The sequence below is a fragment of the Apium graveolens genome, chromosome 6 (genome assembly GCF_009905375.1).
Source record: "Apium graveolens cultivar Ventura chromosome 6, ASM990537v1, whole genome shotgun sequence".
Lineage (NCBI taxonomy): Eukaryota > Viridiplantae > Streptophyta > Magnoliopsida > Apiales > Apiaceae > Apium > Apium graveolens.
Genome location: NC_133652.1, coordinates 24,893,655 through 24,965,743, shown reverse-complemented (window position 1 = coordinate 24,965,743; position 72,089 = coordinate 24,893,655). Strand labels below are relative to the sequence as shown.

The 72,089-nt window shown below is 33.6% G+C and overlaps 4 protein-coding genes across 11 annotated transcripts; 2 read left to right on the top strand and 2 right to left on the bottom strand.

Moving 5' to 3' along the window:
• Positions 1-24,805: 24,805 nt before the first annotated feature.
• Positions 24,806-28,006, top strand: LOC141663539 (uncharacterized). Of its 6 annotated transcripts, none has more exons than XM_074469306.1 (9): positions 24,806-24,961; positions 25,065-25,143; positions 25,771-25,894; positions 25,999-26,205; positions 26,790-26,931; positions 27,035-27,162; positions 27,260-27,325; positions 27,433-27,501; positions 27,617-28,006. In XM_074469306.1, exons 4-9 carry the CDS (start codon positions 26,014-26,016, stop codon positions 27,698-27,700), a joined length of 681 nt encoding a protein of 226 aa, XP_074325407.1. In that variant the 5' UTR covers positions 24,806-24,961; positions 25,065-25,143; positions 25,771-25,894; positions 25,999-26,013; the 3' UTR covers positions 27,701-28,006. The 6 variants fall into 6 exon arrangements, with proteins under 6 accessions (XP_074325407.1, XP_074325408.1, XP_074325404.1 ...); XM_074469307.1 differs by having other exon boundaries at positions 25,991-26,205; XM_074469303.1 differs by having other exon boundaries at positions 25,771-26,205.
• A 10,483-nt stretch (positions 28,007-38,489) lies between these two features.
• LOC141664795 (protein FAR1-RELATED SEQUENCE 5-like) lies at positions 38,490-40,673 on the bottom strand. The gene has a single exon (XM_074470748.1). It carries the CDS (start codon positions 40,671-40,673, stop codon positions 38,490-38,492), a length of 2,184 nt encoding a protein of 727 aa, XP_074326849.1.
• Positions 40,674-42,386: 1,713 nt separating this feature from the next.
• On the top strand, positions 42,387-46,128 carry LOC141667298 (putative E3 ubiquitin-protein ligase RHB1A). 2 transcript variants are annotated; one of them, XM_074473724.1, is made up of 5 exons: positions 42,387-42,539; positions 43,988-44,107; positions 44,463-44,856; positions 45,366-45,475; positions 45,582-46,128. In XM_074473724.1, the coding sequence occupies exons 2-5, from the start codon at positions 44,042-44,044 to the stop codon at positions 45,612-45,614; spliced, it is 603 nt and encodes a 200-aa protein (XP_074329825.1). In that variant the 5' UTR covers positions 42,387-42,539; positions 43,988-44,041; the 3' UTR covers positions 45,615-46,128. The 2 variants fall into 2 exon arrangements, with proteins under 2 accessions (XP_074329825.1, XP_074329826.1); XM_074473725.1 differs by lacking the exon at positions 42,387-42,539 and adding an exon at positions 42,553-42,693.
• An 844-nt stretch (positions 46,129-46,972) lies between these two features.
• LOC141667141 (uncharacterized) lies at positions 46,973-51,377 on the bottom strand. 2 transcript variants are annotated; one of them, XM_074473523.1, is made up of 4 exons: positions 51,030-51,377; positions 50,640-50,747; positions 49,938-50,164; positions 46,973-49,846 (listed from the first exon to the last, which is right to left on the bottom strand). In XM_074473523.1, exons 3-4 carry the CDS (start codon positions 50,101-50,103, stop codon positions 47,103-47,105), a joined length of 2,910 nt encoding a protein of 969 aa, XP_074329624.1. In that variant the 5' UTR covers positions 50,104-50,164; positions 50,640-50,747; positions 51,030-51,377; the 3' UTR covers positions 46,973-47,102. The 2 variants fall into 2 exon arrangements, with proteins under 2 accessions (XP_074329624.1, XP_074329623.1); XM_074473522.1 differs by lacking the exon at positions 50,640-50,747.
• Between the last annotated feature and the right edge of the window lie 20,712 nt (positions 51,378-72,089).

Below are 72,089 nucleotides of genomic sequence, written 5' to 3'. Positions count from 1 at the left end.
TGAAGTGTAATAAAGTAGTTATTACTCATACTGGTACATTCTTTGGCAAGGGTTACTTGTCTGATGGTTTGTTTTTAATAAATGTTGAACCCGTTTTGGGTGGTTTTATTAATGATAGTGTTGCACCTTCTGTTAATTGTGCAGAATCATCTGATTTGTGGCATGTACGACTTGGTCATTTAAATCTTGGTGCTCTAAAGAATATGTTGAATTTAGAGTTGATTCCAAAGTACGCCATTGATAAGAAATCTAAGTGTCAAGTGTGTGTAACTGCTAAAAAAACAAGGAAACCTTTTCATAATATTGTTAGGGATTCAGACTTGTTAGATTTAGTACACTCAGACATATGTGAATTTGGTGGTGTATTGACTAAGGATCACTGTAGATATTTCATTAACTTTATAGATGATTGTAGTAGATAGTGTTATGTTTATTTTCTTAAACATAAGGATGAAGCACTAGATAAATTCATTATGTATAAAAATGAAGCTGAAACACAAATTGGAAAAGTACTTAAACGTTTGAGGTCTGATAGAGGTGATGAGTATACGAGTACCTTGTTTAATGAATTTTGTGCAAGCAATGGTATAGTTCATGAGGTTACTCCACCATACACACCTGAGTCTAATGGGGTGGCAGTACGAAAGAACAGAACTTTTAAAGACATGATTAACAGTATGCTAATTATTTCTGGGTTGCCTAAGTACATGTGGGGAGAGGCTCTGAATACGGCTTGCCATATTCTGAATAGAGTCCCTCTAAAACATATGGACAAGACACCATATGAATTATGAAGAAAGCGTAGGAGAAGTTTGAGTTATCTTCGTGTGTGGGGGTGCCTTGCTAAGGTGCTTGTCCCTGAACACAAGAGAAAGAAACTGGGTCCGAAAACTGTTGATTGTATCTTTCTGGGCTATCTTGAAACCACAACTGCTATGAGATTTTTAGTATTAAAATCTAACATAGATGGTATTGTGGCGAATACGATAGTTGAGTTTCGTGATGCAACTTTCTTTGAGGAAGTATTCCTTATGAAGACTGGTATACCTTTGGGTAGTTCTGAGGATGATCCCACTCACACATCGAGTTCTATTCCTGATCATGTGGAAAAGATGACAAATGTGGGGGTGGATCCTGGTAGTAGCTCTACTCCTAACAAAGTAGAGGAACCTAGAAGGAGTAAGCGTGCAATGGTAGTCAAGGACTTTGGAAGTGACTTTATCACTTACAATGTCGAGGATGAGCCTTTAACTTTCCGTCCAGCCAAGGATTCTTCGGGGTCAAGGCATTGGAAAGGCGTTGTAAAGAGTGAAATTGACTCAATTGTTTTAAACGGAACATGGGAGTTAGTTGATCTCCCTCCAGGGTGTTCTACTATTGGATGTAAATGGATCTTCAAGAGGAAGCTAAACCCTGACGGCTCAATAAATAAGTACAAGGCTAGGCTAGTTGCTAAGGGCTTTAGGAAAAGGGAAGGCATTGATTATTTTGATACATATTCTCCAGTTGCCCGAATGACAACAATCAGAATGCTTATTGCATTGGCTTCTGTACATGGTCTTATCATCCATCAAATGGATGTAAAGACAGTTTTTCTTCATGGTGACCTTGAAGAAGAGATTTATATGGATTAGCCTGAGGGATTTGTTGCTTCTGGTAATGAGAGGAAAGTATGTAGACTAGTCAAGTCCATCTATGGCCTTAAACAAGCACCTATAGACTGGCATAAAAAGTTTGATGAAACTTTTTAAACTTCAAATTTTTTAGTTAATGAAAGTGACAAGTGTGTCTACTATAAGGTTAGAGGTAATGATTGTGTGATCGTGTGCTTGTATGTAGATGATATCTTGTTGTTTGGAACCAATATTGAGATTATTAACGAGACAAAGAGTTTCTTGAAGATGCACTTTGAGATGAAGGATATGGGTGAAGCTAGTGTGATTCTTGGGATCAAGTTGACTCAGTCAACTGATGGAATAACTTTGTTACAGTCTCATTATATACAGAAATCTATACTTGAGAAGTATGGTTATTCAAATTGTAGAATCGTTAGTACACCATATGATTCAAAAGTTGCCTTAGTCAAGAATAGTTCAGGAGTTCCTGTGTCTCAGTTAAGGTATTCTTAGATTATTGGGAGTTTGCAATATCTTGCTAATGTGACTAGGCCAGATATTTCTTATTATGTGTCTAAGTTGGCTAGATATACAAGCTGTCCAAACAAGACTCATTGGGAGGCACTGGATAGAGTTCTTAGATATCTGAAGGGAACTATTTCCCTTGGCTTGCATTACCGGAGATTTCCGGGGGTACTCAAGGGGTACAGTGATGCAAGTTGGATAGCTAAGAAATCTGGCTCCAATGGAGTGACTGGATATGTGTTTACCCTTGCGGGTGGAGCAGTGTCATGAAAGTCTTTTAGACAGACTTTGATTACTCGGTCTACTTTTGAGGCCGAGTTGTGTGCACTTGATGCCACGGGGACGGAGGCTGAATGGTTACATGGACTCATGAGTATGTTACATGTAGTAAGCAAGCCGCTTCCTGTCATTTATGTTCATTGTGATAGCCGTACAACTATCGACAAAGTCAGAAGTGTAAAGTATAATGCTAAAACAAAGAGACACATCCAAGTTAGACTAAAGTCTATAAGGGGTCTTGTGTCTGATAGGATTATTGCTATAGAGTTCATAGGAACTCAGGATAATATAGCTGATCCGTTGACTAAAGGGATTGAGCATGCTATAGTCCTTAAGTCGAGATTGGGGATGGGACTGGTAACCCATCATAATTCATCAACAGCGGGAACCCAATACACCTGAGAGGAGATCCCTCGAAGTGTATTCAATGTGGTAATAACAAGTTGTAAGGATGAATTGGTAGTACCTCTACCATATACATTTAGATACTTATGTATCTGAGTCTATCCCCTATAAACCTTAAGAGGTACTTGAACTGCTAGTTAGCAAGAGTTATTTGAACTCTGAATGGGGTCAAGTCGTTTGACGAGATGATAGCAGTGCATCTCTGGAGATGCCCAGCTAAGCGAATATAATTGTGTGGTCGCAATTAGAGGAAAGGGTTATTCCTCGAAACATTCGACGAACAAGATCGAGACATGACCATTAACGTCTCAAAGCCGTAGATTGGCACCATAGCCTTTGACTTGTCGTCGTCTATGGAGTGTGGTCACACCCAACGGATAAAGATTCAAGGTGAAATATTTCATCTGTATCCGGTAGCCATCGAAGTAGAGGACTTAAGAGGGTTCAAACCCGGGTGGGTACCGACTCTGAAAAGCAAGTCATGATAAAATCTGGTATGCAATTTAATTATGGATTTATGGGGGATTGTTAGAAAATGGAAAGTTTGAGGCATATTTTATATATGTTCTTGATATGATTTCCGGAAACTAACATTTGGAGGTTGTTCCTTGATATGAGGACTTAAACTTTCATATTTGGATCTAAGATATTTTCTTAGTGGAATCCATGAATATATTGAGATAAAGTTGCTTGTTTGAAATGGGTTATGGGGATTTTGTCCCATATTGGTATTGTAAAAGAAAGATATTGAGTTTATATAGCATCTTGTGTTAGTGTTGTTTACAACTACTAGTATAAGTGGAATGCTTGTGTGGCCTAGTGCTAGTGGGAACTCTTATATTTTTCTTTTCTATTACAACTTTAATTATTTATATTGATTGTTTAATTATTAATATAAAATATATTGAGTAAGGATTATTTTAATCATACTCTGAATATATTTTGTATTATTAATATTAATTAATCAGGATATAATATAAATAATAAGGAAAACCCACTTTATTTACTTTTTTCTGTTATGTTACTTGGTGTACCACATCGAGTAAAATAGAAGAAGAGCAACTTGAGATGCATATATATTGAGAGGTATACTTGAGATTAAAATGACACAAGTCTCGGTGCCTACCTCGCAAACATATATGAGTTGCATAGGTTTTTTGGGCAAACTGAGGTGTGAGTCGCCGTTGATCATTGTTGGTTCTGTGGCCAGATTTATTTGTTGCTGTTTTATCCTGGAAGCGATATTGCTGCATTCCATCACAGCTTAAGTGGGGGGCAATAATCTCTTCAAGAACAGTCAAGTCCTCTTGAAGGGTTTGGCGACTCAGCTGTTGTGTTCTTCTTCTTATCAGAATTTTGAAAGCGATAAGAGATAAGTTTTCTTTACTTTCTTTGTCAATTACAGTCTTTATAGTTTGTTATTGCCTTCGTGTTTTATTTCGTTAGTTGGTTGAATTTGCTTATTCTTGTTAATTTGTTATATATAACTGCCCCATTGTTGCGCTTAGTGTTAGTTCTATTTAGAATTATACCCAACACTTGGCATGAGCCCGTACTAGCCTTTTTTTTTGGAAACTGTTTGTTGCTGAGATTCTGATTTTAATAAGGTTATTTTTTGTTGTCTCCTTTTTCTTCTTCCGGTTTACATGTTTACGTGTAACCCGGGCTTGGTTATATTATAATTATTTAAAAAAAATGAAATAACTTAATTTGAATTATATATATTAATATAATAATTTTAATACATAATAATGAGAGTAGACTAAAATTATAAACACAAAATCTAAAAAATTAATATTACCCAAACTATAATATTGATTATTAACTTTTTATTAAATATTAAATATAATAATGAATATTGGTGTAAATAAAATTAGTGAAGAAAATGAAACTATTAAAATTATTAATTTAAGAATATAAAAATGAGGAAGAAAAAGAATGAGGAATGGGTAATAGAGAAATGAGAAATGGGTAACAGAATTAATTAGTGGAGATAATAAATGAAAGAGGGAGGTTGAATGTAAATTAAATGAGGAGTGAATTGATGGTGAAAGCTGACATCAGTAAAATTGACTAGAGTTTGACACATATATATGATGATGTAAAATTTTAAAAGAGAATTTGATACAAGATATGATGATATAAGTTGTACTTTATTTTTAATATAACGTACACTAGGTAAATAATTAGTTGGACAATTAAAGAGTACAAGAATTTTCAACTTTTAAATTCATAAGGTATAGTCGTCAAAATCGAGGAGGGTTGTAAGTTATTTGCGGGTATATATTAGAAAAGAAGAGTTCTACAAGTTGTAATTTTATTTTAGCAAACCTGGTTACTAAACATCCATTTTCTCTCGAGACTCTGAGTTGCAGCAGCTGCTTTACATTTTTCAGGTTAATCTAACATTTGCTTTTTTTTACTTTAAAAAAAGACAATTTTTTCAGTTGTTAAGTTGTATTTGTGTTGCAACTATAAACATTTTTCTGGGAGCAATCATGTACAGGCTGTTATGTCCAAAATTTGGTATAAACCTTGTTCGGGTCAATGGGTCAGAATTGGGATATTGATGCCTAAAATTAAGGAAAAGATAAGGTATCTATTTTATAACGAAAGAATAAGGTGCGCCCAACAGATATGGGGAGGCGCGCCCTTATGCATACAAGAAGAGTAATGTTGACGCCTTACATAATCAAGGCGCGCCCTCGTTGATGAAGGAGGCGTGCTCTATAAATGTATGAAGGAATTTCGAATGATTTCTTGAGCTGACCCCTAACCTATATATGTGTTAGAGCGCGCCCTCAATAAAGGAAGTGAATTTTAACATGGTTGCTTGGACGGGCTCTTTGGAGGATTCGAGGAAGATGGAGATTATTGTTACTAACCTATTTGATTCAGGTACTCTATTGAAGAACTCCTTCATGTAGTGCATCTACAGGAAGGCGGTGTCCGTGGTCAGAGAACTCCAGGGGTATGCCTGGACGGAAGGCCTCCTCCTGTAGTCAATGAGTGTCCTCATTGGGGATGTGGGGTAAATTATGGTGTGTGCTTTGGGAGTTCTGTCTCTATAGTCAACGGGTGTCCTCGTTGGGAGATTTCAGAGTATCCTGCAATTTGCACCCAAAAGCTTGGGATCACTCGTCCTGCAATCTGGTAGGGGCTCTTTATCCGGGGGACAAGAATGCGCCCAACATTTGGGGTGAACCACGTCTATACCTACGTCCACGAATTAGAGAAACAGCTGGTAGCGGAGGGTTATCCTTGGCCAATGAGATGCCTTATCTGTGAAGTCTCGAAGCCGTGGATGAGCCTTGGGCCTTTGTGGTTGGGCCTCATCGGTGGACATTCCTAAAACTAGTAGAAGACGGTTTCCAGTAGGTTTCCTACTGGGCCTCGGGACAAGAAATCTTAGCCCGTTAGGTTTCTTGTACCCCGAGAATTACGTGGGCTTGATTCTCTATAAATATGGATACGTAGGCAAATTGCAAGGGGTCGGAAGCGAGAGCCATAAGGAGCCACCACCAACCCTAAGCAATCTCAGCCCCCAATTCATCACAACCACCACACTTCGCTTACTTTTCAGGTGAAGAACCAATATCGTAGATCTTGATTCCGGCTACGAACCTCAAATTTTGTTGTTACCAATTTTCTCCGTCAACACAGACTAAAACTCCCCGTGAAGAAATGTGGTCCGGAGTCAACAAGCTCATGAACTGGCATGATTATCCCACACGGACAGTGATCAAATGTCATCAGCTGTCCTCAATGTGGCGCTCCAAAACCCGGGGTCAGGAGTCTCGGAGGCCACACCATCTAAACTCTTACAACCACACATCTCACACTACAATATATAAATACTCACGCTTCACGACCCCACACTTATCACACACACACACACACTTACAGGTTATTGTCTTGGAAACGAACCATCATATCTAGAGTACTTTCAACCATCAAGTGATAATTATTACAACCCAAAAGTAATTTAAACTTACCGGGGAGTAACCTTTAAGTAAAGCTAGTCCTCCAGCCAAATATAAGTTTCTTGTTTATTATCTTAGATAGGTCATACTTATAAAAAAGCCGAACTAAAAACAACTGAAAACTAATCCAGCTTATTCATACTACCTGTAGTACAGCACCAAACAATCTACGGAACAGCTGGCCATTTCCTACCCGTATTCTGGTTGTGGTTCTCATGGCAGGTATCTTGATTCACTGTTGTGTTATGTTAATTTAAGAAAACAAGTGTGAGCTATAATGCCCAGCATAATAATGTACAATATGAAAATGACTGTATGATAACATCATATATGATAATTATGTTTTATTCGAAAATAGTTTTCCTTGGTGATACACACCTTCTCATGAAAACAATTCTTTAAGGGATTTTAATATCCTGCGAATACCTTAATAGTAATCCCAGCACCTAGGCTTGGGTTACGGTATTGCATCTCAATTCCATTTGGAAGAATTAGGACACTCGTTGGAGCCACCGTATACGATGATCAGTCGTAATAGATAATAGTAACCTTTTCTACTAGTAGAAGGACGACACCTTCATATCCCGGTTATCACATTTGCCGCATTCGGGCTACGTGTCCCATTTTTGGGTATACACATAATTCACAAGTTCCTGAGTACACTGAGTACCTTCGCCTGCGATACCTTTGGTAGTCCATCTAGCACACATAGTACCAGAGTCTACCCCTCCCTTGTCCTTTTTTAAAAAAAAAAATTCTATCATATCTCGAGAACTCGAACCACATCGAAGTTCCCCAAGCGTTTTACTTGTTGATAGAACAGCTTATCTCACTAAGATATAAGTGTATATATGTATATATGTACTTCCGAGATTTCGGAGGAAGTACTAAGGATGCGAGTTGACCGTTGTCAATGGATAATTAAATAAGGGGGAAAAGTTTCTCCTTGAAACTATATTCAAAATATTAAATAAATTGGGATAATATTCACCGACGATCTGAAATTATTCGAATGATATTCTGAAATCAGGAAGTATATTTTAAATCAGGATCTATGATTTTTAAATCAATAATAAACCCTTTAAGAATATTAAATAATTAAATAATAGTCGATAAATAATTAAACCTCGAATGCGTTTACTCTCTAAAAGAATATTTAAAATAATATTCCTCAACTACTTTGTGTCTACATAATTAATAATATATAATGATTAATCGGGTTTGAAATAAATATTCGTTGGAGTATACTACTCCCATAATAAAGGAATAAGTATATAGTATTTATTATTCGAACAATAAAATATAGTTAAGGTAATATGATCGTTGGGAAATCGTTTTAATAAAAGTTCGAGGTATTTTAATATTTTGTAAGTGGACGATGAGTCCCTTTAAAACGTACTATTATGGACTTATAATCTCCCTATAATATCACCGGAATGATTCCCGGGTTTTATCTTAAATCCCGACCGACTCTCGGTCTTATATAATATATCACGCTTAAAGCAGAATAAACATTTCACGATATATACTTATCGTACAACATCGCTACATTATGCGAAAATTCAACAACTACGTATCATGGCAAACATGGTATTTATGCAATGATAATAAAACAATCCTTTCACAACACAACAGTAAATGGAGTTGGTTCGTAAACTTGCCTGGGTATCTCGAGGTGGAGGATACTCTAGGTTCCGCTCGGAAATCTATAACCATAAACACAATTCACTTCGTTAAGTCCCGTTCTAATTTACGGTGACTCGCACTCATGTGCTGCTTATTATGCACCCTCTCAACTTATACTACCCTTATTATTCCTTTAAGTCATTATTCACATTATGGTCACTTCATTTTTCTATGTATCTTAGGTTTATTCTCATTATCGTCGTCAGCCCCGCTTATGGATTCTTACGATTTCTACTCGCGCAGTCTCGGCTCCGGTATTTTTATAAAATTGAGAAATCATTAGTTGCACTTGAAATTTTTATGGAAGTTAGGAAACTCAATATTTTACTCTCTGTAAAAATTTCATGATTTATGAACATTTTTAAGTCGATCCTTTATATTTTCAAAGTTCGTAATTCGTAGCAATTTTTGTCGTGTAAATCACTTTTAGTAAAACGGCCATAACTTTTGATCCGTAAATCGGAATCAAGCGATTAAAGCGCCTAAACGATCCTTATAACATTTTCTATCCTAAAAAAGGATTTTTTTTCAAGAAACTACAGTTTACAACTTCGGGACTTTCTGCAGAAACTTAAAGTTATGATTTGTTGGTTTTAACGGAGTTACGTTTACGATCGGGGTTTCGTTTACGCCCTAACTCTTAAAACAACCACCAACAATCATCATTATATCATCAACACACAAACTCCTCTCAAGAACATCATGTTCTTGATGCAACAACAATCAAACTTAAATCTACTTAATTTAAACACCAAGATTTCATCAATACCACTCATTGAACTAGGTTTACTACCACATACTAAATGGATCTTAACATGAATCTTAAATAAAGCTGGGCCAAATATTTTTACCTTTCTTGAAAGCTTGAGATGTGTTCTTGAGGATGGTGGAGGCTTGGAAGTGCTTGGTATGATTTTTGGAACCTAAAACCTCCATTGCAATCAAGAAACCAAAGAGAGTTTACTATTCATACTATTCACTAGTGACTTTCTTGATTTTATTTCACCCATCAAACCTTGACAAAAAAAGATGAAAGAATTTTCTTACCTTAGTTTAATTGCTAGGAGGCTTGAGAATTAATGGGATGATTTTATCATGGCTAGATTTTGAGATTTGAATTTGGATTTCCTCTTTTTTTTCTTCAAGGGACGAATGGAACAATGTGGGGGGGGTATTTATACTTGCTCCTCTTGGTTGCTTCTCTTGGTTGCTTCTCTAGGTTGCTTCTAGGAAATGGGGGTGATATCTTTCCTTGATTTTTATTCTCCTAGGTTGAATCCTAGGTTTATTCTTGTTGCAAATCTTGGGGATAAAATCTAAGTAGCTTGCTAGGTGACAAGCTAACTACATGGGTTAGCTTCCTTAGCACACTATTTTGCTTAGCTAGTGTTAGGGCGAAAACACGCGCTAATATTCACGCAAGTATACGCGTTCGCAAGTAATATAGAATACTTTCTAGTTCGTTCCCACAGAGACTCAGACTAAATATTGTCTAATTAAACTCACTCACCAATGTATGATTACTTCTCAATGTTAAGACACTAACACTTAAGATTGTTGATTAAATATTAACTACAATTAACTGCTTAATTAATCACTTACTTAACACTTCAAATTATCAATAATAAAACACTCATGAGATCACAACTTCGTTACTACTTCCTCCAATAGTCATTGTTATTACCTTTAGCATGTGACAGTGATGATATTAATCGAATAACACGAAACTGATAAAAGCCAACTTTCATTGTACTAATACCATTCTACCAAACATCCACAATTAAGATAGAAGTTGAATAGTCATCAATTATGTTGAGTTCCTATATGTCTACAGAAATTGACAACACAACGATTTAAGCACAAGTTATTCCTTTTGATTACATAGGGCAAATAAAATTATTAGAGTTACCCACTAATCATGCACAACGTACATGAACCTATGCTAGCATGGCAAGTTCTAAATCTCAAGATCCACCGTCGCTTCACAAAAGATTAACACCCTATCTTATATGTTCGCGACGCACATAAGACGAATACGCACAACCAATACTAGATATCATACAATCATCACACACTAAAGTATTAAACAATTACTAAAGAATTCCATAATAAATCCGTTGCAACCCCATGATCACGATTAGCCCATAATAGCACTTATCGTCATCATGGGTTCATATGAAATCATGATAAACAAACACAAGAAAATAATAATTAAACTAATTATATTAAAACAGAGTACATCACAAGAGTAAATAAGTTCAAAGTAAGAAAACTAGCATCCAACGTTACAACGAAACAAGAATCACAAGAAAATATGCTTCCTCCTCGTTACGGTGTGCTAAATCGGTCTTCTTCCTTATCTCCTTCGCTCCTTGCGTAAAAACACGATCTTCTTCAATCCACACTTGTGAAAACGTCTCAAATCTACTTATATAATAGTCCCATAAAACTCAGATTACATAGAAGTGAAAACCAAACAGAAGTAGAAGTCCTGAAATAATATATCTTTTTCCCCGACCCTGCGCGGCCGCTCAGCATAGCTGAGCGGGCGCTCAGCTTCCTGCGCGGCCGCTCAGCATTGCTGAGCGGGCGCTCAGGCCTCTACTGGAAAAAATCCTGATTTGCTCCATTTCTTCGCCGTAATCTGCCCATTTCTTTCCTCACGCAATGGTGAACACATGCCAAGGCTTATTCTTGATGATTCCTCCCCCGAAATGCAACTAATACCCTGAAATGCATAAACACTAGAAAAACGCATCAAATACACAAAATACTTGATTTCAAGACACCAATTTAAGCCATTTTAAGACGCTCTAAGTGGTATAAAATGCCACTTATCAGCTAGCCTGATCATCATATGGTTAGTGTGACGGCCCCAAATCTGGGGTCAGGATTGGGTGTCACTACACAACTTTAACTAATAATAAAAAACTGTATATTAAAATAAATATATAGATAACCCCTCATATTCAGGATCACTTACAGTTACAGGTTATAGTATGAAAGAAGAATCTAACCTTCTAAAATTACATTGTCTAGATACAATTTCATACCTCATTACTAATTTCCTTGTATTGATCACTCTGACATCTCCAAATTTCTTCAGCTGGAATCTCACCACTTTTGTTGTCTATTAAAAGCTATTCACTTTGCCCTCATTTGATACTGAAAGAAATAAGAGTTCACAAAGCAAGAGTGAGCCAAAACTGCCCAGCAAGTATCATAAATGGTTTCCAGGTATCAGATCAGAAAATTCCTGGAAACGATTGTTGAATGATTTTAAAAAAGTCTTTACATGTTTAAATAGTTGAGCGAACAAAACATCGTCAATCATTGGCCTTTAATCATAAATCACATTTTTCCGTAAAGGACAATAATTATTTCAGTATTTCATCCTTTTGAATTAAATCTTTGTGTGAGTTTGTAATTATGAACTACTCGGAAAGGAATGTCGTTAATGGCGATCAACAATATATTAGACTGGATACTAGAAACCAATATATGCACTATAACCTGCTGATCAGTCAGGATACAATGCGGATCTATACCCAACTACATAGACCCAACCAACATATGCATACCCAGGTAACTATGGCCTAAAGGTCTGGTCCATCTTCGGCCCATAGGATCCAGCTCATCACTGGTCCTCATAATAATCGTCCAGCCCGTAGAGTATTTTGATGTCAAATTATTTTGATTTCAAAACATCCTAAATCAGGGTTCGCAAATAACCCGAACGAATGAGTATTTGCCAAGAGAGCATTCGATAATATAGGAAAAATAATGAAAAGAACTGGCATAATGAGAGTAATTACAGCGAAATTTAAAACAGTTAACTATTCTGAACTTAGAATAGGAGCGAATAAATATTTGCAGTATTTTAGGAGAAAGGTTAGGAATACTTGCCTCAATTGATAATCCTTCAATCTTTAACTAGCTCCCATATCACTCAGTCATGTCGCATCTCTATTACCCTTGACGGGCTACTTGACCTTTCTTATCATTTACCCTCTTAGGTTTATCTTTATTCTGAATCCACTTGTTTCAGTACTACACGCAATCAGGCTTTACTTCTACAATCTATATCTGGCTTTGAACGTCTCGCACTATGTGTATCTATCATAAAAGATACTATTCAATGAACTGACAATATATAATTGTCTAGTCTATACATTTATTCGTATCGTCTACCCGCCCGATAATAATAGATAAGGATCACATCTCATTCAGATAACGTTTAAAAGACACACTGATTCATTATTCACATAACACGTACATATAGGACATGTAATCATATTATCCACATAACACATAATCGCGTAATTCATGTAGCACATAAGTTGAATCGTCAAAAGATAGGTCTCGATATGTTTAGAATTGAAATTGGGTCAAAAAGAATATTTTATCGATCAGTTATTGGCTCAGAATGATCCATAAAACAAACGACCTTTAGATACAAAGGAATTTAGGTCTCGGAAATATTTTTAATAAAAGCAAAATATTTTTCCGAGTCTAGAGGCATTCGTTTCGTATTAAACGGACGAACGGTTGATTTATTATGAATTTTTGAATATTTTTTGGAATTAAAAAGGTCTCCGAATCATTTAATAATTAAATAATAGGGTTAGAATACCTAAATATGACTTTAAAATTATTTTATAATAATTATTTAGCCTTAAAAATAATTTAAAGTTCAAAACAACTTTTCGGAATTTTTAAATCAATTTTAAATAATTAAATTCAATTAAATAATCAATTAAAACTAATTAATAACTAATTAAATTAATTAATCAATTAATATTTAAATTAATTGAATAATTAAATAATTAATTATCAACTAAAATTAATTAATTAAATAATTAAGATTTATTTTAGAATTAAAAATAATTTTCAGAAATAAATAATGAATTTTTGAAATTAAAAACAGAATTTTTCTGAATTATTTTAAAAAGAAATTACAGAAACATGTTTTCTTTTCAGGTTCTCTTCCACCTTGGATCAAACTGATGCACAAGGAAGGAGACGACCGAAAAGTTGATGAACACATCACCGGAAAATCTGGAAGCCCAGATTCCGGCGACCGTCCGGTCAAATTCCGGCGCTCCTCGGGGATCAAAACATGCCGATTCAACAGGGTTTTTAAGCTAAACATAACCAGTGTAATCCCCACAAGCATAATCAATCATCAACAGCGCTATTCGATGAAGAACTTATCGATTCCGACCCAAAAATCCGAGAAGAACTCGACAATTTCCAGCAAAAATGAAATCCTTCATTTCTTGATCAAAATTAACAAGTTATATCTTAAAATAAAGTTGGGATCACATAGAATCTATTAGGATGATCAAAACAAACCACAACAACACGTATAACCCAGAAAATTGAAAAACAAAAACTGAAATTCCAAGAACTCGACTGAATACTTCTAGGGGTTATAATCATCGACTAAATATACCATTCAATTGCAAATTCGATACTAAAGCTTATTTAAGCATCAAAATCAGCAGACGATTCGTAAATCAAAAAGGCCCAAATTTCAACATAAACCCTAATTTACGAAATTAACAATTTATCTATCGTTTAAATTATTTGATGGCATAAACAGAAAGAGCATGAAAATATGAGAATTTTGGTTACTCATACTTCAAAAACTGAGATTTGCATCATCCTCATATTTGATTTTTATTCTCAGAACCCTTCAAGAACACCAAGAACAGCTTCTTAAAGAATTTTCAGAAAATCAAACCTTAATTTCTATATGTTATTGAACTCGGTTTTTGACATATAATATATCAAATTGACCAGAAAAATATTATCTACACGATGGAATCATCAAATCATATCAACAAGATCAAGAAAAAAATTTCATAATTTAATCATCAAATAATTCGAATATAAATAAATAAATAAGAAAATTACCTTAATTGCTGCACTAAAATTGTTGATTGATTTAGAAAGTACTTTTCGAGAGCTTCGTTTTGATATATTACACGCTTAAATCGGAGTTCGGTAACGCCTTCGTTTGTGCGTTTGATTCTCAGGAACGTATCGTTTTTAGGGTTTTTCTCTGTATTTACTGTATTTTTACTGGTTGTAAATGAATAAACGAATAAAATGAAATAAGAAATATGCTATTTATATTTACGGAATATTGGTTCGTTCTGGATCATTTTGGATCGTTAAATTAGTTACTTAGCCGCTAAGTAACTGCAATAACGATCCGATTTGATATCAGTTTTGGATAATTATCCCAACCGGGCTTTTTATAAAACACTCTATACGGAAATAATATAATAATATCCCGTCTTTCGAGAATACGGGTTTTGTTGATTCACCGAAATGATTATCTTATCGAAAATTTTGCGCCGGGCCGCGCACGGGTCAAACCGTAATCCGGATCGAAAAAGTCAAAAGACGGAAAATGTCCGAAATTACCAGATTAGGTTAGATAATAGTTTTTGGAAGAGTTTCGGGTTGTAAAAACGTAAAAACGGTTGAAGTCTGACGATTAATAATTTTGTAATTATTCATAAAATAATTAATAAATTCATAAATCAATATAAAATCATATAACACTCCAAAAATTACCAGAAAGATACCTTAATTATCTATATTTTATTCCGAACATATTAAAATTAACATACTCATATTTTATTACATACAAACATCCAAATATTATTATCAAACATCAGATAATTCACCAAAAATTCATATAATATTCACATAATAATCATATATTGATACAAATAATTACACGATATTTTCCGGATGTTACAGTTAGCTCACTATTTGATGAAGTGACAATGGTTACTTTCTTGCCATGGTTTAGTTAGTGTGTTACGTTTTATTTAATCGTTTATGTGTTCGTTCGTTTGCTTAAACGTTTTCGTAATACTTACTCGTAAATGGTTCACGACGTAAATCCTTTCGTATTTATTCCTTATATTTTAAATTATCATACTTGAATATAAATCCGTAGGGTTTTAATCTCGTAATTATATTGTGATTTCCGTAATTCTCGATGAGTCGTAAATACGATCATTTTTCAAAGTTTGTTTTCTTCGAAAACTAATAGCGTTTACATACACTCATTTAATACGTATAATCGTAATATCAACTCCGACATTCATTTTCTCATGCACTACATAGTGTGGGCTCAAAAGTTTTTCCCGTCTGTCAGGGTTACTATTCATTAAACGTTTTACAATGTCTCAAAAATTCGAGTTATTACACTCAATCACGAAAAGGATGGTCTAGATCTGTTAGCTCCCCGAAGAATTCGCATTTTGAATCTTAAATATTTTTTTACTAAATTATACATATCTTAATATTTTTTTAAAAATCAGGGGGATTTGTAACAAAAGTTGAGGTACAAACCCTCACAAAGAATCTCAGCAAAGAAAACAATGGAGCGAGCACTCTTACTTCGATGACGTAGACAAGGATCTTCTTTAAGTTCAACTGATTTGACGCGGATTAGTTGCCTTGTACACCATTACAAAAGTCAAGTGCAATCAGCTTCCCTCAAGAATTCTTAAATATGACTAAAACAATTGTCATAATTTCTTGTACCCTGATCTAGGCCTTTTTGTAGTGTGGATACGCTATGGAATTTGTAGTTAATTCTCGTGTTTGTGACCTTTGATCTCATAATATAGGCACCCCGATTTGCGGAGTCTAAAACTCGCAATTTCGTACACGACACGAAAATAACGGGTTTGGTTTGACATTTTTGGTACACGAACACAAAAGTATGCTGATGAATTTAGTGCTGGTTTAAAATTTTCAATTAGGTACACGACTCCAAACGAAAATACATGAATAAATAAATATTTAAATAAATTTATCAAAATTATATGAATATATATATTTTACAATAAAATTTTACATATAATATTTACAGAAAATAGATACAGAATAGATTCAAATGTAAATTTCATAAGACTTGGCGGCACTTGAATCTTAATGACTTGTTGAGTTAAACTTAAGACTCGACTAGTAAAAAATTAATATTAAAATATATATTTCATTTATCTTTATTTTTGTTATTAATAAATCACACGAAACACGACACGAAACGTACCTGAAATTAAAGTACACGAACACGAAATGAAACGAATTATTAGCGGTTCGGGTTTGGATTTGGGTTAGGATGCATGACATGAAACACGAAGCTACGAATATAGTTGTATCTAATGTAAAACAAGGTCTTTACAATATTAAACCATTCGTTTAGACTCGTCTTTGTTGGCCTTGATCTCGATTAGCATTTCAGAATTATTAAAATATACACAATCACTGTGTTTAAGCTATTTATGACATTAGAGAATGTTTTTCTTTTCCATTTAAATTTTTCAAAAGATCCATATAGTTGTAATTGCAAATATTCTGTGTGTGCCATAACCTTGAAGAGACCATTATTTTGAGTTGAACATGTTTTTGATACAGTGTGATCAATTGGCAAAAAGAACAAAACAAACCTGGAAAAAGCTATGTATTGAAGCTTTAGTTTTTAGTTTAATATGCTATATGATATGACGATTTCCGATAAATTCCTGATTCACCGATTAATCCTTACAAGATCACGTAACCGATTTTTCCCAATTTCCGATTTCTGCAACATCGGCTATATCTCAAAAATACATGTTGAAGTGTGTGATGCCTCTCATCTAGGCTTGTAGCTGTCCAGCAAAATTCCGAATCATGTTCATCAGGATTGTTTCAAAGCTAAGCCATAAAATGCATGACTTAACAATCAGAGGTTGATCTCTTTTAAATTATCAACATCCACTCAATCAAAGAAAAGTATAATACAAACATTTATCAATAAAAGATGGAACACGTATAAGATAGCTACAAATAAGCTTGAATAAGTCTTAACCTAATAGCCTCGTTCTACTCGTATACACAAACAAATTTATTAACATTATCTATTTACCGAAAAATAATATAAATATATTATCAATAATTATAATTAAAAATATCAATTCATGCAACTTAGAGTATATATGTGCATTACACAGATTATAGAGATAATTTTAATACTATATAGTCTAGGGCTGTCAGACGGATCCGTATACGTATTCGCAGCTGTCGGATTCGGATACGGATAATATTTGTTTTATTTCGAATACGGATAATATCTACTTTTTCTCGGATACGAATGCAAATATTTTGGACGGATGTCGGATTTTTTGACGACCCTACCGTATTGACAATGATTTTAGAACATTTTTTATACGAATAAAGCACAAATGATATTTCTATATATGTAAAGTACAATTATATAAAATTTGTATAAATGTATTATTTAATTCATATAAATACACTACAAGTTAATAGATAAAATTTCTAATTATATATTATATAATTTAAATATCATATATGTATTTAATTTCGAATTGGAATATCACGGATTCGGATATGGATAATATTCGTTTTATTTCGGATGCGGATAATATCCGCTTTTTTCGGATATGAATATTAATTTTTTCAAACAAATATCATATTTTTCAAATCCAATACATATCTAATACAGCAACAGGGGGGTTCGCTGAGCATACATACATGATTTGTTTTAACCATTAATGCTCATTCATTATTTAATCATAAATACAGTAATTAATGAGCAAATTTAATCATAAATATAATAGTTAATATCCATACAATATTTGTTTTTAACCATTAATGCTCATTCATTATTTAATTATAAATATAGTAATTAACATCCATACATTATTTGTTTTAATCATTAATGCTCTTCATTATTATATAATTAATACAGATACATTCATGTAATTTTTATTACCTTAATTAAAACATCATTAATATGCAAGTCATTAAAAATAATTTTTCATAAAATTTACATATTCTATTAAAAAAGATTAGTATAAAAAATTTAAATGATAACCATCGCATAAGATTTTCATATAATACATAAGTTATCACATCATTAACTTATTAATATCGATTAGTTGTTGCATATTTAATATATATATATATAACTAATTATTATAGAGATACATACATGCATCATATAATACATAAACTATTCCATAATTGACTTACTAATATAGATTAATAATTGCATACTTAATATATATATATATATATATATATATATTCATTTATAACTAATTATTATAAAAATACATGCACACATGTATACATACATACATATATCCAAACATATATACGTATGTACGTATATATGTATATATATAATAATTTAGTTAGAGATGTTATATTTTCAGAGCAGGTTCTTAATTATCAGATCAAGACAATAAAAATATTATATTACCCTCAGTTTATTTTTCTATTTGGCATGGCGTAGCATTGTCTTATCCTTTTTATTTGCTCTGAAAATTAAAAACCTGATCTTTAAATGAAATTTTCCTTAAATTTCCCTTTTAGTTAATGATTCAAATTTTTTTGTCTACAAAAATTGTCCTTATTTTTAACGTAAGTTAAATTCTAAAAACGAGAATACATACATTATTAATTATCAAATTAATAATATAAATAAGTGAATTTTAAATATAAAGTAAAAATAAATATTAATATTGATAGTAATAATTTTAAATTTCATTAAAAAGAAAAAATATTTCATTTTAATAGCTATAAAACATATATATTAAAAATTCTAATAATAATAATTATTATTATTATTTATATTATAGTAATAATAATAATATTATTATTATTATTATTATTATTATAAAAAAATAAACAATATTAATAAATGAGAAACTTGAGTACAAATTTTTGTTATTTATAAAAAGTGGAAGTACATTTAAATTATAATAAATTTTATTTTTACAAAATATTATTGTTCGCAATTAATTTTAATGATATTATCACAGTCTACCACTGATCTTTAATAACACAGTTGACTGGCATATACCATATTTATCACATTAACACTAATATTTAGATCTACTATAAACATTTGCTAATTAAATATTACAGACAAATGAACTAGATAAACTTATATATTAAATATGATTATGTGCATCACAATCATTTATATCTCTAACTTAATATATATTTATATCTAACCATGTCATACTTTAAGTATTATATTTTTGTATTTACACAAAAATAAATAAATTAAGGGCTTTCATATATATATATATATATATATATATATATATATATATATATATACATACATACATACATATATATATAAATACACACATATATATATGTATATATAATATATATACACATATATATGTATATGTATGCGTGAATTTATGTAAAAAAAACCTTTAACTTATGGTCTTCATAATTCATAAAATATATGATAATGTGGGTTTATATTGGTATTTTACTGTGTCATTATGACATGAACGGATAATATTAACTAAAATAAATAATCTTGGTAAAGTTTACATATGAAATACAACCAGAAAGCGCCTAGTATGCCGAGAAATGTGGATTTATTAATATTTTTTGAGAGAGGGGAAAGAGTTACTGAGCTCGGAAATTAAAATTGAAGAATACTAAAATTCAAATAACAATTATAAAACAAAATCTTACGTAAACAAACAACTATATTATGTAAAATTACTAAAATTTCTAAAAAACTTCCATGGATCGTCCTTAACGATAAAAAACAAGAAATGTCACTACAAGTCTCTACGTCAATTGTAGATAAACACTATTGCACCAATGTCATCACAATAAAAATCTACTCATATACACAAATAAATCCATCATTATTAGGAGGGGGGACAACATGAAATATTACCAATAAGAATAACTAAAATAATATCGATAAATAAACAAGGAAATAAACGAACCGGGAACATGTGGGCCATGGACTCAAGTGGGCCTATAACATCAATTCTCGAAAGGAAAAGAAAATTGATAATAGAAAAAAGAGTGGGCTATGTAGGCTTTTCTTACGTGCTGCCTCGAACAACGAGCCAATTACCAGTCCGAAGAAGAATAGAGGAGCGGACTCCAAACCAAATTCAAAATTTCGAAATTTCTGTAACAAAAAATATTAATCATGATAAAATATAGATACAGTTAGATATATACATATCTAGAAGGGTACAACACAGTAACATATTCCCAGGATAAGAAGGTCCTGCGGACAGCTGTTTGCTTCCTTACACCTGTCCATCTATATCTATAGTTTTATATGTACATACATTTATTCCTTGTATTCTTCTGTTCTGTATGGCTTCATCATCTCATCTTGGCTCAGCTCGGCTAGGGTGGAGGATAAGTATTGCAACTGAGCATTTACGGTAATAATACGCTTGATTGTATAATCTGGTATTTTAATATTCCCTCTATTTCAATATATATATATATTTCGACGAAAAAAATTTGTTTAAAAATAATTGTTTACTTAAGTTTATGATTTCAAAATTGACACTATTCCATGCATCTCAATATTATATATTTTTAAGATTAATTATATACTTCGTACAACATATTACATTTATTTAATATAATTAATACGACTTTTTATTACCAACTTTTATTTTTATTAATATGTATGCTTTTTTTAAAAGGCAAATGTAAATTAAAATAGAGGGAGTATTTATTTAACGAGTCTCGCCGATGTTTTGTTAATTAATTTTGTAAGTTATATAATTTATTAATTTTCAAACATTTCCGATCCATGCCTCTTTTATGGGTTTTTTAAAAAAAACAAGTTCAAAATTATTTTTTTTTAAATATTGTTATTATTCTAGAAAATTTGTAAAAAAAAATTATTTTTAAAAAATGCATTTTCAATTTTTTTTTGTAAAATATTAATTTGTGCAACTCGATGCAACCATATATAATTTCGACGAGTTTCTGCAATTTTTATACAATGTAATATGCAACCAAAAAAAATCGATGTGATGCGGAAGCGGAACAAGAAATTAAAATGTTAATTCATATTTATTTTATGTTATTAATAAAGATATATATATTTGATTATAATTTATTAGATTTAGATGAATATATTATTTAGAATATTTTATATTATAGTAGTTGAATAAGAAAAAAACTTGTTTCCATTATAAAATTTTTACTTATCTATGAGTTTTGGGATTTACTCATGCGTAACTATATAAATTGATGTATTATTTTATTATAACATGGTTGATTATTATAAATTAAATATGGGAATATGTTGTGTTTGTTGCTAATTCTGTCAGAAAATAGACATTTATCCCTTATTTTAACCCCTTTACTCATTATGTCCTACGTCAAGTGTTATTAAAAGTCATCATTCCTTCACTCAAATACCATAAACCGTCATCAGTCATATGCTACCACCAGCAGTTATATCTAGCCATCGGCAGCTGTCAGCAGCCGCGTCAGCCTCTGAACCTAATTTCTAAAATAATTTTAGGACTTCCAGAATTCTAAAATTATTCGAAACAACCCTAAAAAATTGTCAAAATTTGAAAACCATGTCCAATATAGATCCTCAAGTATTATATGATCGAATTTCCCAACTTGATGGATCATTTCGTGAAATTGAAGGCATCCTTTAACATTATATCCATGTGATTCTGAATATTGGGCAAATATTGGGTAACTGTTGATAGGTATGAAAAATCAAGGATCGAACGTGAATAATTATATGATGGGTACAAGTAATCTGTGAGTGATCAAACGAAACTCCTTGAAAAGTTATGTATCAAGTTGACAAAACTTATAAAATCTCGTATTGTGGAGCTACTTAATATGACAATTTCAAGTATAATCACATAAGTGAACACTTTTGGCGATGATTTAGATGTGTAAGGTTAACGATGAAGAACTTGTTCGTCATCAAATTTTTGTTCCAATTCATGAGATTGAGGTTGATGATGTGAAGTTCATAAACAATGATATCAACCATAAATCACTCATTGAATATGTTAAAGAAATTTTCCAGAAAAATCATACTAACTTCATTATTCCTGGTTGGTTTTACGAAGTCAAGAATGTAAATTATATTTCCGGATGGCCAAAGGTTTATGATCTTCAGTGGAGTCATTTTCGAGGATTGTGAATTTTTATTCACTATAAACTTGTGGTCAAGTTTTTTTTAAGGGAGAGGAAAATGATGTGAAATCAGGAATTAAAATGTTAATTGTATTTTTTCAATGTTATTTAGTTGAAAATATATTTGATTATATATTAGATATTAGATGAATAGATTATTAAAAACATTTTAGATTACAGTAGTTGAAAAAAATGATTTGTTTTTTTAATTAGAAAATTTTTATTTGATTCCCAAGTTCGGGGATCTATCGTACGTGGCTATATAAGTTGATGTAATCTTTTCGTTATTCCATAGCTGGGTCCAGGAAGCGAAGGGAATGAGCTCGGCTGCGCCGTTTTTCTTCTCTACCATGACGATTATTATGAATTAAATCTTCGAATTTCTCGTATTTCTTGCCAATTTTATGAGTAAATATGCCTTTGTACCATGTCTTAACCTCTTTACCCATGGTCTTAATACAATTAGTTGAATTCCTGATTAATTTTGGTTGTACCATATTTTTTACAAAAAAAATCCAGAAAATATTAAAATTACATAAAATTTAGAAATTTATTACTTTTGATAATTTATTTATTTTTTTGACAAATATGACTTATAACATTATAAATGAATATATATTTTAATGGGTCGTGGACCGAATTTAGGAACTGGGAGACACGATAAGATAATTTTTTAACTACACGAGCTATCCTGCTATGCTCTTTTATTTTCTCTTTTATTATTTATCTTCTATTATTTATTATAAATTTACTCTATAAACATCTTTTAAAAAGTTAGTTGGCAAAAAAAACCGCGAGGAGATTTCATTTTCATCAAAACCCTGTGCCGGAGATTTTGAACACTGAAGAATCCGATGTATCAATATGGACCCCCCAGGGATGCGTTTATTCTGGCACTTCAGCATAAAAGTAAAATAAAAATAAAATTCCTTTGGATATATAGCTATATACTTAAGCATTTAATATATAATTTAGACAAATAGACTTGTCAAAAAATTTAAAAAAAAAATAGATGAGAAATTTACTTCATGAACCCATCTCCTCCCAGCAAATCTGAAGTTAAATCTTAAAAATAATAATTAAATATTCAATTTTTTAACTTCTTCAATGTAACTTTGCACTATCATATATATTGTGCAGATAATAAAATAAATTATAAATTATTAACAGGAAAGGGCGGGACAATTGAAACGTTTGTTTGTGAATACATTAGCTGGAAGGATGATGACATATAGCAAATTGTTTACGAAACGAGAAAATAGTACTGCAACCCAACTGTGATAATTATTTACTATTTCTATGAAAAGAGAAACCTAAAAAATTATACGTTAAATATGTGTAACAAATGAGGAAGTTTTCAAAGTAACGTCTACCTAACTGGGGACAGCACACTCACATTGCCTCATAGTTTTCCTGTTTTTAACTTCAAAACAACAAAGTACCCTCTTCGCTTGGCAAAAGCTAGCTTTGATTTTTCACTCGCATTTCAAAGCCTAGAAATTGGTAGAATCATAATTCCTTGTTTAATTGTCTTTTTTAATTTCTGAATAATAATATAAAAATTTTAATTTTCTATTTTGAAGAAAATAAATTACAAATAAGTTACACAAGTAATTTTAATATACCTTAAAATTACAATCAAAATAACACATATTTTGATACCAACAATTATATATCAAATTTAAAACCAATCTACATTTATTAGTATTATTATCGACACAATAAGAATTAGCCATCGTACTCGAATTATGATGGTTTAGGGTTTGTTTTTTTTCAATTCAAGTCTCTATGTTATTGATTCTTCTTTGGTAAATTGGTGGAACGAAAAGTGCTTAGCCTTAACTCGTCTAATAAACTACGATTTTCAAGATAAGCCCCATATAAAAAAAAAATATGGTTCAAAATATTATCTCGCTTATTTTACAGATTATATGATCAAATTTTTATTTCTATATATCATTACATATTAATATTTATGTAAAACACACATTTATGCATACACAAGTCAAGATTTTTTTGTAAAAACACTTTTTCATTTTTTAAAATTGAGAATAAAATTGCGTACATTATACACCTTCATATATTGATATATGCAATACATACCGAGTACAGTTGATTAATCGAATATTTTGTCAAGAAAAAACCAAAATTGAAGAGGTTAGAAACGAGATAAAAGATGTTACAAAGCATGCAGAGAACGTGTAAGATAGTAGGGACAAATAGCCGAGCGAAAAGAGGGGTAGTAGATAGAAGCAGGCTCATGAAATAAAAGTGGAGAGGGCTCCAATTATAAGTAACCGGTAATAAAAGGTAAACAAGCATAGGGGTGAATAATAATACTACTAGGAGAGTGAATGAGTGAAGAGTGTACGGGTGGTGACTGGTGAGTGTGTGTGTGTTTACTTTTTGAAACAGTACCCTTCCTTTCTTCCCCATTGGCAGCACCACCTGCAGTTGGTAGTAAGCATTTATTTTATTATCCTCTCTCTCTCTCCCCCCCTTCATTTTCTTGATTTATTAGTACATTTCTTTTATTCATCTCACTCCTCTCTCTTTCTTCCAGCTTTTTAGTGTTCATTTTCTTCAACCCCTCATTACATGCATTATCTTCTTTCAACTCTTGGTGATTGCAACTATTTCTGGTAAGTTTTTTAATTTATACACACACATATCCTTACATACTATGCTTTTGCATCATGCTATCTAGCTCTTTTTTAGTACCCTTACTGTTTGATTAACTGGTTTCCACTAATTTTCACTTTTTTCTACTCAAGTCTTGATTATTTGCTGTTAAATATATTGCCATCTTGTATGTATTGACATGAATATTCTTGTGTGTGTATGTATGTCTTTTTTTCTTTTAAAATTTAAGAATTGTTTAGTTTATAGCTTAAATTACTGGATTAAAATAAATTAAAATGTAAAATCTATCTGAAGCTGATTAGTGACAAAAATTGATTAGACCCATGTAATTTATGTAGCTTAATATAAGTGAAAAAAATTGAAAATAAGTTCATTTATTGTGATCAAGATTAGCCCGTGCTGGATTTTCTTGAATTAATGGAAGGTTCAATTGCATTCAACATTCCCTTATAAATTTCGTGTCAGACCTCTTTTAAATAGATGTCCATGTTCTATATTAATGTTGCACAATTTTCTCTCTCTTTATTACACAACTTCACTACATTGATGACTTGCGCTATATTAGTACTACTACATCATTTGAATCTTTTTTATACCCACCCCTCAATTTTATCCGGTATTTTCAGGAATCTTGAATTCGGGTTTCAGCTGAAATTGTAATGTCAGGTGATCAAATAGTGTCGAGCAGCGATAAAGATTGATGGGTTTTGTGCTTCTTGCTTGTTAGTAGTATCCAGTTTTTTCTTCTAGGTTAGTGTTTGTAAATAAAGGCAATTGAAAGGAATTTTAGATGTATGGATTGAGAGAATTAGATTCAATAGTTGAAGAAGATTAAAGCTTGTTTAGTTTTATAGTTTGAGAGCTGAAAAATGTTGGAGCCTGTGCTTTGTTCTTCTCGGGTGTTCTCGCCTTTACGGGAGGAAAGTGGTGATGAAGAGCTTTCTGTTCTTCCTAGGCATACCAAAGTTGTTGTGACAGGAAACAACAGAACAAAGTCTGTTTTGGTGGGTCTGCAAGGAGTTGTCAAGAAGGCTGTTGGACTTGGTGGTTGGCATTGGCTGGTAATAATCCCCTCTTTCTGTTTTTTTGCCTTTACTTATTCACTTTGTTGTTTTTTCTCTGTTTAATTCTTAATTACTTTAATTCCTACTTTTAAATGCTTGAAGATTATATCTTGCTTCTTTGTGCATAGTCTTGATAATCATCTATACTAGTACCTAACTATTTTGAGGTGCGGTTTTCATTAGGCAAGATTGAAAAGAGATGGATTGTAGTAAAATTTAATTTACGTTCGTAATAAGCCCTTTTCTGCATTTCTAATTATAGGATAATTAGAAAACATCATTTGTAAATAGAGGTTGATTTGTGAACTAGTAACTATCTCAGGCATTAACTCAGTACGGTAAAACTCTAGCTTGAACAAATACCTGGGATACCCTGTTGTAATCTTAATGATCTTGTAGTTAATAACCTCTTGCAAAAGATTATGCTTGGAGAAATATGATTATGTGATGTGTACAATAGTTCAGTTTGATGCTTCTGTTTTATTAGTTTCTCCTTACAATTTTTAGCTATAGTTGTATCCTCCACCTCTCAAATCTGCACCAATCATTATATTAACGTTATATTATTTCCTGCACAAAAGGTTCTGAAGAATGGGGTTGAGGTGAAACTGCAGAGGAATGCATTGAGTGTTCTTGAGCACCCCACTGGGAATGAAGTGGATGAAGAATTCGACTTTGATAGCAGCAGCAGCACTGACATTGGGGAAAGGGAAAATGATTTCCGTAAGTAACTAATGACACTTACTACTTGATATATGGTTTTTGCAGTCGTCCGGGATTGAAGATACAACGATAGTAACGGTCGTTACTCTTTCTTTTTGTTCAGCCACTGGTATGGAATTCAGCAAGATAAGCAAGCCAAGGGTTCGTTACTCAAGACCTTGGGCTCCAATGAAGTCGATTAACCGGAGTTGTTATAAAGAAGTGCGATCCAATGTTCTAATACATCACCCGGTAAGAAAAGAATGAATGGAAAATTTCTAGCATGCTCGAGATCTGCTTCTTTTGTGCTACATTTTCTCCACTATTCTAACTTATGTTATTTGATTAGCAGAAAGTGAACTTGTCAAAACTTGGGACCAGCACATTGTGGAAATATTGGAGCACCTACAACCTTGTGCGTACTTTTTTTTTTTTCTCTTTTGTCTTGATTATTATCTGCTCTGCTATTATTTTTTTCACTAGTAATTTTTAATCTATGCCACTTCGTTTCTTGGTTAATAGGGAAGCATGAATTGTAATCCTTCAAAGGAGCAGTTAATTGATGCCGTTCAGCAGCATTTTGCTTCACAGGTTTCTCCTTTCTCACTTCCCGTTTGTCTTCTCTCCTTCCCTCTCCTTCCCTTCTACAGTTATATAAGCAAATCTTAAATTTCTCTTTACTAAATATATTATTTAAACAATGCAGCATGTTGATGAGGTTCAAGGGATTGTGGAATTCATTCATGCAGCTAGGAGACTAAAATCAGCAGGTGGTAGCCGGAGAAAGTGAGCCAAGTGACTACAGATCCAGATGTGCAATGGTTATATAATTTAAAATACAGCACATAATATTACCCCCTAACCTCTTTAGATCAGTGAATAGTAGTAGTAATAGTACTTGCTAAGTTTTGAGGGCTACTGGATCTTGAGCAATTTGCTCTTCCCCCTCTATGATTCTGAATCTCCTAACCCCGCTAATACTTTAATTATGTTATCCTTGCTAGTCTAAATACTAATATTCGTAGCAAGCGAGCATAATATTATCTACTTGTAAAGGTAATGGTAATTATCTCAAGGATTCGAACATTTCATGCTTCATGTGTCTCAGTCGAAGATTAGTACATTGATACTTGCATAGTTGAGTTTGCCTATTAATTAGATCATTTGGTTAGTGTTTGTAAATGGTGTAGGATTGTTCATTTGCTGAAGCATGTGTGTGGGATATATATTGCTAGAAGGATAGAACTCAGCATTTTTTGATAGTTACAGATTATTAGTGCAAGGTCATGATGTGGACTTGGTAAGAAATAGGCCAGGCTGTTTGGATTTAAAAAGAGGATTGAGTACTAATTGTCCAACTACTCAACTGCAGTCTACTTTGTGTCCTAAAATGGACTGCGTCCCCGGCCCACCTCTTCATTACTCAATTTACCAGCCTCAAGTACCATTTCTTCATTTCAAATTTTATGTCAATTTTTCCAACAAACAAATAAATTAATAATGAAATATGTTTTGGCGATCATATATCTAATATGATTAAACAATATTTTTTTTATAAATTAACCTCTGGAATTTCACAGATTTTGTTAATAATATTCAAAAGAAAATTTAGATGTGTATAGTACATTGTTAAATATTAAAAAAAAACACGTTAAAAGGCTAAAGGAGGAGGAACTGTGCATTATTGGATACCATCACCGGATTATGTTGGGTCCCACAAAAGATTTTATGCAAATTATGGGGGGCTACTTGTTTTCAAATAAGTTGGGGCCCAATTTGCCACTCTTTAACAAGTAAATAGCGAGGGGATTTATGCACTTCACCGTATTTGAATTGGCTTTTACTGCCCTCTTTATCTAGAATTTGAAATCCCTCAGAAAAAAAAACCCTTCAATGTTTTTGTTTTGAGTATTATTTGTTAAACCATCTCCGACTTAACTCTAAATATTTACGTTTACATTATTTTGGTTTAAAATTTCTCTCCAATCTACCTCTAAAGTTATACCATTTTAGTATCACGCCAAAAATTACATCAAATTTGGCCCCGAACTAAATTTTTAGAGTTTTTTTTGTGTGTTTCTAGTTATTCTTGTACTCCTTTGATAAAACAAATTTGTTCCATTTGTATTTTATTATTTTATTAATTTTAACTTTATTTTTGTAATTTAGTTATAATAAAATAATCTATATAATATAAAAATGGTGTAAAATTTAGTGTTTATGAGTTATAGTTAAATTTGAAAATAGTGTTATTTTTACACCATTTCCAAAATAGTGTTTGAGCATCTTCAACCCAACAAAATTTTCATTTAAGCTCTTGAAAAATGAAGAGGGATGCTTAAATTTTACTGAAAAGCATGATCACTTGTTCACTCCTCTGTTAATGTTGGAAATCGAGATTTTATGCAAATTCTATAAGTTACTGCTAAATTCATCTTTGGGAGTGTTTAATGTTTATGTTTTGATATTATTTTCGGTGTTGTTAGTGAATGTTCAACAAACTTTTGATATAAATTCTTAAGTTGAAAAATAAATAATGGTGTTTAAATTTCAAAATTTAAAAATAAAGAGTTTTGATTAATAGTTTGCTGCTGGAGGTTGGATTATGTTGGTCGTGTTATTAGTCTATTTTTAGGGTGTAAAATGATCAGTGCGATACGGGTATCCATTTACTCAATTCTCGGATCATTTTATTTTTATAGTGTCCAGATTTGGGTTCGGTATCATTTTATTCGGATACAAGACGATCTCGGGTATTAGATGTTGGGTATTAGATGTTCAGATACAAACCGGATATGAGCCGGTAAAGTATTTTCTTTTTTTAACCGGGTAGTTTGTGATCCATCAGATCCAAGTCAAATATGATCCATTAATAATACAAAATATTTTTAATTTCTATTATATAATAATTATTTATTCTAAAATAGATATAATGTTATAAATATACTAAATAATAACAAATTAAAAACTTAAATATATAATGTATTATCTATATACGATTATAATTTTTTCATTTAAGGGTAGATAAATCATATTTTATAATAAATTACATTTATATAAGGTATTAATAAATTATAAAATTGATATTTACTTAGAAATGTAATGAGTTAAAATTATAATTCATATTCGGGTTTAAACCAAATACCGACCAAGGATCATATTCGGGTATGATCATTTTAGAAAAAATATATGAAACATAATTTGAATGGGTATATAAATACTAATATTCGGGATCATATTTTATCCTAATATCATTTTTCGCCAGATTTGGATCATATAAAAAATAGATATGAGTCATATATCACATTTTCAAATCGGATATAAACCGAGCTACCAGATCGTGCAGATCAATTTACAGCCCCGACTATTTCTACTACATTTGCAACACGGCATATTTTTACTCTCACAAGATAAATACTTTAATTTCTCTCTACATTTATACTACAATTATATTGTTCAAAATTCAATTACTATTTTCTATCAGTCTTGACAGTCACCGTCAGCATGCGAGCACTATTTTGTAAGTTACCTGCCGCATGCATGTCATAACAAGTGCAATACACCCTTGTTATTCATTTCTATATATTTTTCTTTTTAAAATCACATTTAATTTTATATAAAATTAACTCCATCCATTTACATCCGGTCATTTCTTCCACTAGACTCACTATATATATTAAATATTGGTTGAAACCACCACTTTACTTATTATTCATATTTTTCTCGTTAAACTATATTTTTTTTAACCTCCGTGCCCAAATAATTTATATATAAATCAATGAGATAGAGTCGGTAGTTTACGGTAGTCATAAGCATAGGACTATATCTATACCGAGAAAAACGATAATAAATATATACAGATAATTGTCTTGAATCAATAAGAGTATCACCAAATTAAATGAAAAGAATAAACCAACAGGCCCGATTCAAATTGTTCAAATCAGCCCAAAAAAAATTGCAAATTATGTGGTTTAGTAAAAGCCCAATTCAAACACAGAGTATCAGTAAAAGATACAGGCCCTGGGTGTGAAGTAATTCACAGGGAAAAGAATAACTAATGTCTTCTCTATCTATATCGCAGTTGGTATACAATACATCTACATTTTTTAATTTAAAATTGCCGGTAGTTAAAGTGGATGAACTTATTTATTTAAAAAGACAAGTTTTACAAGATAGGTATTTCTAGGGTCCATCCAATAAATTATTGGAATTTGATGCAAAATCATATCGCGTGTCATGAAATATTAAACAAAAACATCATTTTCTGGCCGTAAAATGAACAATTTAACAGGATTTAAAAAAAATTATTCTCTCTGCTAAAAGTAAGGCTATCGCTTATAATTTCCGCGAAAAGGTCAGAGGGTCCGTGCATAATTTACACGGAAGTACTGTTATTTCAGTTTATAAATTCTAAACGATCACAATTTACCTTTTATGTCTTTTGAACGAAACGGAAGAGAAAAATTAGGAATTTTCTTGCATTTGTTCATCCTTGTTCATTTTTTGCAATCGGTAAACTTTATTTCTTACTTATTTGTTATTTTGCAATTTACCTTTTATGAGCCCATGAGGCTTAATCAATGCACACCCGAAAGTTAGCGTCTGCGGATTTTCAATAATAAAAAAATATATATATAACTACAATCTTTAATTCAATCAAAATGGGTTGAAAACCTAACCTTAATCCTAAAAACCCCACAAAACCCGATTAATGGTAGATGGGAGGAAGAATAATTTTTATTGCAGAAACATAATTGGAATCGGTGAAGAAAGAATAGAATCACCTACAAATTTTAGTTGAGTTTGTGTTTGAATAATCAACTGTAACTACAAAACATGTTCAAAATCTGGTTTCATTCATTCTTTGGAGATTTCGCGAAAAATAAATCTTGGTCGTTGAATTGTTCATTCAATAGTTCGTGATGTATTGATTAAGTATTTACTTGACACTGATTCTCAGAAAAAAAATATCCTATTTTATATTATAATTGTATGCTTCTCTCACCGAAGACGAAACCATAATTATTTCTATGTTTAAAAAAGAACACATTCCCGCTTGATGGTGGTACATGAGACTGAATGGAATTGCTACATTATTACAAAAAAAAATAAAAAAAAATCGAACTTCATCATCTGTTACTAAAGAGTAAAAATGTACTAGAAAAAAATAATAAAATTAAAAACCTCAATTAAATTACTAAATTTGAAACAAAGACATAATAACAATTTAACATGTGAATGCGCGCCGGGTGCACCGAAAGTAATATCCAAACTTTAAGAGAACGGGAGCTATTTGAATCATAAAATTTGAAAAATTTATAAAAAAATTATTAAAAAACTAACTTTTGTAATGTTACATTTTGCGAATTTTATCATTTTCTTAAAAAAATTGCGGGATAACTAAAATGAACAAGATATGTAATTAGTTGTATATAGTTTTTATGTTGTATTTAAGATTGTATGAAGTTGGAGATTATTTGGTTGCATCGAGTTGTCTATTTTTTTACTAAAAATATTAAAAAATAATATTTTTGGACTTCTAAAATTTTAGAAAGAAACCCAAAAAAATATGTTTTGAATTATTTATTGAATTTATATTTAATATTATTATTCAAGTAATCGAACAAATCTTATGCTTTAGTTTACGAAATTTCAAAAAAAAATCTATTAAAGAGTAATATTAGATAATTCAAAAAAGGGGGCCGGTCTACAACAAACGTTTGTTGTAGACCGGTATATAACAAACACATTGGCAGCCGTTGGATCGGAGATTGAATGGTTGAGATTAAAGGCGAACCGCGGAAATTTTCAGCGGTCCGGGGTAATTACGAAAATACCCCTAACCACGGACCGCGGAAAATTTCAGCAGTTTGTGACGTTTTTTGTTTGCCTTATCCCTAGCAAACACAAACTCTCTCAAACAGATATACAAACACAGCAGCAGCCGCGCAGAAGCAGAGAAGCAGGAGCAGCACAGCCAAAAACCTAACACAACCTAACACAGCGAGCCAAAATCATTCCTCTTTCTCGCAATTAAGGTATATAATCGATTCTTTTATGTTATTTACAGTTTTATTGATATAAATTTATGTTTGTTTTTTTATTGTAGATATGATTTTGTGTATGTAATTCGAATTTTTAGTGTTAATTAATGTATGAATCTTTGTGATGAATTAACATATGAAGTGTAGTATGATTAAATTTGATTTTTGAGAAATTCTAGGGTTCATAATTTGGAATTGAAAAATATTAGTTTTTTAGGATTTACTTAATTAAAATTTAATTTTGATTAGTTAAATTCATTTTTTAGGATATATTTAATGAAGAATTAATTTCGAATTAGTGGTTTAATTAATGGTTAAAATCGAATTTAATTAGTGAATTACGTTTATAAATTTGGTAAAATCGAATTTGCATAATTTGGTAAAATCGAAATTTTTTGAATTAATTTAGTTAATTTCGAATTTAATGAAAAAATAGTGTGAAATTAGGGTTTAGTTTAATTTTTTTGAATTAATTTATTTAATTTCGAATTTAATGAAAAAATAGTGTGAAATTAGGGTTTAGTTAATTTATTTTTTTATTTCGAATTTAATAAAAATTAGTGTGAAATTAGGGTTTAGTTAATTTTTTTTGAATTAATTTAGTTAATTTCAAATTTTATTTAGTTAATTTCGAATTTGGTAAAATTAGTGTTAAATTCTAAATAAATTAAGAATTTATAATTTATGAAATTAAGGTTAATTTAGGTGATTATATGTGGTAATTGTTTTAATTGTGTACGTGGTGTTTTAATTGTGATGATTGATGAATTATGTTGACAGTATTTTCTGGTATGGATAATTTTGGTGATTTCGGGAATATGTTGCCGGGTCCTAACGCGCATAATATTATTTGGGACAATCGGTATCACGTCAGTGAGGATGTTTGGGATGGTGCAGGGAGAGATGAGTTACAGAGCTATTCGGGGAACAAGTCATTGCACTTGTGGAAGTTAAGGAGACCACAGCGGGAATTGCTACACATGCTTGGGTTTGGGATTTTTGCAGACCCTGCTGTTGTCTTGACTACTGACACTCGGTTGATATCTGCTTTGGTGGAGCGTTGGAGACCTGAGACCAACACTTTTTTCACGAGGCAGGGCGAGATGACTGTTACATTGGAGGATGTGGGGTTTATTTTAGGGGTGCCAGTTCAGGGGGATGCGGTGACTTGTGGAGTGATAGAGAACAAGGCGGCGTATTTTGCTAATAATTGGTTTGAGCCTTTGACCGAGCAGGAGGTGAAGGAGGCTTTGTATCGGAATAACATCAAGCTGGGGTGGTTGTTTGAGAGATATGGTGCACAGAAGCCTGAGAAGAACAATATGAGGGTCACGGTTGTACATACCAAGGCATATCTGCTATTCATTATGGGTTGTATCCTCTTCCCCAGCATCAACCGCTCTTTTATTCATGTTCGGTATATGCACCCGTTGATTAATATGCAGGAGATTCCTTATTATGCTTGGGGTGCAGCTGTGTTAGCTCATATATACCGGGGTTTGGAGATTGCTGCAAGGAAGGGCAGCAAGAGCATTGCTTGTTGTGTCTGGGTGTTACAGGTTTGGTCTTACGAGAGATTTCCTCGTATTGGCGTGCCTTTACGATCTCCCGGTCAGGAGGATTATCCGGTTGCTGAGGGATGGACCTATGCTAGTGATACTCATGTCGGGGTTTCGAAGAAGCGCAGGATGTCAGGCCCTCACCACAGCTTACCGTTCTATAGGGGTGAGTTTGATGGTGTTGCTGGTGATGAGGTGGTCTGGAGGCCGTATGCTAGGTTCGAGGATGTTATGGACAGCGAGATGATACAGGCACAGTTAGCTGGGTGCGGTCGAGTTCCCCTTGTATGTTATGACGTGGTCGAGTAGCAGCATCCGGACAGGGTGTCGAGTCAGTTTGGTTCTAGTCCCCAGATTCCACGGGTACCGGTGAACATGGTTGGTTACAGGGGGGCTAAAGATGCCACGTTTGCAGGGGAGGATTGGCTGGTGCGGTGGTTTATTGATATTGGCAAATGGGTCAGGTTCTGTTCAGATTTGGATGGCCTTGTTGATGACTCGGTAGACATAGCTTCGGAGGCTGATTACATGGCGTGGTATGCTGATATATCTCGTATGCGCATAGGGAAGCCCGATCCACAGCCTCAGCAGCAGTACAAGACGAGGGAGTTGTATGATAGTCTCGAGGGCTATGAAGTTGTAAGTGTTTTACAAATATGCATATTTCATATTACACCCCCACACACTACAAAATTTGCATTCACACGTATTTCATCTTGATGATATGATATCCTTGTGGAATTAATGAAAAAATGTTTGCTTATTTTTGTTTGTAGATGGTTGTCGGGCTTAATATGTTGAAGCAGCTGGATGCTAGGGTTCCTCCTGAGTTTGTGGAGGAGTTTGGGAGGATTTCTGCTACCTTCCTCACACCATTCTCTCGGTTGATGAAGAAGATCAAAGGACCCGCCTATAGACCTCCCACATTTCAGAACATAAAATCAGATTTCATTGCACCTTTGGCTGACGACTTTGACATTCCAGCCATTCCTGCCCAGGATGTCGTTGACATGACACAACCATCCCAGCATGTGTCTCAGCCACCCCAGGCTATTGCCTCATCTAGTAGGCCCGCGAAGCTTGCATCCCGCAGGATGAAAGAGGAGAAGTGGAGTATCACTAAGAGTCTCAGCATGACAAAGAAGAATGCTATATATTCAGATGGGGATGGGGCTTCGGGATGGCGCCGAGGAATCCCGGTGGTCTTAGTGTTCAGGACTATCACGTCCATGCATCAGCTATGCAGAGTCTGGCTCCAGGAACATGGGTTGATGACAGGATCATATACACTTATATGGTATTGTTCGTTGTCTAATATATTTTAGTTTTTGCATTTATTTTACTTGTTGCATTAATTTTACTTTTTGCATTTATTTTACTTGTTGCATTCATATATACTTGCAGGGATTGCTAAGGACTCGGGAGGAGGAGATTCACACTGGAGGTATATGGGAGAGGAAACCCGTCTATTATTTCATGGATCCCTACTTCATGGTTCTTGGGAAAGGACATGTGAAGAAAATCAGAAAAGCATCGAGGGTCGGTGGAGATACATTGCAGAGGGCATGGAATAAAGCATTACGTAGCTTTACCGGGTTTTCCAGTGCTACTGTTGGTCCTTCCGTTCTCGAGGCGGACTACATATTCATCCCATGTTGTGTCGGAGATGTGCATTGGGTTTTGTTCATGTTCGGTACTAGACGATTTGAAGGTCTTATCATAGATTCAATGAATGACGAGCCGGATTATCGTGAGGATATACGAGTGGTGGTATGTTCCTCTACTATTACTGTCTTCTATATAGTCCTTACCAATTGTATATTATATTCATTCTCGGATCATAATTTCATTGCAGTCATGGTTGTTGCCGAGGCTATTGCATATGGTACACCCAGTCGAGGGGCTTGACCCTACTTCAGCCGAGGTCCTAGCTCTACCGTCCAGGCCAAAGCAACGAAACTCTAATGATTGTGGTGTTTATGTGATGAAGTACATGGACTACTTCACACAAAGATATGACTTAGCCGAGGTACCGAATTGGTCGCAGGAGGAGGTGGATACCTTTAGGTATAGGATAGCTAGGGAGCTTCAGCTAGGGAAGGCAAGGGGGATTCCCGGGATTCGTATGCGTAGGCGTCACGAAGCTTCGTAGTTGAATTTCATTTGATTTTAGGTTGTCGGATTATGTAGTTGGATTTCGTTTCATTTTAGGTTGTCGGATTATGTAGTTGCATTTCTTTTGATTTTATATTGTCGGTTTACGTACTTGGATATCATTTGATTTTATATTGTCGGTTTTATTTGATTTTATTTTGGTGGATTTTGTGGGTTTTGGATTGTTTTGGATTTTGGAGGATTATTTTGGTGAATTATGCTTGATTTCGGGGGATTATAGGTGTGTGGGATTTTTGTTGCCAATTTTGATGAATTTGGTGGATTATAGGTGGTAAATTATGCTGGATTTTGTTGGCAATTTTTGTGGATTATAGGTGGTGAATTTCTGTATACAGTCTGCATTACAAAAAAATTCCTGCCCAGCCGCGGAAAATTTCCGCGGTCCCTCTTTAGCCCAACCGCGGAAAATTTCCGCGGTCCGTCCCTTTGGTTTTGTTCCAGCAAACTGATCAGAAAAACAGAGCAGAAACAGAGGCATGCATGCAAACCTTCTGTTGAAATTGCTTATTTTTTGGAAGTTAGTCCTAAACTAACTTCCACTGATCCAAACCACTCTCAAAAGTCTTAAAATATGGTAATGAGAGTGATTATGAAAAAAAAAATCTTTTTTTACGTTAAATTGAAAATTCATTAAAAAAGTCAACAAAAGTCAACGCTTGTCCAAATATTGAAAAAAACCTTTCAACACATTTCATAATAATTTGTAATGTATAGTTCGACTTGTAAATTTTACTTTTCAATCTCAAATTTTTAGGTACACTTTCAATCTCAAATTTCATACTTTAATTCATATAAATTCATATAAAATTCAATGAAAATACATAGATTCGAATAAAAATTACACGATCAATACAGTCCACTAAATTTTATGAAATATATTGGTCCTAACCAAAAATACCTAGTATATTAGAAAGACCACCGGATAACCGGTGTTGAGCAACTCCTTGCGTAGTATCCACGAAGCATGCAATATGGTAGAGAACAAGTACACAACCATCACGGATATGGCCTTCCGTAAGTTTCCAAGGGTAAGGGTTGGAGTCGTTCCAAATGGTAACGGGAATCGTATTCGAGCCATCGTAGAGACGAAATCTTGCAAAACATGTCCCGCGTTCCCTCTCCGTCCCTCCCGTTAGGTGTGAAACCCAACCCTTCACATATTCGATGCGTATTTGGTCCATATTACAACCCTCACGAGGCCTCAAGTTTACAATATCGGCAATCCGATCACATTTAACAAGCTTACCTCCATTCCATCCGGATTTTTTCCATTTTCCATCGGGCGTGTTGTTGCCCAAATTCAAGATCGGAAGGAAGTACGGATCCGGATGAGAGTTCACCAATCTCCACGGTTCAGTACCCTCCATTCAATTGCATGCCTCGATCCAATTTTTGGCCCTATAAGCCTCCTCATCGGGTGGGTACAAGTCCGTTTCCTCTTCCTCCACATGGGGCGGCTCGTCATTGTCCACAAGGGGCATCAACTCGGCACATGCATCTTCCATCTCACTAAAGGTTGGTGAGACCACATCTTCCTCGTCATTGTCCTCATACCACGAGTCGCTTGGTAGGGAGTCCGAGAATGTGTTGCTAACGTGGGAAACCGAATCACAACTATGATCGGAGTTGTTCTCACCACTATACTCGCTAGACATGTTACCTATCACAATAAAATACAATTATATGACAATAATTGGCAATTATATGACAATAAAACATAACAAAAAAGAAAGCAATGTTAAACACTTAAAATTCAAATCCATTTAAAGATTACAACATTCGGTTACAAAATGGTACACCACTAATTATATTGCGATTCTTGAACATTTTTAAGATCTTCTAGTCTACTAGCACACTTCCTTTTATCATGGCCTTCCATTTGACAATAAGTGCACCTTCTTGGCGGCTTCTCCTTTTTACCAATCGATTCTATTGGACTTTTGAAACGAACGTCCTTCTTCCTCCCTTTAGTTTGGGACATCATAGGGTCAAGAATTGTTTCTTCATGAGCACTTGCATTTGGAGCTTGCGAATTGCTTTCGTAAGATTTAATTCCATCAACGCTCATTTTTTTGAGAATTGGTATTTCTCGATTCATCACTCCAACGGCATAATCATACCGTTCCTTGGATGCAATGCTACTTTGACAAAAACTCATGGTTAACATTGTCATGCTATTAAATCGATCGGTTGAGGTCATCTCATGACTTTGTCCAACATCCAAATTGTAAGGTAATACACCATCAACTCTATTGGCATGCATTGTCCACCTCCGGTTTATGTAATACGGGGGAATTTCCGAAACCCGTTTCTTAGTGAAGACCGCCAATAGGTGTCTACAAGGTAGCCCCGAATGTTCAAGCATTCTACACGTACACATTCCCAAAGAGCTTGCTTTCTCGAATGCCACAAAATAAACATTTCTTCTCGTAGGCTCGGACATGGGCCTATAACAACTATAGTACGTATAAACATCCCCCATTCTCTCCCCTTCTTCACTAGCTCGTCGGTCTTTTTCAACAAAGTATTTTGAAGACTCAACCAATTCATCTTGAAATCTTCTAAACATTTCCTTAGTGTAGATACAAGAAGCATGATACTCCAATGTGGTATGCAATTTCATGGGACGTTTTAGATTAATGGTGACATAATCTTCTTCCTTCTCCCTCATGAATTGCCTTGCCAATGCTTTTTGGGCATTTTCAATGAATTCCTTCAAACCCGTTGCCGAACTCACATACTTATCAAAGAAAGAATTCATCCCCTCACTCCTCGATGTACTATTTTGAAACGCCGAAAATTTGTTTCTAGTATATGCAGGAATCCACTTGTGCTTCAACTCATATAACCCCTTTAACCATTTATGATCTTGCAAGTGATACTTTTCCACAAACGACGCCCATCTAGCTTCAAAAACACATTCGGTGAGAGATTTATAAATGCAATTGTTGAAGTCCGTCTTGAATTCCGGAAAAGCCGAATAATAATGAGCTAATTTCTCCGGGAATATTTGACTAATGTGCCAAGAACACAATAAATGGGTAGTATTCGGGAGTACAACCGCAATAGCGCTTGCCATGGCTTGATCTTGATCCGTGATTATAGTCAATGGAGGATTATTCCCCACACCTTCAAGCCAAGTACGAAGAATCCACTCAAAAGTCGACGCGTGTTCATCCCGCATCAATGCAAACCCGAAAATTACCGATTGATAATGATGATTGACTCCGGTAAATGGGACAAATGGCATTGCATACCTATTTGTCCGATAAGTGGTATCAAAAGCCATAACATCGCCAAAATTTTGGTAAGCCATTATACATCTCGGATCAATCCATACTAGACACTTCAAGCGATTCTCTTCATCGACTTCGGTCCTAATAAAATATTTAGAACCACTTTCTTCATTCAACCTATGCAACAAGTCCAACCCCGCTTGGGCGTCACTAATCTCAAACCTTTTCTTCCTCTCGTCTCTTAACACATTCCTAACATGTTGAACATTGAAACCAACTTTGTCATTACCTCCATGAATGTTACCAATCACATTCATCACTTGACAATTACGAACCCCCGAACCATAAAGCGTTTTTATCAAACTACGGGTCGCGGTGTTGATATGTCTTTCTCGTTGTACCAAATTCATCTTACTAGGGGAAACAAGACCGTGGTTGTGTACCAATTCAAGGCTAGTTACCTCCCAGTGACATTTTTTCATTTGATAATTGACATACATCCTCACCTTGCACTCGCTTTTAGGAAGAACCTCTCTACGCCGTTTATTTTGACTACTCTCGGCGACGACACTTTTTTCATAAAGCCTACAAACATATAAACGACCATATATCTCGTTGTCTTTATTACGATGGCTAGCTTGAATTTTAATAGCAAATCCATTTCGTAAAGCATAAGCCCTAAAAAAATGACCGGCCTCATCCACACTTTGAAAAATTTGATTCAAATATGGAACTCCCCCCATCAACATTTTCATACAAATTTGCATCCTCTACATTATCATCTTCATCCTCACCCTCAACATTATCACTATCATTTTCAACCTCATTTTCAACCTCATTTCCATCACTTTCATCTTCAACATCAACCAAATTGTCATCTAAATTAATAAATTCCTCATTTCTATCTACAAAATCATCATCTTGAACATATACAGGGGTTTTAGGTTCTTCACTACTATTTAAACTATCAAGATGTAAACTACAATCAATAGTCTTTTTTTTTTCATTTTGACGTTTATGACGAAACATACGAGCAAATAATTTATCCGCCATGAAAATGTGAAATTTAAGACAAGAAATATACCTTGAATTGACAAAACAACTTGAATTTCTTGATGAAAATGGCCCAAAATCGCCTAAAATGTAAACTTGGAGAGAGTAGAATTTTTCTTGAAATTTTTGGTGTTTTTTGTGGTGAAATGAGGTGCTGTTGGGATGTTTGGGATAAGGGGACAGCACCCAATCGCGGAAATTTTCCGCGGTCCGTCCAGACCCACCGCGGAAAATTTCAGCGGTCCGGATGCCATCTCACCCGTTAATCCCCCATCCAACGGCTGATAAATTGTTTGTTAACAAACTTTAAACAGCAAACGGTTGCTAAAGACCTGTCCCCTTCAAAAAAATAAAATAAATATTTACCGGACTCATGACCAAGTGGTCCAGACTCAAAGTGTGCGATTGCACTGGGCCCACTACAAGAAAGGGCCCAAAAAATTTAAGTTATTGTTTATATTTGTATACAAATTTACCTACGTGAAAATACTCAAATCAATTTTATATTTTTTTTTAAATATAACTATCTCTTCACTTTTATTCACGTTAATTCAAACCGTTTTTTTTACGAAATTTGAGGTCTTATTGCAAATGTACGTTTCATTTGAATAATAACTGATTTTGTATTTTAAATGATTTGGGGTTATCTAAATTTTTTAAACTAAAACAATTTCAGATTATCTTAATTTTTGAACAAGTTCACTAAATATATTAAAATATTTAATTTAAACGCATATAGTACATTAGTAAGTATGTTTATGAGAGTTTCAATTCCTATAACAGCAATTAGTAGTTTAAAAATTCATATACATAAAATTTATTTATATTTGTAATTCTAAAAATTAGTTTTTTCTATAACATTTTAAATATATTTTTTGAAAAAGGACTCCTTAAATATTTTTACACTGAGCCTTCAATTTTTGAGGACCGGCCCTATATACCTGATCACATATTATTTTTGAAGTGATCATTAATTTTGCCCTGTCTCATGGCTCAATTCAAAGAAAGTGAGCATTAATTTAAAATATACTATCATTGAATATATTTTGGGAAAGTCCCCCACATTTTCCTTGATGTATAACAATATTAAACCAACCATGTCAACCCTAAACAAATTTGAGAACAAAACACAAGTCACCCAAATCAATTGCACCTCAATTTCCAATTAAAACACCACTTAACCAAAACAAATAACTCCAAAACAAGAATAAAAGCATCACAAAAGAAAAAGGAAGCATGTAAAACATAGTGGCAGGGCACCAAATGAAAAAGAAGGTTAGATAAAAGCATCCACCAAACTTTACCAATCATATACAACAAACAAAAACTCTACGTGTAAAATCAATATAACTTTCTATAATTCCCCAAATTACCATCACACTAATTTATTAAAATTAGAATTTATATCCATAAATAAATATTAATTAAAACAAAACAAAACAAATAAATAATTAACGTAGTTATTGACAAGTAGTCTCCTAGTAATACTTTTCCGAGTCGTTGTTTCTCTTCATTCACAAAAGGTGGACCTCAACCCCTCTCCAACTCACCTCAATCTCAAGGTATTTGTATATATACTTACATGTTTTATATTCATCTGCTTTTAGATAATAATCATTTATTTATGAAATTATTTAACTTGTTTGTATTTATTCTTGATTGATTGCTTTGTACTTGTTAATCAACTTGGTGTTTGATTTTTCAGCTTTTCATAAGGTACTTATATCTTTGATTTTAACTGATTATTTTGCTTGTGGATCGATTTGTTGTTAGGGTTTGTTGAATTTGTGCTTTGATTTTAGTTGATTTAGTTTGTTTTAGCTCTTAAGTGCATATTGTTTGTTTACTGTGTGTGCTGGTTTGTGATTTTGTTTGTTTTTTATTAGTTTAGGGTGTTTTGGAAATTGCGTTAGTTTCATGAAGTAATGGATGGTTTGGTGTTGGGTTTGTTGTTTGGGATTGGATGGGGTTGTTTGTAGCTTTGTTGAGGTTTTGTGGTGGTATGGAGATTTTTTATTTTGTTTCGAGATGAAATATTTATGTTTGTTTTTGTGGATTATGTAGTATTAGAGATTAGGCGTTGGCGAGCTGATGTTTAGGGCTGTTTGTTCTTTGGAGTTGGGGTGGTTTTGCTAGCATCCTTACCTACAACCGGGACATATTATGTTTTTTTGATTGTTTATCAACAGTTTGTTTGGAGAATACCTAGAGTTTTTTTAAAATCTCCGGCATGTTTCTTTATTTTAAAAACCTAGAGTTTTTTTAAAATCTCTGGCATATTAGGTTTATTTGGTTTGGTTTTTTGATTGTTTATCGCCATATTGTTTGGAGAAAACCTATATTTTTTAATCTCAGGCATGTTTCGTTTGACTTTATTTGCTTTAGGGGCAGGAATTTACTTCGTTTGTTTGTGCATGTTTGTATTTTCATTAAACTCGAAAATTTTGAAGTCTCGGAAAGAAGGTGATGTTAAGAAATTTAAAAATCCTACATGCTTTTCATATTATTTCAAATTGCATTTATGAAAAAAGAATTGCTTTAATATCTGGCAATGGAATCTACAACTCTCGTACTCGTGATTTTTCTTAAAAATTATGTAGATAGATTGGTCTTAGAGCCCTCAAGGTATTGGAATTATGGTTCCATTGAGATGTTTTTTTTCAGTTATCTAAATATTGATAATTATGAGTTGTTTGTGCGCTGAAGTACTGTGTTTGCTAATGCATAGTGAAATGCTGGAAAATAGAAGATGCATAGTAATTACACAGTACCTTGACAAGTACCGTGTTTGTGATAATTTTAGCAGTATCCTTTCTCGCAAATACAAGATGCACCTTATCAGCTCATTTTGAATAGAGCTGCATAGATACAAGTGACATCAGATATTTTACTTGAATATTGCTTATATAACCCATTTAGTCATTATTGATTATATACGTCTGTGTCTCACTTGTGGATATGTACACCCATGAGCCATGAAGATAACACTTTCTGCTATTTTTTAAAACAGTTTAGAAGATGAACCAAGTCCTGATAACCTTGGGTGAATAAAAGATAAAACAAAATGGGTGGTTGCTGCTGCTGTTGTTCAAGAGAGAGGGAACTGAACAGTTCACCTCCATTTTATCATGTCAGTAATAATTCTTCTCTAATTCTCTTGATTTTTATGTTTCGTTTGACTTGAATATAGCGCTTGTTTAAATTTCTAAATTTTTGTGGTGGCTGATAATTTTTATACTTAAAAATTAAGAGCACTCTTTATGTGATAAAATTCGAATGAAAAGTCTTAGATGTGCCTGCTAGCAACTTTAGGATTCTCTGTATGGCTGGTCACTGGAGTTAGATTAGAATTCAATTTCTTGCTCAAAGTACTATGTAAAATTATCATGTTCCATCCATTGAATTCAATCCATCTCCACACTATTAATAACTTCTGCAACGAGTTTTTATGTCTAATCTCTTTCTTGTTGGAAATCTAACTGCAGTATCCAAGAGTGTCAGAGGAGCATCAACCTTTGTCCTCTCATACTGGAACAGCCACTGTGCTCAGTACAGGGTTTTTAGTTGATCCAAATCTTGAAACTTCAATTCCAGACACTTACAGACCACCACCGGCACCTATACCATATGATGCAAATTCTGGACGGCCCCGTATTGCGTCAGCCAATCAGTCTGTTGAAGAAAGTAACACTGGAATCAGTTATGAATCAACACCTAATATCTTGAATAAATCTGATGTGAAAGTACAATCTGACGCAGTTCTTGACTCATCCAAAGAAGTGCAAGATGAGCTTGAAAAATCTGGTGAACTCAAGAAGTCTAATGAACCTATTGTTTTGGTGCTGGAGGAGGAGGAATGTTGTCCGACTTGTCTTGAAGGTAATGGAACTAGATCTTGGCTACTCCAATAAGGGGTTGTCAAGCTAGTTGCCTACTTTGCCAAATCATCATATATATTAATATTTTATTTTCACTCAATTTTATATCAACATGGCAACATTCTACTCCAATAGTTAGCAACCTTTAATTGTTGCCTATGTGGTCCCTTAAATTAAATTGTAAATGACTCATAAACTAAAAAAGGCATTATTGATATAATTTTTTTGCATTTGTATATGTATTTTAACCATTTTAGGAAGTTGCCAAGTTTTGGCAACCTTGGTAGGCAACCTCTTGGCAACCATACAACTCCAATAGGTTGGCAACCAAGGGTGCCATGCCACATAAGATTTGGCAACCCCTTGGCAACCTCTATTGGAGATGCTCTTAACTTCTTCATTTTCACCACTATTAAATTGAGTTCCTCTAATTTCGTGGAAACGGTAAACAATCTTTGTTGTGTCTGGACTAATACGGTAAACCTTATTAACTCTTTGCCTTCACTGCAGAATATGATGCAGAAAATCCAAAAATTATCACAAAATGCGAGCATCATTTTCACCTTGCATGTATTCTTGAATGGTTGGAAAGAAGTGACACATGTCCTGTGTGTGATCAGGTTAACATTTCTTTATGTATAAATAACACGTGCTATTTACTGTGATATTGATATTATGGCGAGTGAGAATGATACCATTATAAGCTCCTGCTTGCTTCTGATGCAGGAAATGATATTCGATCCCACCGCTGATGGATAGTTTAATTGGATCGCAAGTTCTAATTGTTAGAACTGGTTTTACTAGAGTTGATTGTACCGAATGAATGAGCTTTAGTTCCGTTTCTCTAGCAGTCGTCTGTACTCTGTAGTGCTTGCAGCTTTAAGCTGTAGTTAGGTAATTTTGTTTAAAATACTTTTTCCCTGTTTTCCTAGGCACTGTGCCTTTATATTCGAGAAAATAGGAAAAGAAAAGACAGAACACAAGGAAACAAATGGATAGTCACAGATACTTTTAGGGTTCAATTTTTCGTTTGTTTCTATTTACATCCTTGATGATTTTGGGATCAATAGCAGCTCAGAATCAAGGCAATTGGTACTTAACGGTCTCTGTGTTGTGTTCATGGTGTTTCCTCTAAGAAGTTTGCTATATTTGTTTCTGTATATATTTTGTGTTTATTGGAGAGAGACCACTCAAATTATTAAGAAACTGCCTATGGGCTATCATGTAAACAGTGATTCACGTGAATATATTCTATGTAGTACTCGTTTTGTTACTGAAGCTCTTGTATGAGAGCTGTGGAAATAACCAACTGGAAACAGAATAAGTTAGGGGTAAAGATTTGTATGCCTGCAAATACAGTTTGTTGACATTTCTGGTCTGAATTTGTATAATGTTTAAATTTATTGCTCTCAAATTTTAAGATGGTTTAAAATTCTGAATAAACAGATAAATGAGATTTCTTCTTGTGTTAAGTGCAAGAAGCTACGCTGACAAGATACCATTAAGCAGAAAGTATACAAAAGGTAGAATCACAAACAGGGTCAAGTTTAACCATGAGCTAATATTTGAGGCCACAAGTATATTAGTAATAATCTATCATTCTGCAGTTGCATTACTCAAATCATATAGCATTGTCCTAAGTACTCATTATCATGATATAATAGGAGCTCATCAGTAATGCATTCAACCAAATAATGATCAGATAGATGAAATTTAAGTAATGTATTACATAAAATTGCACAAATAAAAATGAAAATTTGCGAGGAATACGAGTCACTAATGTTTGATAAACTATCACACCATGATGCCCAAGACAATTTGTACTACATTCATCATTTAGAGGTGAGATGCAAGATGTTCAAGACAACTCAAAAGGCACGCAATAATGCAAACAAATGGGCTCCTGCAAACATTGAAAATTGCCCATCTGGAAACCAGAACCTTGATTTCGAAAATGTGATAAAAAAGGACTACAAAACAAAAGAGTAAAAACTACTCCATTAGGAGTCCTGCCATATATCTCACCTAGTTTCACCAGCAGTTTAGGGCTTGAAGTAAATCATTTGACTTTCAAGCAATGAGAGTATATGATATAGATTCAAATCAAAAACAGAAAAAACGTAGAAATTTGTTTCTCATTATAGTAGAAAAGTATAGATAAAAAACTTCTCTGAAATTTTTATACCACAATTATTCCCTTGTGTTGTATAAATCTAACTGAACTCTGCTTAAAATGAATTTTAGAACCTATGATGAACTATGATTTTGAACATTAGCTAGGAGTCTAGTAGCTTTGCTGAGTGTTTCACGGGCAGACATTGTGTCTGGGTGATCCTCACCGCAGATTGAAGTTCTAACAAAAATTGCCTTCCTAATTAGATCATCCGCTATATCAAACTGTCTCCCTTTGAGCATTAGCTTGGCCCTAATTTCTAAAATGGTAGCTCTTGAAAGCGCTAGCTCCTGCCAAAGATAAGGATTCAACTGAGCATTTGTCTGGATAGGTCTCCAACATATCGATTTATTCAACCACTTTTCAACTGGTATAACAAATGCTTGTTCTGCTGCTTCCAACGCATTCGTACTTAGACGAAGGAGTTCTAGAGCAGCACTGCAACGTGAATATGTAACGAATGTCCTGATGGCAAGCGGCAAAATCACTTCTTTTATAAGCAACACTAATTCCGACACCTTAAGTTCAACTACTATAGGATCAGTCCCAAATCCTAAGAGCAAGAAACATGCTGCCCATATGTGTTCTGCATGCTGGACAACAGAACCCCCACTAATTACAGCTCGTACCATGGCTAGTGCAGACCCGCTAACTCCTCTCTTTCGAGCATAAAGCTTGGTAAGATGGTTAAAGTGGATATAACCTTCTTTTGTACAGCTTCTTCCAATGTTAAATCTTATTAACAATGAAATGGCGTCAGCTTCTGATTTTCTACCATAAGAGGATGTATACCCACAAGTTAAAGAATGTAAAAGCTTTTTCCATAAACGGGTGCGGTGGTGTTTTTCAGGCAACTTGTGAGCTGCTACAGATAAAAGAGGGCCAGGAATAGCTGCCGGTGCAAACCAACCACTAGCAAAAACCATTCTAGTTGCCAGGCTTCTTTGTCCATCTGCATGGTCAAAAATTGAGAAACAGACCTCAAAGAGTTGCAATAGGAAGTTATTTCTTCGTAATGAACTACACTCTCTTCCAGTCCATGTTATTTCCCTTGAAGGCACTCGGTTAATAGTGTCCAACAGCCTACTTGGATTTATCGGAAGTTCAGCAAGAATAGCTCCAACAATTGCAAGACCTAGGGTTAGCCGTCCAAGTTTTTCCTCAATAACCCGTAGAGCATCAACTTCTTCAACTGGATGATCTTTGACACTTCCCTGCATTAAAGACAACGCCTCAACTCCAGATAGGTAAGAGAGCCTTAAAGGCTCCAAGTTCAACACATTTGAGAGGCGTGTGGATATGATAACATGGGTCTCTCCACCAAAGCGGGGAAGTACATCCATTACTAGCTTGTGATCCCACCAATCCTTTTCACTCTCCAAATTATCAATTATTACCAAAAAGGGGATGTTTCGCATAAGCTCCTTCCTTACCCTAGCTATGGCAGCCTCTTCTTGCTCTTCAAAACTCTTTATCCTACTTTTCTCCAAGCCATTTTCAACCCCAACATCAACTTCTAAAAATGACCACAGATTCAAATAATTTTGACGAATGTATCTACTTTGCCCTCCTATCCACAAAACCATCTTGTACCTTTGCTGAAATCTGTATGCAAACTCAAGAAGCAGTTCTGTCTTGCCTATTCCGGAGTCCCCGGACACACAGGCAATTCCCTTACCATATACAACTTTCATCGACCTCTTTCTCCTCCCATTCTTTCTAGTAGTCTTTGACTTCTTTGCTTGCTGATGCATATTAGGAGCTTCCGGATATTGCATCTCAATATCTTTTTCACACTCCTTCCAGACAACAGGTTCTTTTCCCTTCCTCTTGCTAGTCTCAGGATGTCGCTCCTTTCTATTTTTGTCAATTGAACTACCACTCCCCCAACCTATTGTCAATTTTTTTTGCCTTGGTCGGGCCTTGAACTCAAAGTAATCCTTCTCTGCATCCCCACTAACATCACCAAAAAGCATAAATTCCAGCTCAGAGAGTTCTTTCTTCCTACCAACAAAATTATCATTTCGAGGAAAAGGAAACTCTTCTTTTTCTGCCTTTTCTCTCCACTTGCTTAGTCTGTCAACAACACTCCTTCTTCCCAATCTCAGCGCCAAAAGAGTGACTGCCCTCAGTATGCACTCCCTCCACTTGCCATCATGAGCCTCGAGTTTCCAATCATCAACGCGAGACAAGGCATTCACGGCTTCTTTCCATTCCTTTTCCAAACCGCCATAGAGAAGCCAAAGTTCTCCTCCATGCAATTCCCACATTTCCCCTCTTTTCTCAATTATATCCCTTACAAGACAGTCATCAGGGCCCAAATCAAAATACACTGGTACCAAGTTTTTCTTATAACAAAAGAAACGGAGCTCTTCGATGGTGTATGGATTCCTGAATGACTTCCTTGTTAGGATTACAACTCCAAATGTGCTAGCGTCCATTGCCCTCTCGACAAGATTATGTTTTCGAGAATTTCGACATCGAGCTCTATCTGCTACGAAGCAACTTAACCCTTGAACTTCCAGTTCAGCACGGAGCCAATTTGTAAATCTTAGCATCAAAGGTTTACGACCATGGAAACCTATGTACACATCACAACTCCTCAGTCGGCTAGAGGCAAATGAAGTTGAAGTTGGGGTTAATGAGGTCACTTGGCTTCTTTCAATCCTTTTATCTTTCTCTTTGTGCCTAGTATATGGATCATTATTATGCTCAAAGCCAATGGAGAGGTTAATATTGGAAATCCCTGTTGAGGAAGAAATGTGATCCAACTTCTGTAAGTCACTTGATTCACATGTTGCAGGAACTGAGGAAACAACTGAAAAGGCAAATCACATATCTTAGAGTTATGTAATAAAAAGAATAAAAATCAAACTAAAAGACATAGAAAAAAGTATTTGTGTTGGTACCATCACATGGAATGTCATGGTGTATAGATGATTGACACGACGGTGACCTTGGAGAAAAGAATGGCGACTGATTTGCTGAATAGAATGCTGAGGAGGAAGATGATAAATTCCTCAGAGTCATGTTGGGTAAGGACTCGAATCTTGAACTTTCTTCCCGGATGTCCATACTTCTTGATCATTTACTCCAATTAGAGCGAGGTCATGCATTCTAGATAAGGCAGTCTTGTCTGTAAAATAGAAAAAAATTGAAGACTTTCATTTACAGATATAAGAAATATGAAACTTTAAAGTATAAAGAATTGAATGTATAAACAACTATGTAACAGAACAATGGATGAATTTCCTTCTATGCATACTCAGACTAAAGAAAAGAAATCTCAGAAAATCTGCATGAAAAGGACAGTCGCGGCACCAAAATCATGACCATTATCTTCAAACAAGCATTTTGAGAAATCATCTTAGCATCTTGTGCACCACATTCTTGAAACACATTGACATATTTTACATTTAGGAACTTCGAGTGTTTGTAAGCTACCTCTAAAGTTAGAAACTTTGGCAATTTGGATCTAAAACACCTCTTCAAAAAATAAAAAGACAAATCTACTGTATAAAAAAAGGGTATGTAAATATAAAATATACAAAAAACTCTAAACCTAGAGACAGCATCTTCGTAATTTAGAAATTTACAGATCTGGAACTTACTTCATTGAAGCCAAGTACATCAATCTCCAAAGAGTCAAATATTCAAACACACCAACTACTATTCGATTAGCGGGTCCAACAATGTCAATAATCAGATAACTCAAATCACTACAATCAACAAACTTAATAAGCCCAGATTTAAACATAAAATATACACATGATATATGCCATACATAAACACACACAGAGACACAGTGGGAACAGGTTGACAATAAGAAACAACAATGTTATTGGGGGGTACCATAAAAAGATTGGATTTTTCGAGTACCCGTTATTCAAATAAGAGACAAAACAGCAAGATTTGATACAAAATCAAACAGTAATAGGAAAAAAAAGGGAGACATTTTTACAAACATAAATTCAAGAAAAGGTGGGTGTCGAGTTTGAAACCTTCATGAAGGCAGCTGGTTGTTGTAATGAATAAACACAACAAAGTTCGAAACTTTATCTTGTTACAATAAGTATGTTTTATAGTAGTAGAGAGGCTAGGGGAGGTTGTGGGGGTTTAATAATGTCTGAAAAATTGAGGGGGATGACGAGGAAAGGAAAACACCGTTAAAGTCGGGAATGGGGGGGATTAAATGGGGCCCAATTATTACAGGGAAAGGACGGATCTGACGAGGATACTGTGTTTGGGAAAACTGGGGTTGGTTAGAGTGTTTCCATTTTCATCACTTTAATTTTTAGGAACCGAGTTGGTCTCCTTCCCTGGTCTCCTTGTTCATACTTGGAAGTGGGAAGTACCCCTTTATCTTTTCTTTTTATTTGGTAAGAAGCGAAATATGAATATCTATATTATACTATTACTAACTTAAAACCCGTGCATTGACCGTTAATATTTATATGTTTTTATTTATATTTTATATGATTTCATTGAAATTCTAATATAAATAATTGAATACGTAAATTAATAACAATTTAATTATAATTTGATTGTGTATAATTTTAAATTAAATCAAATAGTATAGTATAAAATAGTCTATATTGATGAGATTTGAATTATTAAACTTATTTATAAATAATAATTAAATGTTTGATGTTGGTGGGATGTTGGCGGGGTTCGAAACTGTGAACTTGGTTAATGATTTTTTTTTAATAAATATTAATATAAATATTTGTTGTTGGTAGCATTCGAATCTAGAAATTTATTTGTAATTTTATAAATAATAATATAAATTTATGTTGTTGGCGGGATTCGAACCTGTATATTTGGTTGGTGTATTTTTTTAGTATTCGGATCTAACGGTTATAATTATTTGGTTAAGAGATCTGACGGTCGTGATCGAAAAGGATAACCAAAAACAGGGTCAACCAAACTACAAATTATAGCCCTGTTCGGTTATTATAGTTTAGTATAGATTGCTGGCCTATGACACGGATTGCTTTTAACACTTGAATGATTTTTAATAATATAATTATATCTTAAAATTATTACATGTTGATATATAGTTTCAATAGTTGAAAAATAAATGGAAAAACATAATAAGTTATAATAATAAATATTTTGTGATAATTTGAGACTTTATTGAAAATAAATAATATAATATAATATGTTGTTCATGGGACTCGGGCCTCAAACCTGTAGAAATTGTTAAAATAAAAATATAAAAGTTTAAATATAATAAATCGTTGACGGGGTTTGAATCCATGAGAGCAGTTTAAATATTAATATAATAATATTTTATTATTGCATCCAATGGTTCTCATATATTTGACTTTAGATCTGACGATTGTTATTTGTCGTACCAAACAACTGTATCGAACAACCGACTACCAAATAGAGGGTGTTCTGTGAATCCATGAGAGCAGTTTAAATATTAATATAATAATAATTTATTATTGCATCCCACGGTTCTCATTTATCTGACTTTAGATCTGACAGTTGTTATTTGTCATACCAAACAACTGTACCGAACAACCGACTACCAATTAGAGAGTGTTCTGTTTATAATAGTATAGGTTGTTATTTGTCGTACTAAACAACTGTATCGAACAACTGACTACCAAATAGAGAGTGTTCTGCTTATAATAATATAGTATAGATAAGACATGTCGTTTGTTTGGTCGGTTAACACTTTTCTAAAAAATATGTGAACACCTTCCAAAATAAAATTTAAATAAATATAATTTAGTGAAAAAAAATTAAATCATGAATCTAATATAAATAAAAACTCTATGAATTATTATCCAACTTAATTTATAATCACACTCAACTTCTTTCTCACCTCTTTTGTAAGAAACCAAACACTTTTAAAACTAATTTAAAAAATTCAAATTATAATATAACAAATTAAATATTAAATGAAGAAAAAATAAAAAATAATATAAAAAACAATATTAAATCATCCACGTACAACACTAGTATTCAAGTCTCTCACTTTGATATATGCTCTACACTCGCACAACGAAGCGTTCTATAGGCTGTAGTAGGAGGATTTTTTAAGATTTTAACTATCTAAATTTTGAATTTTCAATAATATAATAAATATAAAATAAAACGTAAATATTTTAACTTTATTAATCTCAATAATATATAATTATGGTTTAAATTTTTTATAAACTATTAAAATAATAAAAATATTAATGTTATAATTATTCCGTGCATCACACGAGTTATTGATTAGTATTATTTATACAGACACAATTAGCCTCCCGGGAGAACCATATTATTGGAGGATTATTGATTTTTTATATAAAATTTGATTTCAATATAGAATAATAGTTATATTTGAAAATTATAAAATATTTAATATTAAAATTTGAAGTAAACAAAATTTTAAATTTAATTTTATCATTAAATAATTTTGGATAATTGATCTTTAAACTATTTCATTAGTTTATAATAATTTTTTAAAGGACAAAATTGTGAAAGTTTGTTTTTTATTTAGTATCTGAAATTTATAATTATATATGTAAAAAATAAAAAAATATAAATATTTTATAAATTTATATTGTGATTCTTCACGGATCTCTTGAGTTCTCCGTACAATACCACCCTACATATTATTTTAAAAATGATGTAGAATAAATGCTAGTTTATTAATTTGTTCATAATTTAAATTTAATAGTGCATATATATGTATATTTGTAATTCAGAATGATATAAATAGCACTACATATTCATTAATACTTTTCTATTTAAAAAATTAAATGAATATTTATCAATAATATTTATTTTCAAAATTTATAATAATTGTCAATTTTACTTATAAAAATATAAATTTTATCAATGGTTATTGTAATATAAGAAAATTGTATAATTTGGGATGAATATTGGAATTGTGATTATATAATAAAAAAATATCATTTTTATGATATTTTCTTATTTGGAAATGATGTTTTCCTCTTTTACCCGGCACTTTCCAAAATTTGATTTATATCAATTTGATACGAGCAATCTTTCAAATATCATACTTCATATTTTTATCTTTATTTAGTTAACATTTACTTTTTGCTTTATCAAGTTCGCTAAATTTATAATTTAAATTTAAGGGAAACATATTTATGATATTTTAAAATTTTATCGTTAATTATGTATAAGTAACATAGATGATTAAGATGTTTTTAGGACGTTTGGTTCGAGATATTTTGATATAAGGTATGAATTTCGTTCAATTCCAACTCTGTACCTGATATTTGGTTCACAAAAATATTTCTTCAAGTTCATTCCTCAAATTTGTAAGTTATGGCTTAACCAAGACTCAGGTTAAGCTTCGTCTCGGAACCCAATGAGGAGCTGGGTACGATGGAGGGTTACGAGAAATTAATTTTATTTTTAGGATTTTAATTCTATTTAAACAATCAAATATAAATGTTTAATTAAAAAATGTTTTAATGAACCAAAAATTTATTAAAATAATATTTAAAATTAATTAAAATTGATGACTTAAAAATATTTTAAATCAGACATATTCGTTTCAGCTCGCACCAAACACCTAATATCATAAATGATACATGAACCTTATACCACTTTAACTATTCCTGGTTAGAACCTTATATCACTGTACCCCTGTTCGAACCACACGACCCCTTGATAGTTTGATAGTTGAGCTTAAAAATATATTTTCACAAAAAAAAGTCATACCTTATTTTTGATGTCTAACTGCACAAAATGTCCATAGATATTAAATACCGTCCAAATTATTCTAGCAGCTAAAATATGTGTATTCATTTGTTTAAATTTCAAAAAAAAACTCGCGTTGAACATATGCATGTTCCTTATATTATTTAAATGGAATATGTATAATAAAAATTCATATTCACATAAATAAAAAGTGAGACATGTGTATTAATCATGCATGTTTGTTGTTAAATTTTGGAATTTTTTTTATTTTTTTCATGTATTTTGTACAAAATTTCGGATTTTTTTAGAGATTTTAGACATTTAAAATCCTAAAATGACTATTTTTTATACATCATCCTTCTCAGAACTACTGATTAAAGACGAAGATTCTTTTTCATATATTTTTTTCCTTAATAAGGTCATGATTTGATTGTATTTAAAGAAAATTATTGAATTTATCATAAGGGTTAAAATATGGCGGGAAATATTAAAGTCCCAAATATCATTCCAAAATAGGTTACAAAATATTTTAGTTGCCCGCATATTATCATTTATATTCATTTATTAATAATCTGGACCACTCGTGAATATATATGAGTCATATTAATATAACTACGCCATGTATCATTTTGATACGTTTTTTGAAACCGTTTTTGATATCTCTAGCAGAACTAGTATTTTTAGAGGATCATGATTCTTTATGATAAAAATATTAGATATAACATCGGCAATGTGAGTTTATACATGATTACACAAAGTCAAATTGTCAATATACCTGGTCAGCTTTTTCCAAATAAAGTTTAGAAAGTTAATTATAAATAAAAATATTTTTTTTGTAAAATAATTATACCGTATTTAAAAAAATAAAATCTCCTATAAATGTTTGGAAAAAATTAGGCTTTGAGAAATAAGGCTCCGACGGAAACTGAACCTTTTAGTCGCTAAAAATAAGGATACTATGTCAATAGTGTTATAATATAATAATGATTGTCAACTTAATCAAGAAAACTCATAAAACTTATCGAGTAAGTCTTCCAAAACTTATCGAGGAAGACTCGCACAGCTTCTCCGAGAAGAAACTTAGTAAGGAAGAATTTTGATTAAAATCATATATTATCTTTTCGTAGCACGTGCAATCATATCTTATGTTTTCGCAATACCTGCAATCATATCTTATCTTTTCGTAGTACGTGCAATCCTATCATATTTTTCTGTAAGTATAAATAGGACCTTCAGTTATTGAAATCATATACACTGAAAAACGTATTGAAATACAATTCTCTCTTCAACTTCTACTCTATCTATATGTGCATTTATTAAGTCATACATTACATAGTAAATCAAGTTTTACAACACATTATTTACAACATCAAGGTTTACAACATGTTATTTACAACACGTTATCAGCACGAGTCTCTGCCCCCGCAAGCTTTATTTCCGAAGGAGGTATTGTCCTAGTAAGCTCTATTCACGAATGAGGTATTACCCGAATAAGTTTTGTTATGAATATGTTGTGGACTTGATGATAAGTCAAACAAAACACCTTAGTTAATTTAAGTTAGTGAAATTTGTATCTCTCGACGGATGATCTAATATAGTCCCGACGGATAACAATTTGACATCCATCGAGAGTGTAGCTAATGTAACAAATAGGTACTGTAGCACATCTCTGCAAACAACATGTTTTAGTCTAGTAGAATGTAAATGGTTATCTAAGTCATGTTGACTACTAGATTGATATGCAGAATATGTTGAGCAATTATAAATATGAGATGTCTTGTAATTCTGTGTAAATGAAATAGAGTCAAGTGGCAGATAGACTCCCGACAGATGATCTAAAAGACTCCCGAGGGATGATCAACAAAACTCCCTACGGATAATCATCAAGACTCCTGATGGATGACAAACATAGTCCTGACAGATGATCAAATTCAAATAGCAGTTGACAGTGACAACACAATCACATGCGTTGGGTGTTTCCAAAAGGAATGTGCCAGCCTGTTAAGCAGGATTTTGAGAACAAAGAAGTATTACCATTTCCATGCAAATGTGAAGATATTCAAAGATGCTGGAATAGAGTAGTGAAGCAGCATGAAGTTATACTAGATATGTTTTGTTTTATTATCTTATCTTACTGTCATCTAAACTTGGTGATATATAAACCAAGTGTAGCAAGTAGAATAATTAACCAAGCAAATACATTTTCTAGGAGAAACATATCAAACTGTATTCTGTAAGTATTTCTCTGTAGTTTGTTTGTTCAACTTGTAAAGCAACTGTGAGCTATTCAAAGCTTCACAGAGTTCTCAAACTAATATATATATATATATATATATATATATATATATGGTGGATGCTTTCTAATCCACCAGAAAGTTTTAAAACTTGTGTTTTATTACTTAGTGTTTTGATTTCCATTATCTTTCTATTCCGCAATAAAGCAAATCAAACATTGTTTTATATATTAAGTTAGAACTATTTTAAAATCTTGAAAAGAAGCCAGAATTACATTCAACCTCCCCCCTTCTGTAATTATTGTTGTATTGTTAGGGAATAACAATTGGTATCATAGCAAGCTCTTGAATAACAAAGAGTAGAAAGATCACAACAAACAACAAGATGAATAAAAAGGATGTTGGAGTTAAGATCCCATTTCTGGACAAAGATAATTATCACCACTAGAAGGTGAAGATGCACCTACATCTTCTTTCCCAAGATGAGGCCTATGTGGAGTGCATAGAGAGAGGTCCTCATGTACCAATGAGAGCTGCAACTGGCAATGAGCCATCTGTTCCAAAACCTAGGCATGAATGGTCAGACTCTGATATTGAACAAGTAAGGAAGGATAAGAAGGCCATGAATATATTGTTCAATGGAGTTGATGGTGATATGTTTGATAACATCATTAACTATAAAATATAAAAAGAGGTTTGGGACACAATTCAGATTATTTGTGATGGTACTGAGCAAGTAAGGGAGAACAAGATGCCGCTCCTGATTCAGCAATATGAGCATTTCCACTGTGAAGAAAGTGAGTCTCTCACTGATATATTTAGTATATTTCAAAAGCTATTAAATGCTCTGAAGTTGAATGAAAGAGTCTATCAAACAAAAGACTCTAACCTCAAGTTCCTTAGATATCTTTCAAAGGAGTGGAAGCCAATGACAGTCTCTGTTTCCAAAAGGAATTCACCTTGGAGAGATTGTATGGCATCCTGAAAACCTATGAGCTTGAAATAGAGTAAGATGAAATGATGGAGAAAGGAAGGAAGAAAGGAGGGTCCATAACACTTGTTGCCGAGTTAGAGAAGGAAAAAGAGATGAAAGTGGAAGCTGTTGAGTCTACATCAAAGGTCTGCGAAAGCAAGGGTAAAGGGATGGTAGCTGAAAATAAAGATCAGTTGAGCCAAGATGACATGGATTATATTGATAAACATCTAGCATTCTTATCCAGAAGATTTTCCAAGCTCAAATTCAAGAAGAACTTTGGAGCAACTAAGCCCAACAAAAACATGGTTGATAAGTCAAAATTCAAGTATTTCAAATATGGCTTGGCGGGTCATTTTGCTAGTGAATGTAGAAAGTCTGATTCCAGCAAAAAGAAGTTTGAGCATGTTGATTATAAACAGAAATACTTTGAGTTGCTCAAATAAAAGGAAATAGCTTTTATCACACAGGAGAATGACTGGGCTGCAGATTAGTTGGAAGAAAATGAAGAAACAATATATGTCAATCTAGCCTTAATGGCCAAATATGATGAAACAGAAACAAGTTCTTCAAGCAATCAGGTAATCACCACTAACCTAGCACATTTATCTAAAGTTGAGTGTAATGATGCAATAAATGACATGTCCACAGAATTATATCACCTGCGTGTTACACTTAAGTCCATAACTAAGGAAAATGCTAAAATTAAAGAAAACAATTTGTTTTTAAGTGATAGGAATAATGTGCTAGAGTATCAGTTTATTGAATTTGAAAAATTAAGAATTGAGTGTAAGATTGCTAAGGATGATTTAACCGAGTCCTTGAAGAAAGAAGAGATTTTAAAAAAGCAGCTTGAACGAGAACTAGAAGTGATTAAGGCATGAAAATCATCTAGAGATGTTCATGCTCAAATCACTAAAGTTCAAGGTATTGAGTCCTTTTGTGATGCAGCCTGGAAGAAGAGTAAAGAGAAGCTTGAGTCCAATTTGGTTGAAGGATTATTGACAGATGTGGACTCAACGGATGATGAAAATCATCTGTCGGATAATCAAAAGGATAATCCGTCGAGAGACAAGGAGCCACATCTGTCTGCTGTGACTAAACCAGTTAGCAAAGCTAAGCTTGCTAAGTTAAATGAGAAATATAGATCAGTTTCTAAAAACTTTATTCCAGGAGAATCAAGTCAAGTCAGAAAAGAAAAGAAAGTTAATGTTGGTCTTCTGTCTATTAAGCAATTGAATGACAGGTTAAAAAAGATTTAGGTTAAAACAGAAGCTAAAAAGAAAAATAATAGAAATGGGAAAGTAGGAATTAACAAACATAACAACTACACACCTGATAAATATGCACCAAGAAAAATATGTGACAAGTGTGGTAGTGTTAATCATTTGTCTGTTAATTGCAAACTTGCTATGCAAACTCCCATGTTCGTACCTTCTTCTTTTCCCAACATGCCTACCATGCCTATGAATGCTATGTCTACTCAGAATATGAAAGCACAATTTGCTAATATGTCATTTGCACCTAATCATTATTATGTTGTATTTAGTATACCTCAAATGCCATTTAGCATGCCTTACTGGAATAACATGTTTTCAAATAGCATGCCTTTTCATGTAAACCAAAATGTGCATGAAAATTCTGTTTTAATGACTGGTCTCAAAGGTTCAACTCAAATGACTAAGGATGAATCTGAAATTCCCAAGTCAAATGAGATCAAACCTAAGAAACCAAAGAAGAAAGCTAACAAGGCAGGACCCAAGGAAACTTAGGTACCAAAATCAACTTGATTTGATTTTGATGTGTGCAGGGAAATAGAAAGAATCTTTGGTATCTGGATAGTGGTTGCTCAAGGCACATGACTAGAAATTCTACCCTGCTCACTGAGTTCGAGGAAAAAGCTGGCCCAAATATTACTTTTGGAGATGACAACAAAGGTTATACTGTGGGATATGGATTGATTTCAAAAGATAATGTCATCTTTGAAGAGGTTGCCCTAGTGGATGGTCTCAAGCATAATTTGTTGAGTATCGCCAGCTTTGTGACAAGGGCAACTCAGTTACTTTCAATTCAGAAGCCTGTGTTATGAAATAAATAAAGAACAAACAAAGTGGTTCTCACTGGAGTGAGAAAATGAAATATGTACTTAGCTAACTTCAACTCATCAAATGCAGAGTCTGTCACTTGTCTTCTCAGTAAAGCAAGTCAAGATGAAAGTTGGCTATGGCACAAGAAGTTGTCCCATCTAAACTTCAAAACTATGAATGAGCTTGTCAAGAAAGAATTGGTTAGAGGTATTCCTCAAGTGGAATTTACTAATGATGGATTGTGTGATGTCTGCCAGAAAGGAAAGCAGATCAAAGCATCATTCAGAAAGAAGCTTGATTCAAGAATTGAAGAACCTTTGTAACTATTGCACATGGATTTGTTTGGACCAGTTAATGTATTGTCTATCACAAGGAAAAGATATCGCCTAGTAACTGGAGATGATTTCTCAAAGTTCTCTTGGACATATTTTCTAAAGTCCAAAGATGAAGCTAGTGAAATAATTATTAATCACATCAGGCAAGTCAATAATCATCCTGACTTTAAAGTAAGAAGAATCAGGAGTGACAATAGAACTGAAAAAAGGATTCTGTGATGAAATCATTTTGTGAAGAAAATGGGATTATGCATGAATTCTCTGCAGCATGAACTCCACAATAAAATGGAGTAGTGGAAATGAAGAACAAATCTCTTATTGAAGCTGCAAGGACAATGCATGAAGAATCAAAGTTACCAACATATTTTTGAGCTGAAGCTGTGAATACTGCATGCTACACTCAGAATATTTCTTTGGTTAATCAAGCCAAGTGCATGACACCCTATCAATTGTTCAAGAATATGAAGCCAACTCTGAATTATCTTCATGTCTTTGGTTGTAAATGTTATATCTTAAGAAATCAAACTGATCAACATGGAAAGTTTGATGCTAAAGCAGATGAAGGAATCTTTGTTGGATATGCTTCTGGAAAAGCATATAGAGTCTACAATCTAAGAACTAACATTGTTATGGAATCTATACATGTTGTGTTTGATGATAAAAGATTGAAGGACTGCAAGATGGAGATTTCCATGAAAGCCTCAAGTTTGATAATGTCGAGATGGTTAGTGATGACAGTGATGATGAAAGTGATCAAGAAATATTGGCTAAGGATAATACAGAAAAATTTACAACTAATGAAGCACATAATTCAACATCTGTCGAGTTATAAAATGCTTCATCCGTCAGTAGACAATCTGCCTCATCCGCTGAGATGCAAAGTGCATCATCCGTCGGAACAATGAGAGAAGCTGAAAGTCAAAATAGATCACCTACAGAAAATACCCCTTTCTCAAATCAAAGATTCACAAACTCAGGGGGAGTTTCTCGTAATATTAACTCAGTCACACATCAAGACAATAATGAGCCTCTTCATCTAGAGCTAATCTACCTCAACAAAGAAAATGGACTAGAGATCACCCTTTTGAGCTCATCATTGGTGATGTATCTTCTAGAGTTTAAACAAGGAAAGCAACTCAAGAAGAATGTCTTTATAGTAGCTTTCTTTCTAAGGAAGAACCAAAGAAGGTAGAAGAAACTTTGTTGGATCCTGATTGGGTATTAGCTATGCAGAAAGAGCTAAACCAATTTGAAAGGAACAAGGTATGGAAGCTTGTACCCAAACCTAAAGGAAAGAATCCAATTGACACCAAGTGGGTATTCAGAAACAAGATGGATGAAAATGACATAGTGGTCAGGAACAAAGCTAGATTGGTTGCTAAGGGCTACTGTCAACAAGAAGGAATAGATTTTGATGAAACTTTTGCTCCTGTTGCAAGACTTGAAGCCATCAGAATTTTCTTAGCCTATGAAGCCCATGCCAATTTCAAGGTCTATCAAATGGATGTTAAAAGTGCCTTTCTGAATGAAGATTTGGAGGAGGAAGTCTATGTCAGCCAGCCTCCTGGTTTTGAAGATCCAAATTTTCCAGAATATGTCTACTCTCTTTTGAAAGCACTTTATGGATTGAAGCAAGCACCTAGAGCCTGATATGACACTTTATCAAAGTTTTTTTGGAAAATCACTTCACAAGAGGTACTGTTGATAAAACTTTATTCTTTAGGAATGTTAATGACTCTAGTATACTTGTTCAAATTTATGTAGATGATATTATATTTGGCTCTACAGATGAAAAACTTTGCAAAAAATTTGCCAAATTTATGCAAAGTAAGTATGAAATGAGAATGATGGGAGAGCTAACTTACTTTCTTGGTTTACAAGTTAAGCAAGTTAGTGATGGAATATTCATTAGTCAAACCAAATATATTTATGATCTCTTAAAGAAGTTTGATCTAATGGATTGCACATCTGCAAAAACTCTCATGGCCACTGCAACTAAACTTCAATTAAACAATACTGAAAAGTCTGTGGATATTTCAAGCTATAAGGGCATGGTTGGTTCACTTCTGTACTTAACAGCTAGTAGGCCAGATTTAATGTTTGCTACTTGTCTTTGTGCTAGATTTCAGGCTGATTCCTAGAGAATCTCACTTAGTAGCTATTAAGAGAATTTTCAGATGTCTCAAGGGAACACCAAAACTTGGCATTTGGCCCTATAGATTCTGGTTTTGATCTAACTGGTTATTCAGATGCAGATTATGCATGTTGTAAAATTGATAGAAAAAGTACAACATGAACCTGTCAATTTTTAGGGAACAAGCTTGTGTCCTGGTTCAGTAAAAAGCAAAATTCAGTTTCTATTTCTACAACTGAAGCTGAATACATTGCTGCTGGTAGTTGCTATGCACAGATTTTGTGGATGAAAAAACAATTATTGGAGTATGGTCTACAAATGGACAAATTTCCTATTTTCTGTGATAACACAAGTGCAATTGTCATCACTGAAAATCCAGTATAACATTCAAAAACAAAGCACATAGACATCAAATACCACTTCATTAGGGAACATGTGATGAATGGTACTGTTGAACTTCATTTTGTTCCAAGTGAAAAGCAGCTTGCAGATATCTTTACCAAGACACTTGATGAATCCACCTTTTCCGGGTTGGTAAGTGAGTTAGGTATGCTTAATTATTCTTAAATCATTTCAGATATTTTTGCAAGTTATAATGCAGCTAGAACTTAATTGATTTTTTTTGTTTTAGATGAAAATTTTGGCTAAGTAAAAATTTAAATCCCGGCGGATGCTCATTATCCATCGAGTTTGATCATCTGTCAGAATAGAATTTATTAATAAAAATCAATTACTTTTCTGGATTATTTTATAACCTGACGGATAATTGTTTTATTATCATCCATCGAATTGTCTCAATCTTAGCCGTTGGAACTCTGAACATTATCCAATTTATCCATCGGATATAATTACAGTCTGTAAGTATAACACGACGGATAATTGACAGAATTTTGACAGTTTATTTATTTTAGACGGCTATTTTGGGCTATTTCGTTTGGTTATTTTATTTTACTTTATTACTTTTGACAGTTTATTTTTGAGATAGTATAAAAGCAAAAATCATTTTCATTCTTTTCTTTTATCATTCTCAAATCAATTGCTCTAACTCTCTTCTTCTCCAAAGCAAATACTATCCTTCTCTCTGCAAATTCCCGTACTTTAACAATGACACCAGTAGTCAAAATCATGTCTCAATCTGGATTCATCTATGAAAAGAACAACTTCGTAGCTCTTGTGAACAAGGAAATTCCACAATATGAAGATTTTCACAAAATGATGGATTTTATGAAAGGTTGCAAACTCAGTTATGCTATGCTGGAATCACCCACAATCTACTGTGAAGTTGTGGAGGAGATATGGATAACTGCTGTGTACCTGTCTACAGACAAAACCGTATCTTTCACTCTCAAAGGTAAGCAATTCTGCATTAATAGTGACATAATTCAAACATGCTTCAAGATTCCTAAAAACACTACTGTTGTTCCACACACAGATGCTAATTTAGTTACCATGCTTAATTATGTTGGCTATGCGCTCTCTACCTCTAATTGAAGTGAGATTAGGAGGCTAGGTCTTAGAAAAGAATGAAGTTATATGTGTGATGTAGTTACTAAAGTATTTTCTAGTAAGGTAAGTAATTTTGATTCTGTCAATACTGCTATGCTTAACATGCTTTATATGTTAGTTACTGATAATTATCATAATTTCAGTGACATGGTTATGTTTGAATTAGGCTATAAGTTAGGGGAAGTTAATAAGAGAGGTAAAAATGTCTATTATGCTAGATTCTTTATGATGCTTGCTAACCGTCTTATAAAAGACATTACTATTGAGAACCCAACCAACAAACTGAATTGTTGGGTTCAAGAAAGAAGAATCATTGCAGATCTCAACAGAGGAAGTCACCGCAAGAAAGTGCCCCTCTTCTACTTTCCAATCATGGAGGGCCCTCAGGTAAGTGAGGTAAGCACTACTATCACTACTCTTCCAACCTCACAAATTTCTTTGCCTTTAAGTATAGCTATGGCATATGTGTCAATGACCCAACAGATGCCTACCCAAGCTACCAAAACAAAATCTTCAAAATCCAAAACAAAAAAAGCCCCCTCTGGTTTCTCTCAAAAGAAACCAGTTGCAAAATCTACCAAACCTAAAGAAGGCAGTGTGCAGGGTAGTGAGTTGGGTGAGGGATATAATGAAAATCAAAGAAACCCTAAGGATAAGGTTGGTGAGGAAAGTGTACCCAAGGCTAGCCACACCATAGTTTCCCAACAGACTATGGTAGTTAATAAGGAAATTAGCACAATTCTAGCTTCATCCTCACAAAAAGATGTTGCTATTGAAACAAGCTCCCAACCAGGAGCATAGACCAAGAGGGTAAGGGACACAAGTTCACCTCAAACCTATGCCAGAAATAAGAGATCCAAAACCCTTGGGGAGGCACAGGGAACACACACAGTGCAAACTGGAGCAAAAGACTCAGTCACTGCACCATCTCAAATTCAGCTTGATGTGGCTCCAATAAATGTGGAGTCACAACCAAAATCTTTAGTGATAGAAGCACCTCAAACACCAAACTCTCCCATAAATTCTCTGGATGTAAATATGATTAACACATCAATTTCTGATTCCCCTTCTTTAACTCTGTTGGGGAATCCAAAATCTAGTGCAAGTGAGCATCATCATTTAGATGATTTGTTGGCTCACTTGCCAATTCTTTCAGGGTCTACTAAGACATTTGTGCCTAAATTTTCATCAATCTGCACAGATTCTACAATAGTCTCCACTCCAAACTCATTCATTTCTTCTATTCCGATGGATATTGTTCATCCATCGATTAGTGATTGTATCCTGACGGATGTGCCTAACAGTAGTCATCCGTCGGCTAGCCTAACTACTATCCTCTTTACACACACTGAAAATTCGACAATTGTGACAAGTGTAGATGACTTAGTAGTTGTACAATCACTCTTAGGACTAAGGGAAGAGAGTGAAATGAGTGAGAGGCTGGGTTGCTCCCAGGCAAAGGAGAGGAAAAGAGTGAACTCATGCATGCTATTTCTTCCAGCCTGATAAAAGAGAGTGAGAGGAGTCCCACCTTAGAAGGTGAAGGTGAGGGTGTGAGGGTGGTGAGCCAAGGAGAGCCCTTGATACTACAAAAGAGAGATCATGAGAGAAATGCAGGTTAGGAGTTATAAGGGTGGACACCATTGCTAGTGAGTCAATAAATGTTAGTGATGCAGAAAGGAAGAGACTATTTCAGCAAGAATATCAAGCTGTCATAGATTCTATCTCCCTGGATGCTGAAACATTTACTCATCCTGTTCCAGCTTATCAAACTCTAGCTGGACAGGGCAATGAAGATGCTGAGAAGATGCTGAACCTAATGCATACAACTGCTTCTCTACAAAGGGAAAATGATGCAATCATTGTTATGCCATCTACAACTGGCAGTGAGTTTGAACTGGCTGAAGACTCATTTGGGGATGATGGTGGGGATGATGATGATGACAACATGAGCATAGGGGGAGATGCAGGCATTCCTTCCTGGATGTTAACCAAAGAATGTTCATATTCACATCTCCAATCCACATTATTCAAGCTTATTCATGACACTCGATCAACCATTCAAGCATCCACAAGTGCCAACACTAAATGGTTACTTACAACACATCTTGAAGCTCTACAGCTGTACAAGATTTAAGCTCTCCAACACAGTCAAATTTTAGATAAAATGAAGCAATAAATTTCTGATGTCAAATAGGATTTTATAGCAAGGTTGGATGCTAGACTTCCTGGAACCACCATGACTGAGATAGCTCAGATTTTGAGGAAATAAGCTGATTTAAATAGAAAAGTTGAGGTCATGGACTCTAGGTTGTCTAATATGGAGAAGTCAGTAGTCAACATACTTGCAAATCAAGAAGCTCAGACTGCTCTGCTCCAACAGTTGGTGGCTGCACAACTCCTTTTTTCTCAACAACTTGATGCTAACAAATAGGGGGAGAAAGGTTCATCAAGTGAGGGGGAGAAATAGCTCAACATTCAATTCAGAAAAGTAATTGTGCCGGCAATTGCTTTCACTAAGCCACCAGCTATGGATAATATTGATCTCATCAATCTAGCAGCAAGAAAACTGGAATCAAATGACAAATTGACAAAGATTGATATAGCAACAGCTGAGAAGGAACTAGATGACAAATGGAAGAAGATTGATGCAAACATTCAAAAGAAATTTGGTCAGTTACGGAAACCAGACAAGACTTTTCATCACCATTCTCAAGTCAAACATATCTCAGTGCATGAAATGAGTCTAGGCAACTTGGAAAAAGGACAAACTTCATGTATCAAATCTCCAAAAGCTAATCTGATTTTGAAGCCTAAAAGGAACTATTCAAAGTTCTCAGATAAAAATCATGTGGATCTTATATTTGAGACACCTAGACCAGATATAAAGAAGCTGTTGGCAAGGTCAATTGCATTTTAAAAAGATCCATTTGATTTAGCTCAAAGGAAGAGAATTGCCAAAATCTACAGGAATGGAAAAGAAATCTGTGTGGTGGCTGGACACCCCTTGTTTGTAGAAGCTAAGAAGGAAGAGAAATAAAGGATCAAGCAAGAAAAGAAGCAGACTGCCTTAGATGCTAAGAAGCTCAAATAAAAGAAGGAGTAATTTGCTATCTTGGCCAAACTTCAAGCTGTCAAATCTACAACTGAGATTTCTGAAAAACCACATGTGATTACTGAAGCTCAAGATCAACAAATGCAAAATGAACCTCCACAGAAAAGAAAGTTCAGATACAAGCTTCATTCCAAAAGATAATTGGACTTTAGTAATGAGGAAATGGAGGACTACATTCCCAAAAAGTCTACAACATCAACTCAAACATCCATGCCCTCAGTGGTGCATGAGGAATTCAAGGTGGATCCAACAAAGTACTTTCATAGTGAGCCTATTATTCCCAAGGATGAGCCATTAGATTGGGAAAGTTTGCCAAATCCTGAATTCAACTTACCTATCTTCAATAAGCCAAAGAAGACAAAGATTAGAGCAACCAAGAAGGTGAAGCCTGTAACTCTTAGATCCAAGACCCTAACCAAATCTTAACCCACAGTCAACAAGGAGGATCTCTTATACATCTGTGACATTAAGGAGTTTTCTGAACTAAACCTCTACTTGGATGAATAGGAAGAAGTAAGAGAAATTGATGCTCACAGACATCTTCCTGAAAGGCTGGTGTTCAAGTACAAGGTAGGGAAAGAAATAACATGGCCACTTCACAAGATTCTTCAAGAAAGCCAGTCTGTTCTGATAAAAGTCTTCTCATCCTTCAAGAAAAACTTTGGGTTCAATGTAACTGCAAGGAAACTGGTTCTAAAGAAGATATAAGATCTAAGGAGTAACAATAATGCACTTCCAAGAACTCTAACACTTCCCTTCACAGGAAAGAAAGTGCATTTAAGGCCTTATTGGCTGATGGAATTCATGGATGACAAGGGAGTTAGAAGATTCTTCAGACTGGATGACCAATTGAGTATCTCTAGCAATGAGACTCTATTGGAAATGCAAGAAATGCCGGATATATCTGAAGCTGATGAACTTGAATTCCACAGACAACTCCATAATCAAATAGAAGAAAATAACAGGAAACTTGGGAAGAAATCCAGATAATCAAGGAAATAGAATCATTTGCTCAGACTAGAGGAGCACCTTGAAAATGATTATGAAAACTCTTTGTAAACTTTGCTTTGTTCAATTGTCAATAAATATTGTAGCACTTATTAGTTTTATCTACTACTTTTTAATCTGTATTTTTAGGGTGTTTTGTTATCATCAAGTTTTTCTTAATTTATGGCTACAATTTCAGTAGACATAAATTGGGGGAGACTGTTAGGAATATGTTGTGGACTTGATGATAAGTCAAATAAAAAAATCTTAGTAGATTTAAGTTAGTGAAATTTGTAGCTTTCGACGGATGATCTAATATAGTCTCAAAAGATAACAATTTGACATCCATCGAGAGTGTAGCTTATGTAACAAACAAGTACTGTAGCATATCTCTGCAAACAACATATTTTAGTCTAGTAGATTGTAAAGGGTTATCTAAATTATGTTGAGTACTAGATTGATAAGCAAAATAGGTTGACCAATTATAAATATGAGATGTCTTGTAATTCTGTGTAAATGAAATAGAGTCAAGTGGCAGATAGACTCCCGACAGATGATCTAAAAGACTCCCGAAGGATGATCAACAAAGCTCCCTACGGATAATCATCAAGACTCTTGACGGATGACAAATATAGTCCCGACAGATGATCAAATTCAAACAGTTGTTGACAGTGACACCATAGTCACATGCGTTGGGTGTTTGCAAAAGGAATGTGGCATCCTGTTAAGCAGGATTTTGAGAACAAAGAAGTATTACCATTTCCATGCAAATGTGAAGATATTCAAAGATACTGAAATAGAGTAGTGAAGCAGCATGGAGTTAGACTAGATATGTTTTGTTATATTATATTGTCTTACTGTCATGTAAACTTGGTGATAAATAAACCAAGTGTAGCAAGTAGAATAATTAACCAAGCAAATACATTTTCTCAGAGAAACATATCAAGCTGTATTCTGTAAGTATTTCTCTGTAGTTTGTTTGTTCAACTTGTAAAGCAGTTGTGAGTTATTCAAAGCTTCATAGAGTTCTCAAACTGATATATATATATATATATATATATATAATTATCTTGTGGATGCGTTCTAATCCACCAGAAAGTTTTAAAGCTTGTATTTTATTACTTAGTGTTTTAATTTCCATTATCTTTCTATTCCACATTAAAGCAAATCAAAGACTGTTATATATATTAAGTTAGAACTATTTTAAAATCTTGAAAAGAAGCCAGAATTACATTCAAACCCCCTTCTGTAATTCTTGTTGTATTGTTAGGGAATAATAAGTTTCATTTAACGAAAAAAGTACAACTTAATTTTACTAGCGAAACCGTGTCAAATCAAAATTGTTCCACAAGAGAGGTATGACTTAATTTTGCTCATGTTTGTGCTAATATATTAATTTTATCGTATTTACGTATTCATTTATATTATTATTTAAATATTATAAAAATGGCTCTATAATCAAGTAGTACTCAAAAGTTTTCTGGCTGGCTATGCTGTCGTAACTTTTGTACTAAATTATTATGTATATTGTTTAAACTTACTTGCTTAATTATGTGACATATTATACCATATTTTAAATGTTTGTTTTAAACTCAGAATGACAAACCTTGCAAAAATAGAGTTTGTTGTGTTGGATGTGTCTGGGGATAATTATTTGTCTTGGGTGCTCGATTCGGAATTACATCTTAATGCTAACGGGCTAAAAGACACCATAGAACCAGGAAAGACCTCAATTGTTGAACAAAATGCCAAAGCTATCATTTTTCTTAGACACCACATCCATGAAAATTTGAAATCCGAATATTTAACTGTGAAAATCCATTCACCCTTTGGATCAATCTCAAAGATAGGTTTGATCACCAAAAACTTGTCTATTTGCCACATGCCTGTTATAACTAGATAAATATAAGGTTGCAAGATTTTAAATCTGTCGCTGAATGTAATTCTTCCTTGTTCAAAATAAGCTCAAAACTGATTTTGTATGGTGAAAATATTACTGATGTTGACATGATAAAAAATACCCTTTCAACCTTTCACCCCAACACTATGATTCTGGCGCAACAGTATAGGGAGCGTAATTTTTGGAAGTATAGCGAGCTGATATCTCTTTTCCTTGTCGCTGAAAAGAATAAAGAGTTGTTGCTGAAAAATCATCAGATACGTTGTTAGGTCACACACACTGTAGAAGGGGTTGAGTACAGTGTTTATCACAATCAAATCGAATTAAAGAACACAAGTAACAGAAAACAAGCTTTATTAAACTCTGTTACAATATGGAACAGTCCTCTCTCAGTGATGAACAAATTATCACGAGAGCTGCTAGAGTTACAATGAATAATAACTTCGACTATGATAACACATATAGTGTAAACCCTATGTCTATGTTTATATACTACACAGTTACAAGATAATCGCTAATTGATATTGAATTTGATTCTGTATCCTAAAATATATCAATTAGATATCTTCTTTTCCAAGTCTTCTATTTTCCATAGAAGTATTCTCCATGCATATCTCTTCTTTATTTTGTCTTGATCTTCTTTCCTTTCAATCAGCCTTTCCTTAATTGTTCTTCCTTCCGCACTTAAGTTCTGATATCCATCTTCTGATAATTATCTCCTGATAATTTAAGTACTGATATCATTAAGTTTTGACTTCCAGTAAGTGCTGATTTCAGCAAGTACTGATTTGTCCTGTTAAGTAAGATATGAAAACTAAACACAAATCATATTAGTCATGACATTATCAAATATATCTAACAATCTCCCCCAACTTGTAAATTAGCATAATATACAAGTTTAACAGATATTTGATGATGTCAAAAACATTAAGTACAAATGCATGAGAATTTGACTAGATAACTACAACTTATAGTCCTTGTAGCTTTACCATTTTTAACTTCTGATAACAGCTTCAGTCTGTATACACATCAGAATTTAATCAATTGTAGATCTTTGACTCGGCTTCAATTAATGATCTCTTTGATATCAGGAGTTGTTCTAAGATAGTTCTTTAACAAACATCTCTCAGCATATTCAAGTTCATTAACCATCCTCCTTTTAGCATTCTTCAATTCAACTGTATCTTCACCAATTTGAAAGATAACAGCCTTGAGATCATTTATTCTAGCTTTCCTTATGTCCTGATCTAGTCTGATCAAATATGCCTTGTTAGACTCAAGATTGAATTCCACAGCTTTATAACCCAAAAAGGTAGTTATAATCTTAGCAGAGTTAGGCTTCATCTCAACAATATCACCCTTGTGATCTCTATACTTTGGAAAGTATGTGCTGTCAGACTTTACGGAATAAAGCTTCTTCTGTCTCTGAATTTGAGTCTTCAAATAATTTGCAGCACCATCTATTAATCTGTTCTTCACTTGAAGTAAGAATATAACATGTTCTAGTTTCTCATAATACTTCAGTGGTATAGCATTCTGCCTAATATGGTATACCCTTCCATCTATCATAAAATATAACAAGATGTGTTCTTTCAAGAAGGTATGGTAAACCATTTGTACAGATTCAATCTTTCAGGAGTTGCTCCAACACCTGGTTCACTTAAAGAAGTTGGATCATTGGTGGTGTTTTGTATTCTTCTTTCATCAGCACTACCCAATCCAGATTTATCTTTTGCTTTTTTCCTGTAACCACTCTTGCTTCAAAACCACTTGTTGCAGTCTTCAAAGGTTGAGTCTGTTTAGCTTTGGTGAATCCTGGTAGGAGTAACTTTGAAGGTTTAACATGAGCAATGTCAGAGGTTTCCTTTTCCTTATCTTCTGATATCAAGCCAACTTGAGCTATGTCAGAGGCTGCTTGCTTCATTGTCATATCAGAACTTACTATATCTTGACTCTGAACAACTTGAGCCATGTCAGAGGTTGTTTGAGAAATCTTCCTTTGTATCAGAGTAAGACTAACATCTTCATCATATATTTCTTCATCCATAAATGGCACATAAACCTTTACAGGTTCATCAACTTTTTCCTTGCCCTTGGACCTTGGATCTATCTCCAT

What these genes read in the sequence shown, in the direction of transcription:
- LOC141663539 (XM_074469306.1), top strand. Translation starts at nt 26,014, where the DNA reads ATGTTGGAGCCTGTGCTTTGTTCTTCTCGGGTGTTCTCGCCTTTACGG. An exon ending in TTGGTGGTTGGCATTGGCTG is followed by an intron (nt 26,206 to 26,789) that starts GTAATAATCCCC and finishes CCTGCACAAAAG; the next exon opens with GTTCTGAAGAATGGGGTTGA. An exon ending in AGCAGCATTTTGCTTCACAG is followed by an intron (nt 27,502 to 27,616) that starts GTTTCTCCTTTC and finishes TAAACAATGCAG; the next exon opens with CATGTTGATGAGGTTCAAGG.
- LOC141664795 (XM_074470748.1), bottom strand. Translation starts at nt 40,673, where the DNA reads ATGTTGATGGGGGGAGTTCCATATTTGAATCAAATTTTTCAAAGTGTG.
- LOC141667298 (XM_074473724.1), top strand. Translation starts at nt 44,042, where the DNA reads ATGGGTGGTTGCTGCTGCTGTTGTTCAAGAGAGAGGGAACTGAACAGT. An exon ending in TTGTCCGACTTGTCTTGAAG is followed by an intron (nt 44,857 to 45,365) that starts GTAATGGAACTA and finishes CCTTCACTGCAG; the next exon opens with AATATGATGCAGAAAATCCA. An exon ending in CATGTCCTGTGTGTGATCAG is followed by an intron (nt 45,476 to 45,581) that starts GTTAACATTTCT and finishes CTTCTGATGCAG; the next exon opens with GAAATGATATTCGATCCCAC.
- LOC141667141 (XM_074473523.1), bottom strand. Translation starts at nt 50,103, where the DNA reads ATGGACATCCGGGAAGAAAGTTCAAGATTCGAGTCCTTACCCAACATG. An exon ending in CCATGACATTCCATGTGATG is followed by an intron (nt 49,847 to 49,937) that starts GTACCAACACAA and finishes TTGCCTTTTCAG; the next exon opens with TTGTTTCCTCAGTTCCTGCA.